Here is a 60,948-nt window from a genome sequence, read left to right on the forward strand (position 1 = left end):
TAAATGTGGTTTTCCTGCAAGTCTTTCAGCAAGGGCAAACCTCGTCTCTCTTCAACCAGACTCAATCTGCCTAAACAGGGATGAACTGATGTGTTGAGTTAGTGTTTTAAACTGTTTTAGATTGTTGATTTTAATAAAATTTTGAATTTTTAAAAATACCAGTTTTTAACTGTGTCTTTTATTGATATGTTTTCGCAAGCCACTTTAGAGAGTCTCCTTACAATCAAATGACACAAGCTCTGTTAAATAAATCAATAAGCTTATTGCATCTTCTGCCTCAAGCTTCTTCAGCTCCCTGTCAACCCCATTAAAGTTGCCAACTTATTTACTGTTCCCTGCGCCTGTGCTCAGCCAGCACACATTAGCCAATAACGCTGCTGATCTCTGCGCAGCAAATCAGTGGTCATCTGAGGACTTCTGCAGATAAAACTGTTGCTAACAGTGCAAGAGCAGGTTGTGCCTGTTTTCCCCTTCTGGTCAGTTGGCAACCCCAAAACCCCTTTGATTGTGTTGATCAGTCCTCTATCTATCCCTTACAGCTAGGATAGAGCGTCTGTGGCCCTCTGGATTTTGCTGGACTCCAGCTCCCATCAGCCCCAGCCAGCATTACCAGTGCTTAGGGATGAGAGGAACTGTAGTTCTACGGAATCTGTAGGGCCACAGGTTCCTCATCTCTGCCCTGCAACATACTGAAAATATGGGCCCCAAAGAGGGCTGATCTCTCCACATTTGTTGTTCCTAGCTAAGCTCCCATGTCTTTGAACCCTGCCAGGTAGGCAGAAATGCAACAAGGGAAGCTTTTCGTAGCAGTGCATCACCTGTTGGATTTCTGCATATTTTACACCTGCCACAGAGAGATGTGTCAGAAGGGCGGAGAATGGTAACTCTCCAAAGCTGCATCTAGGAATCTCCATGATGTATTGACCTATTTACCTGCTTCTGCATTCCTCTCTAGAATGTGCATTAGGGATATTGAGGATACATTTAAAGCACATGACTTCCCCACAAACAAATCTGAGAACTGTAGTTTGCCCCGTGTAGGGCCAAAAAATTCTCAGCATTTCTAAAAAGCTACAGTTCCCAGGATTTGTTGTTGGGGGGGAAAATATGCTTTATTCCGGAGTCTTCGTTTTAAAGCCTATTCACACACACGAGCTGTAGTTTGTTAAGGGCACTGGGAACTGTAGCTCCGTGGGGGGGAGGGGGTAAACTACAGTTCCCAGGATTCTTTGGTGGTCGGAATAATGTGCTTCAAATGCATGATGTATAAGAGAACCTGCAACAGCTAAAAAACAATCGAATTGAACGGAAGGCTTGTTTGAAGGGCCAGGGGCCACGGGGAAGCCCCTTCCTCTCATTCCCCAAATTTTCTCCTCCCCCCACTTTCCAAAATCTCTCATCCCCTTGCGCCAGCAGCAGGGGGCCGCGTTAGGGACGTGGTTATGTAGGCTTTAAAAAAATACACCTTAAATACGGATATATGGATATATATATTGTTGTGTATTGAGTCAAACCCCACGTCACAACACATATAGCTTAGGGGACAAAACAATACAACGAGGAAGAAGCGGGTTAGGGATGCTTTGAGACACTTTTTTGGGGGGAGGGGGTGTCCAGTGAATCACCCCCTCTCCTCCCCTCCCCTCTTTTTCTCTCTTCCCTCCCCCCTCAGCTTCAAAAATAGAGCACGTCCCCTTTAAATTTACCCAGGAGCCCTTAAAGGAGCCCCAGGGGCCCCGGGGGGAAAGGCATCCCCACCCTGCTAACCGGAGCCTGCCTGGCTCTGCTTCTTCTTCTTTTTCGGCCGTGGAAACGGAGCCTTGATGCAAGTCGATTAAAAGCGGTGGGGGGAGAAAAAATTGCCATTTATCCATATATATTTTTATTTTAAGAAATCGGGGTTGGGGGGGGGAAGGGGGGAATATTGCAACGGATCCGAGAGAATCCACAGCGAAGCCGGGAAGGTTATTTGTGTGCATCGAGGTGGGGGGTGGAGATGAATCCCTAGGCAGGGAGGGAGGGAGCCAAGCATGGAGGAGCCCCCCAGCCTTTGCATCAAGCTCGAGCCCCGGGATCCAGGTGAGTACAAAAGGCCCCCTCTTTGGGGAGGGGGAAAAATATATGCGCGCGCCCCCCACCTCTTTTCCACGCCACCTGCTGGTCGTGTGTGAGTTGGAGAGTGGCACCCCCCGGGAAAAAAATACCTGGTCGGTGTTGGTAGGGGTGTGTTTGTTGTGGGGGGTGTTGCAAGTTTGCGCAGCTGGTTAGGGAGAAGAAAGTCGGTGGGGGGGGGGCGGGTGGAGGAAGAGCTATGGCCCCTTTAAGATCCCCCCCCTCCCCGCCTTCCTCCATCTTCCTGGGCACTTCAGCCCTGGACGGATTCCTGCCTCTCCCATTCAAAAAAAATAGCGACGAGGGATTGAGCACAAAAGGAACCCGAGCTGCCAAGAATCAAATGACGTGGAAAGGGGGGGAAGCCCTCTCTCCCTGAAGGGGTGTGTGTGTCCTCACCCTTGAAGATCAGGAAGACTTAGGGGGAGTTTGGCTCCTCCTTTGGGGAAACCCCTCCCCCACCCCCAGTTTGGACAAACCCCTCTCAGCCCCCAGCCCCCAGGTGTGGTTTTGTGGGCTTGTCTCTTTGACAGGTCCTGCGGCCCATTTGAAACCAGCCCCTTCCAATGTCGTATACAGCACCCCTCTCTTTTCCTCTGTACCCCTGTAACGTCTGTTACTCCTGCTTTGCACGGGGTTAGACTAGATGACCCTGGTGCCCCTTCCAACCCTATGGTCCCACTACTTCAACCTTGCTTTCACAAAGTGACACAACATCTTTGCTTCCTGGCCAGCAAGTCTTGCACCACCGCCCCTGCCCCAACCATTGTTTTGCCCTCTGTCAAAACAGTTACAGTCGTACCTCGGGTTACAGACGGTTCAGGTTACAGATGCTTCAGGTTACAGACTCCGCTAACCCAGAAATAGTACCTCGGGTTAAGAACTTTGCTTCAGGATGAGAACAGAAATCGTGCTCCGGCGGCGCGGCGGCAGCAGGAGGCCCCATTAGCTAAAGTGGTACCTCAGGTTAAGAACAGTTTCAGGTTAAGAACGGACCTCCAGAATGAATTAAGTTCTTAACCCGAGGTACCACTGTACACTGTATCCTCCTTGCAGCTGGGGACCTATCTGTGTTTTTAATCTGTTGTGCTAATCCTAACCAGCACCACCACCCTTACTCTCAGCAGCTCTTTAATTCTTTTTTTAAAATGCCAACTAGGAAGAGGTTTCGTCGTAGGCTCCACTGATTATTATTATTACTATTATTGAAGGCGAGTGTTTGTGTCTCCCCAGAAGAGTCGCTGTTCCCAGAAGAGGCGGCCGATTCGCAAAGCAGCGGCGAGCTGCGCTCCGGACACGCCCTGCGGCCCTCTGGGAACGGCCTCGTGCGAGGGGCTGCCGTCAAGGACCCCTCTGCCCTCCTCTCCGGAGGGCGCAAGTACTCGGATCACTGTGAGGAGCGGGCGTCGAGGCCCGGCAAGAGCCGCATCCCGGGGCGCGACCACCGGCGCTACTACCATGAGCACTGGAGGGCAGAGTACCTGATGGACTTCAACGCCGCCCGGCATGGCATGATTTGCATGGTCTGCGGCAGCTCTTTGGCCACTCTCAAGCTCAGCACCATCAAAAGGCACATCCGCCAGAAGCACCCCTACTCCCTGGCCTGGAGCGCCCACGAGAAGGAGGTCATCATGAACAGCTGGGACGCCCACCTGGGCCTCGAGGCAGAGAGCGACGGAGCCAGAGAGCACCCCAATGCGCCCGAGGCTCAGGAGGGGGGCCACGGTAGGGGGGGGCCTAAGTTCGCTGGTTTGTGGGTCATCTTAATCGTAGCCACGGATAGCCTTATCCTCTGTTCGTTTTTTAAATCATTTTTATTGATTTTCCAATAAAGACAGCCAGTCAACATGTCCACATCATAATCTAATTAAAAACAAAAAGCTAAAATAAAAAATACCAAATTGTTATCCAAATTTTAATTACAGTGGTGCCTCGCAAGACGAAATTAATTCGTTCTGCAAGTTTTTTCTTCTTGCGAGTTTTTCGTCTTGCGAAGCACGGTTTCCCATAGGAATGCATTGAAAATCAATTAATGCGTTCCTAGGGAAACCGCTTGCCAGGCTGGCGGTGCGGAGAAGGGCTTTTCTCCCCACCGCAAGCCTTCAGGACAGGTACGGGAACAGAGGGGAAGGCGCGCAGCGCTTTTCCTCTGTTCCCGGGGCTTGCGTGGGAGGAGGGTTTTTCCTCCCCACCGCCAACATTCAGAACAGCATTCTGAATGTTGGCGGTGGGAAGGAAAACCCTCCTCCCACCCCAAGTCTTCAGGAAAGCCATCCGAAGCCGGGCGGCGGGAGAAGGCGTCCCCGCCCACCGCCCGGCTTCGGAGCATCGTTCCGAAGCCGGGCGGCGGGAGAAGGCGTCCCCGCCCGCCGCCCGGCTTCGGAGCATCGTTCCGAAGCCGGGCGGCGGGAGGAGGTCCGAGGACAGTGGGGAAGACGCGCTGCGCTTCCCCGCTGTCCCGGAGATTTCCCTATGGGCTTTCGTCTTGCGAAGCAAGCCCATAGGGAAATTCATTTTGTGAAGCGCCTCCAAAACGGAAAACCCTTTCGTCTAGCGGGTTTTCCGTCTTGCGAGGCGTTCGTCTTGCGGGGTACCACTGTATTAATTTTTCCGGGCTCCCCATAGACCTCTGAAGCATATCTCAAAATCTTTAATCCTCTTGTTGTTTTTATATTTTCCAGATCCCGATCTTAACGCTTTAAAGTTCTCCATCCCTGACTCTACGATTCTTAGTCATGTCAAAAATCATATATTTATGATGCCTTATCCTCTGTTTGTTGGTCTAATCCCACCCTCTTTTTTAATATTGTCAGAAATGGTATTTTTTCTTCCATAATGGTAATTTTTCTCCAGTGACTATATTTTTTGGCCATAAAAATTGTTACTTGAGCAGATGACAAAACCTTCAAAAAAACCCTGACAACTAAATTTTTATACAGGTTTCATTAAAAAAGAGAGAGAGTTATGTTTCTAGTGTTTGTTGAACTTCAGATATGAGGCACAAAATTTTTATTAAATCTCCAAAAATATTCCAAAACATTTATCATCATATCCCCCCTCAAAAAAATTCAACATAGATTTCTTTTTGACTTCCCGCCCCGCCTTCCTGAAGTTTGTTTTCCACTTCATTTTCTTAGCTGTTTTACAGTACATGTGTTTTTATTATCTAAACTTTGCTATCCTTAGTTCTTTCAGTAATCCACTGCTTATATTTCAATTCTTGCCCGCAACTTCATGTATGGATGATACTTTGATATAGATAATCCTGACAACTAAATTGCGTAACACAGTGAGAGGGTTGGACTTGCACTGTGGAGACCCAGGATATAAATGTGACCCCCAAATGCTGTTTGACGCCCATCATTCCCAGCCATCTTACTGAGATGTCAGAGATGATAGGAGTTGAAGTCCAACAGCAAAGGTTTTGTGCTAAGTCAGGCCGTCGCCTCTTTCTAGCTCACTATTGTTTACATCACGGGTGGGGAGCCTCCAGCCTGGGGGCCAATCCTGGCCTCTGATTTGGTCAGTGAGGTCATTTCCCCCAAGCCACGACCACTTGCTAATCAGCTGGGTGGAATCAGCTGAGAAGTGAACTGGGTTCACTTCTGTGTTGGCTACACCTGCCAGTTTCCCTTTCTGCACTGACTGGCAACAGCTTTCTAGGCTTTCAGACAGGGAATCTTTGCCAGCCCTGCCTGAGGAAGCCATTGGGAATTGAACCTTGTGGATGAAAGACAAGATGATCTCTGTTTTCCCTCCCTGGGGACCCATGCAACTTTTTTTACAGTTGGATATTCCTTTCATCCTTCCTTTTTATAAAAATAATAGGTTAAGTGGCCATCCCAAGCAGATAAGGAGGTTTTATTTTTATCTTTTCGTGAAGATTTTAAATTTAATTTTATATAAAAGATGAAAAGCAAAACAATAAAACAGGCATGTAGAATAAGTGCAATTGTACATGGGTTAAAAAACAAACAAAGCCCAAGTAAATATTGTCGTGATCTGATTATCATAGTTCCAGATTTGCCAAGGTGGTGACAGGGGTTGTCTTGAAAATGACGGTTCCCTTGTATATGTCATAAAGGAATGCCAAATCATATGTCTGGAGGTTCTAGGCTTGTCAAAATCTCAAATTATGTGTGATTTTCCCCCATTATAGTTATATTCCAGAGTGGGTGGTACCAAGTGTTCAGTGTAATATTTTTGGCTGTTTCCCCCCTGAGTTCCAATTACTATTCAAGCTGCCACAATCATATATATAAGACTCCTTCTTTTTTTCTTTTTTAATTAATTAATTTATTATTAATGTTGCAATACATATATGAAATCTTTACATATTGATATTCGTAAATTCACATTTCACATGTGAAAATGTGAAATATAAGACCAATTCTTCTGACACTTTATCTACATCGTAGATATCATTAACATTAATTTTGGACAGCAGACAGTTTATTTAGTAATGTTCATCATCTCTGACGAAATTAGATTCCGAAAAGCAGAGAAGAAGGTTCACCTGCTCTCCACCTGCCTTGCTTCTGTACAGGTGGAGAATTTCCGCTGAGTAGCAGCCGCAGGAGGCGCCGTGGCCCAGGACCCCTCTCCTCTCGTGGGGGGCGACGGCCCTCCGGCCTGGCCTTGAAAGCCTCTCCGGGAGGGGAGGAGCAGAACTTGGAGCGCTACCTGAAAGAGTCCCTGCAGAGCTGGTTCCAGTCTGAGTTCCTGATGGACTACGACCCTCAGGGCAACCGCCTCTTCTGCATGATGTGCGGCTCCTCGCTGCCCAGCCTCAACTTGGACGACATCAAGAGGCACGTCATGGACGCCCATCCCAGCTCGCTTGGCTTCAGCCCCGCCGAGAAGGCCAGCATCCTGGAGACTTGGAACGCCCGGGCCGTGGTGCCGCCAGCCGAGGGCACAGGAGAGGCACCAGTGGGTGAGGCAGGAAGCGGGCAGAGGGTGGGAGGGGAGGGCTGGAAGCTGAGCAGCGGAATTAGAACGATATTTCAGCAGGCCTGCAAATGACGTGATTGCGCAGGCGGCAGGAAAGTAAATAAATACAGTCCGTGCCTTGGTTGACGGACGCCTTGCGACTTGAACATTTTGGCTCCCGAATGCTGCAAACCTGGAAGTGAGTGCTCCGGTTTGCGAACGTTCTTTGGAACCCAAATATCCAACGTGGCTTCCGATTGGCTGCAGGAGCTTCCTGCAGCCAATCGGAAGCCGCACCTTGGTTTCCAAACATTTTAGAAGTCGAACGGTCTTCCAGAACAGACTCCATTCGACTGCCAAGGTACCACTGTAAATGGAGAATGCGGAGGGTGAAGAAACTGGTGGAAGAGGCTGTCTGAGACCTCGCGAAGACCACACGGGATTTCGCGTGACCTTCGCAGAGCCCAGTAAGCAAGGCAGAGGGCTTGGAAATCTCTTTCTGCACCAGTTTTTCCTGCTTTTTAAGCTGTCAGCCTTGCTTCCCAGGCTCTGGGAAGGCCGCTTGAACCCCCAGGAAGGGTGTGGATCCCCCCAGAGCATTCCTGAGGCCTCAAATGACCTTCCCCTTCCCAGAGTCCAGGAAGGTAGGATTGGTTGTACAGAGAGGGGGGGGGGTTCCAGGTATCTTCCTGACTTTGCATGGTTTTGTATCTGCTCAAGGATCCCTGGAGCGTAAGTCCCGCATAAGTTTTGGGCCTGCTGTGTTGCTTCTCTGAGTCAGGCACTATACTTAAAATCAAGGAGCTCCTATCTGTAGCTTCTTCTTGAAGGAAAGCCGGGATACATGCTAGTGACCAAGGATAAGGGAATCTGGCATTGTCCGTATGGTGCAGAACTCCAGCTTCCAGCAGCCGCAGCCAATGGTCAGGGGGCAGGGCCAAACAGCAGGTGCAAACAGGAAGCTCATTCCTCCAAATCCTTGTGTAACCAGAAAGTGAGGCACCCAGCAGTCTCTTGTGGGAGGGAGAGTGGAACCAAGAGTTGCGCAAGTACAAAACAGATAAGTGAGTGCGGACTGAGCATGCTCAGTGGGCACAGAATCCTGGTGAGTGGCAAAACCCGGAAAATCAAAGATAGGCTTGCGGAATGGAGTGTCCTCAAAACGGGGATGGCTTGCGAGTAGGAAACAAACTGACTTGTGCTGCCTTGAACCTTTAGTGCATCTAGCTCAGTATTGTCTTCGCTATCTGTACTATACATTTTAAAGCAGTATCATGCCGCTTTAAACAGCCATGGCTTCTCCTCCCCAAAATCCTGGGAGTTATAGTTTGCTAAAGGTGCTGAGAGTTACTGAGTGAACCCCCTTGTCACAGAGCTACTCTTTCCGTCTCTTCCTGGGGAATTCTGCAAATTGTAGCGCTGTGAGAGGAATAAGGGTCTCCTAAGAAATCTTAGCACCCTTAGCATGTCACTGTTCCCAGAACTACAAAGGGGTGGTCGTTACTGCGGATGAATTGGCTCAGAGCAGAGGATGCAAAGTGAGGCACATATAGAGGGCAAGACAAGAACCTTGGCAGTACTACGCGCAGATTCTGCTTTACGGACAAGAAACAGCGAACATTCACCTGTCCAAACATGAGGAATGGCTACCCAAACGTCGCTAGACACATCGCAGATTCAGATACTTGAACAGAGAGCATCTTCTACAGTGGTGCCCCGCAAGACGAATGCCTCGCAAGACGAAAAGCCCGCTAGATGAAAGGGTTTTCCATTTTTGAGTTGCTTCGCAAGACGATTTTCCCTATGGGGGAAAGACTTGCGAGTCTTGCGATTTTCCCCCGCTCCCCCCCCTTTTTCTAAGCCGCTAAGCCGCTAATAGCCTTTTAGCCGCTAAGCCTTTAATAGCTGCTAAGCCGCTAAACCGCTAATAGCGCTAATCTGCTAATCCGCTAATAGGGTTGCTTCGCAAGACGAAAAAACCGCTAGATGAAGAGACTCGCGGAACGGATTATTTTCGTCTTGCGAGGCACCACTGTACTTCCTTGCTTGCGTTTGCTGGTTGGTGGAGCAATGAAGTGAGTGAGTGAGTGAGGGGGAGTGTTCAGACAAACCAGAGAACATTTTTTCTGTTTTTCAGTGGGAGGTCAACATTCAAAATTAGAATTTTCCAAAAATTAGGGGGGGGGGGAATCAAAATTGGAAATTTCCCCACAGGACTCAATGGAAATCGTTGACTCCTTATGCAAACGCTCGGCTAACGGTTGATTTGCAGGGAACACTGGGAGGTCAAAATTCAAAATTATAATTTTTCAAAAATTAGGCGGGAAAATCAAAATTAGAAATTTCCCCACAGGACTCAATGGAAATCATTGACCCCTTATGCAAACGCTTGGCTAACGGTCGATTTGCAGGCAACACTGTGTGTTTGGTAAGCAGGACCTTTGTATAATTAAATCTGTCCTCTTGTCCCCCACCCCCTTTCCCACTCCTTCCTGGATCCACCCAGAGGCAGAGTCTGAGCCGTCCCCTCAGGACCTGACCAAGAAGGAGGTGGACCCCCCCACGTCTCCAGACCAGCCTGCTGGCGAGGACGGCTCCGAGGAGGCCGGTGCTTGGGACTCGGAAGAGAGCGGCCTTCCCGCCCCGGCCCGGGGGAGGGACCACCGCCGCTACTTCCAGGAGCACTGGCGGGTGGAGTACTTGATGGACTACAATGGGTCGCGCCACGGCCTGGTGTGCATGGTGTGCGGGAGCTCCTTGGCCACGCTCAAGATGAGCACCATCAAGAGGCACATTCAGCAGAAGCACCCGGACTCCACCCAGCTGAGCCACCATGTCAAGGCCCTCATCGTGGAGGAGTGGAACCAGAAGGTGGCCCGCCTGGCGGACGCAGAAGACTCCTTGCCCGAAACAGACGGCGAGGCAGACAAAGGTAAGGGGCAGGCGGTGTTTGAAATCCTCCAGGTGCATTTTGCTCCTGGTATAATAGTAATAGTAATAATAATAATAATAATAATAATAATAATAATAATAATACCTTTATTATTATTTTTTAGCCAGCTAGCCCTGGTGATTATCTAATGCTTATTAGATGGATTTCCCCTAAATTGATTTCTGAACTTTGAATTTTATTGTTACTCATGTTTTTATATTGTATTTTATGCTGCTTTTACAATTAAGTGTTTTAAATTTGTTGTTAGCCGCCCTGAGCCCAGTTTTTGAACCGGGAAGGGCAGGGTATAAATAAAAAATATTATTATTATCTATTATTTATTGGCATTGTACAACCTGTGTGCAATGAAATTAAACGAGCCTCCCGCCCCCAAACACTCAATCTCTTATCGAACAACACACCACCTGGTGCAGGCCTCATTGTGACTACGTGGAGATTTCAGGCTGGAGAATTGGAAGAGATCACAAGGGTCATCTAGTGCTCCCCCTGCAATGCAGGAATCCCCCCTCCCCATTGTGGGGCTCAAACCCACGACCCTGAGATTAAGAGCTCTATGCTCTGCTGACTGAGCTATCCCAGCTGTTCCTTGACGTGCCAGGGGAAAACATTCAAAATGTGCTTGTGTGCCTGCAGACTGAAGCTGTACAGTCCCTCCTCTGGATCCTACTCCCCAATTTCTGCGTGAATATGCTTCCTCTGAGATAACAATAAAAAATGGGTTAGATAGGCAAACTAAGCCCTCCAGATGTTTTGGGACTATAACTCCCATCATCCCTAGCTAACAGGACTAGTGGTCAGGGATAATGGGAATTGTAGTCCCAAAACATCTGGAGGGCCAAGTTTGCCTATGCCTGGGTTAGATTATCATAAAAAATGGGTGGGGCTCTTTCACGGAGGGCAGTATAGTAGCAGGGCTGTTAACAGGAAAGCTAAAAGAAATGGCACATAAGGAAAAGGGATTGAGGAGGGAGGAGGAAAAAGACAGCACTTGGACTCCCAGCTTCATGGTTTCCCAGGTACTTTATTTCACAGTTCAGCATACGGTTTAATAATAGTAATAGTGATAATAATTAAATATAAATATATAAATACGACAGTCCTAAGTTGCGGAGATATTTGATTACTCCTGGCTGGACTGTGATCTCCCCGCCGTTGTTCTTCTGTTCCTCCAGTGGAATCTCAGCAGGCTTGCAACCCTCCTTTGTCCCCTGAGGAATCTCAAGAGGGCAGGACAATGCCTGCAGGAGAGGAAGAAGATGAGGAAGAGGCCCCCGCAGCAGGAAGACTAGCTCCCTCTCAGCAATCCTCGGAGGCTGCGTCTTCGCTGGCCGGTGCCCCGTCCCGGCGGGGTCAGCGCCGGAACTACCAGCCGCGCTGGCGGGTAGAGTACCTGATGGATTACGACGAGCAGCGGCACGGGCTGGTGTGTATGGTGTGCGGGGGCACGTTGGCGACCCTTAAAGTCAGCACCATCAAGCGGCACATCCTTCAGGTCCACCGGTTCTCCCTGGAGTTCACGGCGCTGGAGAAACAGACCATCCTCGATGCTTATGCCGAAAACGGGCCGGCTCAGAATCCCAGGCACCTGGGCACAAAGACCTCCCCCAGCCCGGACTCTGAGCCTGCCGACGTCAAGCCAAGTGTTCAAGGCGCAGGGAAAATGGGGTTTGGTTACAATTTGCCAGTATGTACGGTGTAGCCCGCGGACGTGGACTGCCCTCGTGGTGGCAGGGTGGACTCCGCTGACCGACGAACTCAACTTGTTTGTTTTCCTCCCCACCCCTTCCTCCTACGGATGGCGGAATTCCCTTTTGGAATTCTCAGGTTTCGGAATTCTGCGACTGGAATCGGATAGTGCAGAATTCTGCAACTGGAAGCGAATAATGCAGACGCCGGGGAAGTCTTGTTTTGCTTTCTCTTTGTTTCTCTCTCTGCACAGCATCCGTTTTGATTTGCATGTTCTGTTCTAGTGACAAAGGGTTTCTTAAAGGTATTTTCACCCCCCCCCCTTTCCCCAAAGCCCCTTTTCTCTGCACCTGGATTTTTTGTGCTTCCAACTATTTTGGTAAGGTTTCGGAAAGGTAGGTGGGGTGGCGGGGAGGGGGGGAAGCTTCGGTATTTTCTGAAGTGAGGAAGGTCTGTAAGAGCACTGTCTCGGGGGGCAAGTTCACTTAATCGAGCCCCGAGGCCTGGAGGTTTCTGTGGGAAGCAAAGTTGCTGCTACTGTAAGGTGGGGCACCTATTTTTTCAGCCTGAGGGCCACCTTCCCTTCTAGGGGTGTTTGGCAGCGGTGGGCGGAGCCAGAGCAAAAATGGGAGGAGCTACACAGGTAAATGCTTCCTGAGGTTCTCTCACCCTGCTCCAAGGCATCAAGGGTCAGGTGGTTTAATAGCTAGGCCTCCCGTTCTGGTCTGGGAGGCTGTTTGGGCCAGGCCTCAGCTGAGCCACATCCAGCTGCCCTACGTGCGAAATAGATGACATGAGACGTGGTGGAGGTAAAGATGTCATTCGGCCAGAGGAGGGTTTGCAGTTGCCAGAACTCTGCTGTGCCCTGGTTTTTTTTGCAAGCCGCCAACCCCAAGCAGGTAATCATTGGCACTTTGTGGCCTGTTCCTTTACCCACACAGTCACCTGACACCATTGCGACACCAAGCGGTTGACGGGTAGCTGCCCACTGTGACCTGCCCGCAGGTAGGTGGGTGGCAAGATCCAGTTCCTCCCTTGCAAGCTGTGCCACGAAGAATTCCCATGTCCTCCACAAGTGCCTAGGCCCAGAGTTATGGCTGTGCATCATATAGCCGAAGGGTGACCAAATTACGGCCCTTGCCCCCATCCCATCCCTAGAATATTGCAGAAGTCCTTGTAAGAGGCCTTCCTGCTTGATGCAGCATAGGCCGTGCTTAATATACCATGTTAAAATATCTGAAACAAGGAGTTGGGCTTGTTGTGAGCATTTCCCTTGCGATTGCACTTAAGATGGCCATTTTGGACTCTCAGATGAATTGAGCAACTCAGCACTTCCTGGATTGTACTATGCCAGGCTCTGGGGCGGGGGTAGGAACCCTGCTACATAGGAAAATGCTAGGTTGAATCTGTCATGTGCTAACTTTCTGCATGCAGGTAGGTCTCCCCCCGATTCTACCTACAATGGAACAGTCCAGAAAAGTCACCTTGAGGAGCTGCCGACAGCGTCCCTATATCCTGATTTGCGTTCTGTCATTGGGTTTTAATTTTGACCCATGTCTTTCCAAGTCCCTAGCCCTAAAAGCTCTTACTCTGGTGTAAGTGAATTAGGAGGACGTGGACTAATTTGCTGTTGGTCTTCCTCGTAAAAAGATGTGGATTGACATAGGACACTTACCTTTTTGCTCCCAGTGAACAGGTGCTGAGCAAGTTTCAGTAGCCAAGGACCCAGGTTCAACCCCCAGTACCTGCAGGTAGGGCTGGGAGAGAACCCAGAACCCTGGAGAGCTGCTGCCAATCAGTGTAGACAGCACTGAGCTAGATGGACCCAAAGGTCTAACTCTGTATAAGGCAGCTTCCTGTGATCAAGGCGTATTTCCTCCTTTCCAGATGCAATCCCACTTCAAAACAAACAGCTACATCTGTAGGACTCAGGAGGAGGATGTATGCTTCACCCAAATTTATCTGTCTAAAAAGCTTAGAATTATGCAAGATGTGGGGTGTTTGCCATGCTTGCCCTACTCAGAAGAGACCCATTGAAGTTTACAGACATAACTAACTTTATTAATTTTGGTGGGTCTGCTCTGTGTAAGGACAACACTTGGGTTTTCCCAAAATGGATTTTATTTTTATTTTAAAAAAAGAACAACAGCGCTATTCGTAGCAGAACTGCCAGAACAGGGTTTCTTCAGCTGTTTTTGGACTACAATTCCCATCATCCCTGACCACTGGTCCTGCTAGCTAGGGATGATGGGAGCTGCAGTCCAAAAACAGCTGGAGACCCAAGTTTGGGAAACCCTAGGTTAGATGAGGGGATGCGGGTGGTGCTGTGGGTTAAACCAGAGCCTAGGATTTGCCGATCAGAAGGTCGGCGGTTTGAATCCCCGCGACGGGGTGAGCTCCCGTTGCTTGGTCCCTGCTCCTGCCAACCTAGCAGTTCGAAAGCACATCAAAGTGCAAGTAGATAAATAGGTACTGCTCTGGCGGGAAGGTAAACGGCGTTTCCGTGTGCTGCTCTGGTTTGCCAGAAGCGGCTTAGTCATGCTGGCCACATGACCCAGAAGCAGTACGCCGGCTCCCTCGGCCAATAAAGCGAGATGAGCGCCACAACCCCAGAGTCGGCCACGACTGGACCTAATGGTCAGGGGTCCCTTTACCTTTTGAGGTTAGATGGAATTAGGAGACGAAAGAAATGGGGTTGGTAAACCTTTTGCACTTTGCCTTCTGGCAGCGGGGACCCTAGTTCAGTGGCAGAGAATCTGTTTGGCATGCAGAAAATCCCAGATTTAATCTCTGGCATTTCCAGGCAGGGCTGAGAGACACCTTCCCCAAAAAACTTAACTGTTGCTTCCAGTCAATGCCAGGAATTCTGAGCAAGATAGACCAATGGTTTGATTTGGAGCTTCCTGCTTATAAATAGACCATTTAGCTCAAGAGGCACGAGGACTGGAATCTTCACTATCTTTTTAGGCAAATGCGGTTGCTCAGTGATGGAACACCTGCTTTCCATTTGGAATATTGCAGGTTCATTCTCCACCATGAAGGGGCTGGGAAAGATCTGTGCTCCAGAGTGAAGAGGGTCTGTGGTTGAGATGGGCAGCTCTAGGCCAAAGGAACAGCCTGATTTCAGCTGTTGAGTTGCTGAGCCTCTGCCCTGCACAGCCCATGTGTCCAGAGTTAGTGGTGACCAGATGCCTTGGAAATAAATGAGGGCTAGAAACTGAATTTAAAAAGTAGCTGAGCCTACAGCCATATATCAAAAAAAGCAGGGACAAGAAAAGCCGCACTTACAATCCAATTTGCTGATCCTTGCTGGAAATTAGAGCCAGAGAATTGGAAGGGACCACGAGGATCATCTAGTCCAACCCCCTGCAATGCAGGTATCTTTTGCCCAACGTGGGGCTCGAACCCACAACCCTGAGATGAAGTCTCATGCTCTACTTTAATTCCATTTAAAGGAATGCCCCCCCCCCCGCAGAGTTCCTTTCCCCCACCCAAGGTGAAAGTAGGAGTCACATTTTTTGCACAGCTGTTCTCCTTCAATCCCATCTTTCTGAATCAATAGCTTGGTCCTTTTTGTAGCTATCCTTGTGAAACGTGAACTCCGAGGTAAAATTTCAATAATGCCCGTTATGACCTTGTGACTGTATTGGAACCTCATCCGTGTCTCTTGTGAAAAGGTGTTTTGCATTAATATGGAGGGTTTTTAAAAAATATTATATAAATATATATATATAAGCACTAAGTTTTGTAAAACAGGTTATGTCAATAAATCCTAAAAAAAAATGATGCTATTTTAAAATGCAACCTAAGGCTCTGGGCTGTTTGTTTGTTTTTAATTAAAACCTGGGTTGCCTTTTAGATTTTAATATTCTGCTTGATTAAGAATGGGGGTTCATAAACTATGGTCTTTGGACCATCAGCATTCTGCAAGATTTGTTTGGGTGGCCTGCATCATGTCTGTAAAACACAATAATTACAAATCGCACAGCACATTACAATGGCTGCAACAGGCAAAAAAACATCTTTCAGGACCATCAGACATTTTCAAATTGTCCGTGGGAAAAATAATGGGAACCAATGTAAAGCTTTTTTGGTGGTGGTGGGGACCTGTGTACTTCCGCTTGTTGCCATCTCCTACTCCCATCAACCTCTGCCAGCACAGCCAATCTTCAGGGATGATGGGAGTTGGTGGCAGGCAACAAGTGGCAAGCCCCAGGATCCCCCCCCCCCACCTCGGTTCAGGTACAGATGATTCACCTTCTGGTAATACATTGAAATTAAAACTCTGGGTTGGGAGATGGGAGTCCCTACCAGGGCTGGGCTATGCAGTACAGTGGAACCTTGGTTGTCAAACGTAATACGTTCCAGAAGACCAGGGCTGTCGGCAATTTCCATTGAGAAAATAGAAAAACACACAGTGGAAGCTCTTTAACTTCCGAGGCGTGTTTGAAAACGGAAGCAATTACTTCCGGGTTTTCGGCGTTCAGCTTCCAAGGTTCCACTGTACTGGCTGAGATGCAGCAGTGCATCCAAGTCCTTATGAGGCCACTTCATGCGGTTCAAGCCTTCACAAGCCATCCTTTGCCATTTCACTCATCAAATTGTAGAGTTGGAAGGGACCCTAAGGGTTCTCTAAGTCCAACCCCCCTGCAAATGCAGGGATCTCAATCATTGGAAGGATGCTGAAAGGCAGGTGGGCTGCCTTTCGTCAGACCCTTCCTTGGTACGTGGCTCAGCATTGCCTGCTGATCATCCCAGGCCCATTAGCCGTGCTTCCTAGGGCTGATAGGAGTTGCGGCTCAGGAACACCTCTAGAGAACCAAGAGTTCCCCAACAAACCATCTGAAGCAGGCATAGGCAAACTCTGCCCTCCAGATGTTTTGGGACTACTACTCCCATCATCCCTGACCACTGGTCCTGTTAGCTAGGGGTGATGGGAACTGTAGTCCCAAAACATCTGGAGGGCTGAGTTTGCCTATCCCTGATGTAAAGCAAGTATCCTTATTACTAATCAGAGCAGACCCACTGCAATGAATGAACTTGCATTAGTCGTGGCCATCAATTTCAACGGATCGACTCTCAGTAGGACTTGGCTGTTGTTATGCTTACCTTGTAAATACAATGGGTGGCAGCCTACTGAATGTTACTCAGAGTAGAGCCATTGAAATTAATGGGACCCCGGTCACGTCCATTAATTTCCCTGCAAAAACTTAAGACAAGGTTTCTTGGAGTTTGTACATGTTGTGCTCTTTTTATTAACACCACATCAAATTGCATTTATCCAGTCCTCTTCCGAACCTCACGCCAGGTTTCCTCCTGTACCCAAACTGGCACTACCATACTTTTAGAATGCTGCACACACTGTACACAACAAACGCACACAAACGCAAAAGAGCTTCATTAGTAGTTTTTGTCGTTTTCTCCACCTACGTACAACTTTCTCTTTTTTTCATTTTTTTTTTAAAAAGCCTGCCGGGCACAAAGAGGTCGGTTCACGGTATTCAAACACAGCAGTTAACAGAACAGATGGGAAGAGCTGAGCCAAAGGCTTCCAGTGCAGAAAAGAGGTCTTCGAAGGGGGTGGGAGTGGAGAGAAGAGGAGTCAGGACAAGACAGTGCAAAATGCCTACTCAGGCTGGGCTGGGGGGTGGGGAGTGCAGAAGCACACCAGACACTCATGCACCTCTCACTAAGATCTGCTGCTCCTATTCCACCTAAAAGAGACACACACACAGCTCAAATTGCTTGGGTCTTTTTTTTAAAAAAAAGCCAATGAAACTATTTGTTGGATTGATTTATGGTCCTATCGTCTCTTTGCCAGACTTGCGTAGGGCAGGGCCCCGTGGGTGCATGCCCTCCAGGAGCTTTGCACCGAGGGAAAGAGTGGGAACAGGCAATACGGGGCTGGGCGACAGCAGCCATTTTTGCGCGTGCAAAAAACAGCAGCCTGATGCTCTGCTCACGCCTATTTTCAGCACCACCTTCCAGCTGTTCTGTTTACAACAGGAAAGGTAGCAGCTGATGAAACGCAGCTGGACGAGGCGGAGGGATGACCAATCCTGGGAAGTTCTCTGGGGCAGAGGGCAGCACAGGCTCGCCTTCTTTGGATTTGTTAAGAAATAGGTTGCCCTTCCCCAACTACCTTCCACTTGAGATCCATCAACCTGGGGGGGAAAGGTGGTCCCTTCCATTTTAGCTGCCAAGTCGACTCTTTCCCCCCTCGCTCAGCCTTCAGCAGGAGGTGGGCTCCCTTTGGCCAACCTGAATTTCAAATTTATCCCCCACCTGTCCAGCTGTGCATGGTCCCATCTTTCATCCGAAAGCAGCTGCGCCACCAATTTAGCAGTGCCCGCCGGGGGGGAATGGGCTTAACTTGGTGCAGACCACCAGAGGGGGGAGTCTGACCGCAGTTGGCAGCTGTGGGTGATAAACCATCACGGAATCATGGAAGATTTGCTTCCCAACAAGGAAACCTTTGAAAACCCAAAACAAAAAAATGCCTTTTAAAAAACTGTAAGACTCTTCAAAGACAATCCTCCAGTCCCAAACATCTTTCTAAAACTGTAAACACACATGACGTAGCTTGTGAGAGAGGGACCCCAAACTCTAGCCCTGAAACTGCTGTCCTTGAAGACTGCAGCTCCTCGCCAGCCCAAAGGTGGGTGGGACGGGGGGGGGGGTAGGGGGAGGACAAAGATCAGGCTCAAGGTGTGTCAGTGCTCTGCAACTCAGCCCCTGCCCCCTGTCCTAGACTGGAAGTAAAGTGACTGGGGCATCACATGCAGAACTCTCGGTTTTTCGCCAGCTTGAGTTTTGCTTTTTACAGCAAAGTGTACAGCAGTTACAGACATTTTCATTTAAGAGTAAGGGGTAGGGGAAGTAATCTTAATCAGGGTGGGGTAAGGAACTGATTTCTGTGGCTGGGGGTGGTGGTAAGGAAGGCAGAAGATGAACCAGACTAAAAGAGAACTGATGTCATTAAGGGAGACGGGGGTGGAGAATTCCCCTTTCCATCAGTGAGGGTACACGCGCTGGGGGTGGGAGATAAGTACTGGCTGGGTACTTTCTGAAGCTTCCTTAAGGTTGCCCTCCTCATTCAGGCCAGTTAGTCCATGGCAGAAAGATGGGTGGGCCTGGTAATAGACACTGCCTTAGTGGAACTAGGGAACATTGCACTTGAAGCAAGTCCTGTCATTTTAAGGAGGCCAGGGCAGGGAGGAGGGAGGGAAATAGAGAACAAGGAAGAAGAGAGGAACAGACTAGCTTCACCTTGCAGCTATTTCAGCCTACCAAAGCTGGTTTTAGAAATGCTAATGTCCCGCTGAGCAGAGAGCACATCTCTTAACATGAAAAGGAACACCCATTTTTGATGGCTTACTATAATGTTCCATCCAAGACAGGACACCAGAGCTGCTTTAGAGCCAAAGGTGCCCCCTCCCCTCTTTTAAACTTCTGACACCAGTTCGTGTTTAGTCCAGTGCATTCTGAACCCAGTGTTTAGGCTTTGGGGAGGGGGCGGATTTTTTAAAATCTTTTTATATATATATATAAAAAAACATAATCAGTAAGCTTGGAATGCACACATCAAGCTGATTCGGCATGTTCCTTCATAGGTACAAGTAACAATGGTTATAACTATGACACAGGGGGTATTTTTTGTTTCATTTTAGTTAACAGCTGAGTCCTGGCTCCTTGCAAGGTTATTCTGCCTTTTTCTTCACAACTCCAGGAAGCTTTGCTTGAATCCTGTTTGGGGGGGGGGGAGAAAGAGAGAAGAGGTGGGATTAGATGCTGGGGGCACAGGAATAACAATTATGTTTGTGTCATTTTAAGTCCTGGTATTAGATAAAGTGACCAATGTCACACTTCTCAATATGGTGTGAAATGACATGATGCTAACAGAAAGCAAATCTGGATCTGGTCAGAGCCTGGATGGGCGACAAATACAAGGCACACCATCCTGAGTTTTACTGAATAAAGGTGGGGTATAAATAACAAAACACACTCAAATTCACACAAGTCATCTCTCAAAAATGGACAGAAGATAGACCTTGCCAGTTGCATCTATTTGATGATGAATCAAGTGTTCTGGATTAGCTCCCATCCAGCCTTCGTGCCATTGTTAGAGGAGCATCATGAGCACTAGAAGCATCCTCAGTGCCCCAAAATGAAATTCCTTGCTAGCCTTGCTAGGTTAAACATGACTACCACATGCAGGCAGCATTAAACTGATCTCAATGATGGCTGTCTAAATAATGCAAGCTGCTTGTGTGTACAGGGGCTTGTCCCTCTGGACTGGCAAAAGCCCTTTTCTGTCTTGAAAGGTCAACAGTTCCGATTGCAAGACAGCCAAAAGAGGCTCAAAGATGAAAGCAAAGCGTAACACCACACCTGTAAGGAATTTCATAATTAAGATGCCTACAATTTCTGACTGGCTTTGCTCTCCAAACTAATGTTCTCCTGCCATTAATTTGACTGGTTTTTAAAAGTGACAAATACAATAATAATTAAACAAACAATAACATAACCAAAGAACAAATAACACTGTCCAACACTGTCAAGGACCAAGCTAAGTCACCCTACAGTCTGATGAGCAGCAGCCAGGAAAGGGTGGGTGATTTGCTGCTTTGGCCCCAATTATTAATTATCTTTAATTGCCCCCCCTCCAAGGTCCCAGGGCAGGTTACAACAAAGATGCCCCCCCCCAGCCTTGCCCTCCCATCTGAAGTCTGGCTGCTCACCACACTTCCCAGAGGGCTGCACATGGCAAGAGTCAAAATACTGAAGTCTGCCAATAACTCTGATGGGACTTACTTTGTTACAACTGACTTGATCTGCTCCCGGGCAATCCCAACGTAATGGTCAATCTGAGTCTAGGAACAAAAAAACCAAAAGTAATTAGAAGAGGTGTATGGGAACCAACTTGCACAAGACCTCTGTGAATTTCTAACCAGGGCTGCCATGTGCAACTGTGCTCTTACACAAAGGGCATCACACACCCACACCCCCCCAGCATAACCTCTCTCTCTCTCTCTCTCTTTTGCTTTGGATAGGTAAGCTGCACCTGCCCAGATGTTGCTAGAATAGCCTTTGCCAGCCTGGTGTCCTCCAGATGTTGGAACTACAACTCCCACCAGCCCCTGCCTGTATGGCCTGTTGGGCAAAACATATTGAAGGCGCCAGGTTGACAGAGGCTCTGCTAGATTATATTGGATATAGTGCATAACTGTAATTGTGCTCGCTGAATGAACGTTTTTGTAGCTCCAAGTTCTATTATGGAAAACACTCAGGTCTTTTTTTATTTAAATAGTATACAGGATAAATTCTGTTCATGCCTGCTCTGTGGAAAGCCCCTGACCAAAGAAACATGGCACCAAAATAGATATCATCCCTCATCCAAAGATGGGCCCACTGTTCCACACTGGCTACCCCCCTGCCTCCACGCACCAGTCAAGCAGCCCACTGTGGTCCAGACAACACAAGCTCACATTCCAGGTTACCCACCTTGTATTTCTCATAAACGACAGGGGCGCTGAAAACCAGCAACTCCGCTGAAACGACACAAAGGCAAGTCACAGGTCACCAAGGGAGCCAAGATGGGTCACAAAACTGGGGCAGGCTGATCAGATGGGCTGCATAGCGCAAGGGCAGCCATGATGGAATCTGGAGATTTCACTCTCTTGAGTTTTGCTGTGCCTGTGACCCTGGCTGACCTGGGCCTTAAAAATGGGATAGCACATGAGTGACCAAGAACAATTGCAGCTCAGTGGTGGAGGAGCATCTGCTCTGTTTGCAGAGGGTGCCAGGTTCCATCTCTGGCATCTCCAGGTAGGGCTGGGAAAGAAAGACCCTGCCTGAGACCCTGGAGAGCCACTGCCAGCCAGTGTAGACAATACTGAACTAGATGAGCCAAGGGTCTAACTCAGTTCACTTCACCTTCTTATGTTCTTCCTATGAGACATGCCTGTTCCTCAAGACACAGGCAGCCTTTGAGATCTGTATTAATTAGGTGGAATTATGGAACACTCTGCCACAAGATATGTCGATAGCCACTGACAGACCTCCCCTCTCCTCCATGAATTTGTCCAATCCTCTTTTAGAGCTAAGTTAGACTCTTTATCAGTCACAACCAGAGGGAATCTGCCAACAAAAACCAGTTGCTGGTGGGCAAATGGGAGGAAATTGGCCTTCACATCCTGCCCCTGGGCTCCCTGGAAGCATCTTGCTGTTCGCTGTATGAAACAAGATCCTGGATGAGCTGGACCTAGAGTATGACTCCACAGGGCAAATGCTTTAAGATTTCCCTGGTCAAATGTAACTGCAGATTGGCGAGGGGCCAGGCTGCCGATGCCGCGGCATCTATGGTTACTGCGTCTTACCAAGGATGAGGAGGGTGATCCCGTTGAAGATGGCACCAACGTACGTCATCAGCCACATGACAACTGCCAGCTGCAGGCAAAACAGGATGGCACACTGTTAGCAAAAACCCTAGGCTGTTTATAGTATCAATGCATCAGTAAGGCCACGCTGGAGCAGAGGATCCTGTGAAGTTGTCCTCTTTGACCTCCCTGGACCAGCCTGCTCGCTGCAGTGCCCCATTTATTAGGACAGCTGCAGAAACTGATTCAGATGGCTGTGCCAAACTGGATTTCGGTGGTCATTCCCACAATGACTCCCCCTCTCTGCCCCTTAGCCTTCATCCCCATTTAAAGCAAAGCATTTGCTTCTGCCAATCCCTTGTTATCCATCCCTCTCTCATTTCACCCTACTCTTTCACTCTGCCTTTTCTTTCAAGGTTCAAAAAAGGTGACCACTCGCCACGGGAAAGCACATCTTTTTCTTTGGCAAGAGGGCTGTGGCAGGAGGGTGGGTTTCTACCATTTCCTGAGCCTAGAAAAAGACAGAAACTCTTCCAAATTCCACACTGACCTCAGAATAACTACAAAAGCGGAATTCAGTCTCACTGCATTCCAGTGTGTCCTGACAGCGTGGCATTGCAACCCATCTTTGGGCTCATGGTGAGACCTTCCTGCTTTAAGTCTCAGGGAAAACAAGCACACGCCCTTCCTCCTAAGCTCAAAGCAACAGGCACTCCAATGACACTGTGGTAGGAGCTGTCCTCTGCTTGAGGCCCCTGCTCTGTAGCCAGTGTTAGAAACTCAAATATATATAAGCTAGTGCCCAATAGTTCCTTAAACCAAGGTTAGTTACCAAAACAGAATGTCTAGTTGCCATTTTTGAGCAAGATAACCCTAAAGTTAAATGATGGCCCGACTGTGATTGATTCTCGGTAAAACATCTGGCTAGTTCAGATGACAGCCTTGAGCTAGGTTAAGAACTATGAGAACTTAAAGGAAGAAAAGTCACTTGATCCAGGGACAGTCCACATATCTATTGGCCTGTTCCAACCTCTTTTTCTTAATGGTGACTGCTCCTGTTCTGGCTGCACAGAAAAAGCATTTGGATTCTTGAAATTCATTCAGATTGTGCAGATAAAATATAACTGATAGAATTCTACAGGAATGGAGTATTAGTGTGTGAAAACACTCCAGATCCTAAAGATCTCTAGGCATGCACCTCCAGATGGTGGGTGCTCAGGCATCTTCACTTGGTCACGGGTGGTTGAAAGCCAGGTGCAAAACGCGCCTGGCTAATTTCGAGCACTGCCTGTAGCACACTTAGTATACTTCATCTGGCCCTCCACTGACCTTCAGCGAATCCACCAAGTCTTCTACCAGGAAGAGGCGCACGATGAGTTTCAGGGCGTGGTTGATGTGTCCCATAGCAGAGCTGACATAGTTGTGGAAAGCCTCAGAGGAGAGCGCAACGTCGACATCCAGGTAGGCTCTGGGAGGGGGAAAAGGGCAGAAAGACACATTGTGGATAAAACTGAAGCACCAGATAGCAACAAACACTTCTGCACTGCCTGCCAGTCATGTTATGGCAGGTTCCTTTCTTCTGTAGAGTAGGCCAATTTTTTTATTAAACTCCATCATGGCTGTTGGGCTGATGCTGACTTGTTTCCCCAGGAGGCAAATAGGGAACAAGGCAGAGTCCTCTCTACCCTCAGAGGGCAAATGAAGGCCTGCCCTCCCAGCAGCAGCAAAGGACTAAGTCTGCCCTTTGATGACTGAAGGAGAAAAATGGTTCACCAACAATTAGACTTCTCCAGTGGGCACTCCATACTTATGCGGCGCCATCAACGGTGACCCAATTTTAAATTAACAAGAGTGAGTCCTTAAGAAGAGCCCTGATGGACCTACTCCTGCCAATTTGAAAGTGGCTCATCGCTGCTGGCACTGCATCAGTATACTAGAGGACAAACAAAGGATTCATTTTCAACTACGTGGCAAAAATGTATTTCTATAGAGACGACAATGCTCAAATGCTTCCTGTGAAACACACTACTATTTGGACTTTTCAGCATCAAGTGAGAATATTGTATGACAACACCCTGTTATTTATAAACATCATATTTTTTTTAATGGACATGCTAATTATCATACCAATAATAATCATTTCCCCCAGGGATTCTGAATGCAACAACTCGAATGTGTATTTCATTTTAATGCAATTGTATAGTTTCCTCTTCAGTTTTCATTTTAATACATTGTTGAATTATAAGTCTTTGATTAAGCAAAGGGGGGGGGGGGATCTATTTTTAAAAAGGAGCCCAGTTGGATCAGAGGATCTGTCAAGTCCTGCAAACTGCTTCCAACAGTGGCTAGAGCCAGATGCAGAGGGACTGCAGCTCAGTGACAAGTGCATACACAGGAAAGGCCAGAGCGCATGAGAATATCCCGTTCAATCCCTGCCATCTCAGGACAGGGCTAACTGGGCAGGGAAAGACTCCTCCCTAAAACAGTGGAGAATGACTGCTGCACAGCGTGGGCAATGCGGAGTTGGATGGACCAGCGGTTAGACTTGGTTTAAGGCAGCTTCCCCTGGTCCTCTGGGTAGTTTCCCGCTTTGCATGCAGACTCTGCCAGGTTCAATTCCCTGGTGTGCCCAGTTAGGGTTGGGGGAGACCCCCATCTGAAAGCCTGGGGAGCCCTTGCCAGTCAGCAGAGACAATGCTGAGCTTTCGATGTACCTTCCCCTAAGGTCCAAGGTCCGATTCCCAGCATTTCCAGTTAAAACGATCAGGGACTTTGCAAAGCTGCTGCCGGCTGGAGTAGACGACACTAGATGAACAAATGCTCTGAACGTCTCAGAAACTCTCATACCTTGCTTCTAGGCCCTAGAAGCAAGAGCCCTCCTGTACTACATGCCTCTAGTATAATCATGTATGTAGTCACTGCTTCTGAACCTGGAGGCTCCATTTAGCTCTCACAATTGACAGCTACCCACAGAATTCTCCCCCTTCCATGCAATTGCCTATGCTTCTTCACATCCAATATTAGCATTTACTACCTGATCTCATGGTCACGAGTTGATGCAGGCCATTTTTCAGAAAGAGTAAGGGAGAATGGAAATCTGCTTGGCCTGAAAGGAACCTGGTGAGAACCAAGCCCACTCACTTGAATGGATGCCCCTCTTCAGACTTCTGCACAGCCTGAATGACAGACTTGTAGACCCGGAAGCTGATGGTGACGGAGAGGAGTGCCAGGATGAGGTACGAGATGACGCTGATGACGCTGAAAGCAGCCAGGGAGAGCAGCAAGATCAGTGTGGTGCTGAAGACAAGGCCCGTCTTCTTCACATCCCGCCAGAAGACCAGATCGCGCACTGCCAAAGAGAGAAATGAGCACAAGAGGTCACTGGATAGGGTTGGAAACTGCTGCAAGAAGAGCACCCAGGCCGTGCAATTCTAAGGGCGATAGCCAAGGACCTTCTCTGCATCCTCCCAGGACCAAGGCATCCATGAAGCCTCTCGGGCCCCTGCTCCCCTCACTGCCCCTTGGTCATGAGATGGCGAGGATGGATATCTTTTTTCTCCCTTAGAGCATAGAGCTGGAGGAGGAAGTTGGAAGAGTGGCACTATCTCTCACTTCCTCTTTCAGCTCTATGCTTTTTCAAGGCTCAGATTTATTCTACCGGGTACGACTTCTACCCAGATGCCTTGGAAAAGCAAACACGCTCTCACATACGTGTTTTCTCTCCCAGATGGCAGGTGGCAAACAGGAGAGGGCTTGGGTGATCACGGCACCACTGCTGTGGAATGCAGTTTTGAAAAAGGCCTGTTTGGCCCCATTCCTGCTATCCTTGGGCTGCTTTGCAACTTCTGTAAAAGGATACTGTGGGCCAAGTGAACAGTTATTTATAACCTGGCTGTTTCTGAAAGCTTCTCATATACTTTATTTTAATTTATTTCAGCAAAACAAAACCAGATTTAGTAGGCACCTTGAGGATCTTTTCAAAAAGACAAAAGTGGGATACAAGTCTGTTTTATAAATATAAATGCAATCTGCAGGCACATGAAGCTCTTGCAATCCTGCATGTCTACTCGGAAGCAAGCACCATCACAATCAAATTCAATGTGATGGAAGTTTGCAACCTGTGCACAGTCTTACCTGGAGGCAAGTCCCCTTGAACTCTGTGGGGATGGTGCTTACTCCCAAGTAGACACATCTAGGACTGCTATCTTAACAAACCATCTCAATTGCTTGCTTAAAAAGGACCAACTTGGTGGATTTGTTGAACTAAGCCTAAGGGCCATCACTGAAAAATATGGTTCAGTGGTGGCCTCCATAGTGTGGGGGACTGCGAAGAGATTTTCCCTAGATCTCTAAGGAACGGAGCAGAGCCACTGCCAATGGTTTTTAAAATGGTAACTTGGTTTCAGCTAGTTGGAAGGGGGCGGGGAGACATTACTATATGTAAGAAACCACCCACTACATTATTTGCACTAGCATTTGTTGGCCTGCATGGCAGCCCTGCAATACTATTTTATATGCTAAGTGAGGCTTAATTCATTGAAGCAGTCATCTATAATTGATAAAAATAGGTTTACATATATTTCAACCCCCCTCCAACAAATTTCTACCCTTTTCCAAACATACACCACCTTTCTGCATGGCTTCAAAATTCCTGAGTATTTTCTGTTTCTACCAAAGCTCTTTTTAAATACAAACATTCAGTCCTTCCCCTGCTCAAGATCCTGGAATCATAGCTTTGTAGAGTTGGAAGGGACCACGAGGGTCATCTAGTCCAACCCCCGTGATACATGAATTTTGCACCCAATGTGGGGCTCAAAACTACAACCCTGAGATTAAGAGTCTCATGTTCTACTGACCGAGGTCAGTCTTGTCCAAAGCACAGCCAAAACAATATATTTATTTTATTTACAAATTTATAATCTGCACTTTCATAAAAAAATACAGCAAGGCAGAGCACAACATATAAAGCTAAAATCAAAAAATGTAAAAGAGAAGTTTTCAAAAGACGTCTAAGGAAGGGTGGTCCCTGCTGACGTCTACTGGCAGAGAGTTCCATAGGGCAGCCTGGCCTGACACACTAAAGACCCAGCCCCTAGTGAAGGCCAACCAACACTCAGGGGGTGTGGGAAAATCACCAGAAGTGCCCCCATCAGAGGAGCTCAGCAACTGAGGTGGAGCATTAGGAATCAAGCCATCCTTAAGGTGCTTTGGGCACAAGTCATTTAGGGCTTGATGCATTAACATAAAAGTACCTTGCAGTTAGTCTGGCAAGGCAAAATTACAGACTGACTCCCTGCCACAGCTTACCTGGGATTAACCCCCTCCTTGTTCCTACAGGGTATTTCCCAAAAGCAAGTGCTGTGGAGAGCTGAGTTTCCTAAAGAAAGACAGCCCGGCTAGGGAGCCTGTGGCCCTCCAGATGTCGCTGAACTCCAACTCCCATCAGCCCCCAGCCAGTCAAGGATGATGGGAGCTGTAGTCCAACACAGCCTCCCCACCTAGGCTCTACAGTATTTTAATGCCCTGCCTTCCAAATCAGTTAGTTGTTGCCTAAATCGTCTTTTGGAAACAGATGCTCAGGTTTGATTGCTGCTGTTAGGATGAAGGAATCCAGTTCAGGAATTAGGCACAACAATCTTGTGGGATGTGCCAGGTTTGAAAATAAGGCGTTCACCCACCCAGTCGGACGCCTGCGTCAAAGGTGGTGGAGATGGTTGCCCCACTGTGCGGTTCTGGCCTGTAACACCCAGCCGCCTCTAGGAAGGGGGCACTGTTGCCCCACACCGTGGGGACAAGCCCCTAGTCCTTGGATCTGCAGCGTTAAGCCAGCCCCCTGCTTTTTATTCTCCTAGAGAGGAGGGAAGCTCATGGGGGCTGAGGGAAAGAGAGGCTGGTTCCTCTCCTGATAGGCTGGCTGCAGGCCACACAGCTGAGCTCAAGACAAAGCCTGGCTCCCAGTCCCAGCCCAGGAGAGGATAAAGGAAGGTGGGTTTGCCTCAGACAAGACATTGTGCTTGGCAGTTCTCAGGATCCCCCCCCCCCAATACACACACACACACACACACACACACACTTGCACGTCAGGGTTGTGGGTGGATTTGTAACTTTGGGAGAGAAGCCAGCACAGCCAGTTCCTGCCCTGGACCTTCCCACTGCAGCCTCAGGAAGACCAAAAGAGAGAGCAGGTAACTGGTTCAGGGCAGAACCCCATTGCTTCTGAGGGGGCAGGAGCGGAGGAGGGAGCCTGGGTGCCCGCCTCCCAGCAAAAGCTCTTTCTGCTGCAACAGCCTGGCCGAGTTCCTTGCCCAGCTCCTGCACTCTCCCCCCCAATGCATTAGCTGTCAAAACAGGCAGAAATGGGAGGAGGTTGCAGGACAGAAAGAGGACAAAGGAACAGATCACGGGTCGCTTGCCCAGAGCAAGGGTATGAAGGAAAAACAACAGCCCGCACATACGCACAGCACAAGAGAGATGCTGGAAGTGTGGGTTGTTGCTACAGCATCAAAGCAGACGTCTTGGCGATGATGCTTTCTGCAAATGCATCAAGAAGGGGAGGTGGATGGGGGTGGCGGTGGTGCTGGGGAGATGATGGATGAGTAATCACAGCATCGAATACGGCAGGAATGGAAGAGCGGAAAAGAAAGACGCCTGTCAGCGTCTCTCCCATTTCGCCGCTCTCTTGCTCGTGTTTACTAGTCTGCAGCAAGGGGCTGCTGGGAAGTCTTAAGCTCTGCTCGCCACCCTCTGGGGCATTTAGCGTGCATTTTTCATGAGCCTGTGAAGAGCCAAGCAGGCAGCCAAACAGAGCTGTTTTGTACTGCAGCACTCTCAGAACCTTAGCACTCATTTTTATTTTTATTTTAAAAAGAGATGTTGCTAGCTCTCATAACTCTGAGGCAAAGTGTGAACTAGGACCAGGGGATGCCTATTCGAATCTTCCATGTGGGTGGGGAGGCACAGCTCGAGGAAGGATTGCAGGAGGGCTGCAGTGCCCCCATTCTCAGAGGGGTTTTTTTTTTGGTACTTCCTCCATGTCATGACTACCAGAAAACAGAATTAGGCAGCCAGATCCCGTCCCCTGTGTGGTAAGTGAAGTGGGCTAAAGAAGTGCCCTCCAGCTCACCATTCCTGTTGTTAGGCAGACTGCTGGCTAATAATAATAGTCCAGGAAGGCTGGTTGAGATTTTGCTAGTGGGAACCGGATGGTGGCAAGAAATGCTCTCTTCGTAACAGAACTTGTGTGCTTTTTGAAATGAAGTTATCCATCAGGTTTGGGGGAATGCAATAAACACTCTTTGAGCGGAAGAGGCAAGCAGAGACGGCAGTTGCCTTGTAGATGTGCCTCTTTGCCTCTACTTGTATTATCTATTTTTTTATTTAAACATGTCTATATTACTCTTGATCTAAAAGATTATCTGGGTGGTGTAAATATATGCAAAAACGAAATAAAAAGTAACGAAGTATGATATGAAATTAATCAGGACTGAGCAAAATACATCTTAGAAACACCGTAAGGAATACCACCAGAAGCAGATACATAAATATCTGCCACTAAAAGCAAGGGAAAAACATCAGTCTTTAAAAGTTCACTTAAAAACCCGAATTGACAGAACCAATTGTGCCTTTGGAAGGGAATCCTATGGGGTAGGAGACAACTGTGAGAAGGCCCCACCCTGTCTTATTCATATTTGGAAATAAAGCAAATATTATGAGTCTCCAGCGTTCTTTCTCGTTTTAAATACATTAATCTCTGTACACCTGGAAATTGTGGTGTGGGTTGAGGTTCAATAAATTTGTATATGACTTCCTAACTCAGAAGTCCTGAACTGGTTTACAAGCAAGGGAAAAAACACAATAAAATTACAAGAACATGATAAAAGCAGAGTTAACAATACAGTATCACTTGGTGCTGCCCTAATGCCCAAGCAAGAAAGACACACATCATATGACAACATGAGGCTGCCTTGTATCAAGTCAGACTGGATTGGCTAGCCCAACTTAGTACTGCTTTGCTCTGACTGGCAGCAGCTCCCAAGGATTCCAGCCAGAGATCCTTTCCATTGGAGACTGTCAAACTGGGACGTTATGCAGCCAAAGCGTCTTGCCATCCCCTGAACTACCCCAGGGATTGAAATTCAACCGAGAGTTATCTCAGATCATAGTCCTATCAAACTGGAACTTAAAGGCTTCGAAGAAAGAACATTCAGATGGAGAATAAACGATTATCTTCTGGACGACCAAAGGGTCATACAGGAGGCACAGAAGAAACTGAAAGAATATTTTGAAGATAACTGCAACAAAGGAACGAAAATGTGTACAGTCTGGGATGCAAGCAAGGCGGTAATGAGGGGTTTCTTCATACAGCAGAATTCGCTTAAAAAGAAAAATAGAGAAAAAGAAAAGAAAGGAATTTTAAGACAAATTATGGAAAATGAACAAAAGTTAATTAAGAAACCAAATAATGAAAGAATTAAGCAAAGCATTAAGGTTCTTCAATCTCAATTCGCAATGATGATTAACAAAGAGGTGGAATGGAATATCAAAAAATTGAAACAAAAGAACTTCGAATTTGCAAACAAATCAGGAAAATGGCTTGCCTGGCAGACCAAGAAAAGGAAAGAGCAAAATACAATTAACAAAATTGAAGTGGGAGGAGAAGAGATAACTAATCCCAAAGATATTAGGAAAGGATTCTTGGATTTTTACAGACAGCTGTATAAAAGAAAAGAGAAGAATAACAGGAGGAAGATAGAGAGATACTTAAAAGAGAAAGAGGTACAAAAGATCCCGACAGAAGCACAAGAAAGGCTGAACACCCCAATCGATTTAGCAGAAATAAAGGTGGCGATAAAGAAAATGAAAAATGGAAAAGCCCCAGGACCAGATGGGTTCACAGCAAGATATTACAAAGAATTGGAAACAACCCTGTCGTTACCATTGAGAGAGGTTATGAATAGCATATTAAAGGAGAGAGAAATCCCAGGAACGTGGAAGGAAGCATTTATAACTCTTATCCCGAAAGAAGATGCGGATTTAACCCAAGTAAAGAATTACCGACCAATTTCATTATTAAACACGGACTATAAAATCTTCGCCGGAATAATTGCAGAAAGACTTAAAAAGGTTTTACAAGAAATTATCCATGAAGATCAGGCAGGCTTCCTTCCTGGTAGGCAGATGAGAGATAATGTAAGAAATGTTATAAATATTCTAGAATATCTGACTGCCAGGAATGAGAAGCAAGCAATGCTGATGTTCGTGGACGCTGAAAAAGCGTTTGACAACGTATCATGGGATTTTATGTTAGAAAATATTGAACAGAGGGATATGGGGAATAACTTTCTCAATGGGATAAAGGCAATATACACGGAGCAAAAAGCAAAGTTAATAGTAAACAATGTGATCTCGGAAGAAATAAAGATCTCCAAAGGTACTAGGCAGGGTTGTCCATTGTCACCACTTCTATTCATCATGGTTCTTGAGGTGTTACTGGATTCAATTAGGAAAAAGGATAGCATAAAGGGGGTGGCAGTAGGCCAAAATCAATACAAAGTTAAAGCCTTTGCCGACGATTTAGTTTTGATGGCGGAGGAACCGTTGGAGACCGCAACAGAGATACTGGAAGAAATTGAAAAATTTGGAGAGGTGGCTGGGTTCATCATAAATAGGAAAAAAACCAAAATTATAGCTAAGAACATGGAAAAAACAACTATGGAAGTATTGCAACAAAAAACGGGTATAGAAATTGCAAAAAAAGTGAAATACTTGGGAATATGGTTAACCCCAAAGAACATTGATCTGTTCCAAAACAATTATGTGATGGTGTGGAAGGGAATTAAGAAAGATTTGGAAATATGGAATAGGTTAAAACTGTCCCTTTGGGGAAGAATTTCAATGATCAAGATGTCAGTGCTACCGAAGATGCTGTTTCTCTTCCAGATGATACCAATATTAAAAGGAGTGGCGATTTTCAAAGACTGGCAAAGAATGATTTCTAGATATATCTGGCAGGGCAAAAAGCCGAGAATTAAGCACAAATTACTAACAGACGCAAAAGAAAGGGGAGGCTTTGCCCTGCCAGATTTGAAGATATATTACGAAGCAGCATGCCTTTGCTGGCTAAAAGAATGGATAAAATTAAAAAATACAAAGCTCCTTGATTTGGAAGGATTCGATACTAGGTTTGGATGGCACGCGCATCTTTGGAAAGAAAAGAAGGAAGGTTATAAATCATTTGGAAACCATATCTTTCGTAAATCGTTACTGGAAGTATGGGACAGATACAAAAACATACTAGAAACCGGAGTTCCACATTGGTTATCCCCACTAGAAGTCATAGGCGTTAAGAAAACTAATATGAGAAGTGATTGGATTACCTATGCAGATTTGGTGGTGAAGGAAGGGGGAAAGTGGAGGTTAAAACCATACGAACAAGTAAAGGAACATGTCTATGATTGGCTACATTACCGACAAATAAATGAAATGTTTAAAAAGGAAGAGAAAGAAAAAGGTTATAAAGAAAAGGATTCAAAATTCCAATCAGAAATTGTGAATAATGACTGTAAAATAATTTCGAAAATGTACAAAATTTTATTGGAATGGCATACAATGGATGAGGAAGTAAAAGTAGTTATGATTCAGTGGGCCAAAGATCTAGGCTATAACATAGATTTAGATGATTGGCAAAAAATTTGGAATGAAAATCTGAAGTTTACGGCATGTGTTACACTAAAAGAAAATACAATGAAGATGGTATACAGGTGGTATATGACACCAGCAAAACTAGCAAAAATGTACAAAATTTCTAATAAATGTTGGAGATGCAGGGAGAAAGAAGGAACATTTATGCATATGTGGTGGGATTGCAGGAAAGTAAGGGGGTTCTGGGAGATGATACATATTGAGCTAAAGAAAATGTTAAAATACAGTTTCGTTAAGAAACCAGAAACCTTTCTGCTGGGGATAACAAGAATGGATATAAGTAGGAGAGATAGGAAACTATTTCAGTATGCAATCACCGCAGCAAGGACATTGATAGCTCAAAGGTGGAAACAAGAAGAGGTTCCGAATTTAGAAGAATGGAGGTCAAAATTAACAGACTACGCAGAACTGGACAAATTAACTGGAAAAATCAGATATCAAAAAGACCATAGATTTTTTGAAGACTGGGGAAAATTTACGGAGTATTTGGAAAACACATGTGAGGAGGGAACAACGCTAGTGGGTTTTAAAGAAGCTTTGTGAAAATATAAGGAAATATGACCAGTAGGTAAATAAGAACAGAAATATATAAAACAATGGGAATATTGAAACAAAGGAATGTGTAGATAAGATTTGAACTACGAAAGATTGTCAGAGAAGTTGTGGGAGGTCCAAATAAGACAAATTTTGTGATATGTATATGGACATATTTTGGTGTTTTTAATGGAAAACCTTAATAAAAACTTATTGAAAAAAAAAAAAAAAAAGAACTACCCCAGGGATTGAGCCTGGGACTTTACACATGCAAAGCATGTGGCCCACCATGGGGCAAGGGCCCCTCCTAGGAGCAGCAGCACAGAGGAGGCATTTAAAACTCAGCACAAGACTCTCTCTGTTCAGACATGGGAGAGCCACTCCCTCTTTATGGGAGATGGGCGACTGGCAACTCGCCAAAGATGAAAGTTTATAAAAAACCCTTTTCAGGCTGCCTGCTCCTTGACCCACAGAGGAGGGGAAAATAAAAATAATGATGGGTTTTGCCTCTCATTAACCCCCACCCCTCTGCTTGCAGTTCAGCTTGAAAATAAAAACAAAGAAAGGGAGAGAGGAAAAGCATCTGCAAAAATTGAAGCCTGCAGCCCAAACAGAGCAGAAGCCAAGAATCCCTCTGTTGTGCTTGTCTGGTATCAAGCCCATAAAAGCCATGCTGGTGAACAAAGGAGAGCAGGGGGAATACGGCATGCACTCCCCGGGGTTGTGATGGGCCGAGATTTCCCTCACTGGGAGGAAGTCTTCCTAGCAACAACTTCTCCCCACCCACCTCCAAATGCAGAAAGATACTCTTACGGCATCTTTTCAAACAGGCAAAGAGGAAGGCCAATGCCCACCTTCCCTTACTCTAGCAAAAGGTTATCTAAAAGTCTTGGGAGTGTGCGAATGAATACACACGAGTTCTAGACATGTGTGAGTTCAGACACACACCTTGTAACATTAGAGCGATTCATACTGCAGTGGAACACAATCTGGAATTTACCCTGCAATCCTATACAGAATCTACCCAGAAGTAAGCCCCACTGAGGGCAACGGGGATTACTCCTAGGTAAGTGAGAGTAAGATGGCAGACTCCTGCATATACAAACTTAGGTACAACTTAGCTCAATTGAGCTCCCAAATTTCTCTGTCTGATATTCAGCAATTTGGCGGGGGGGGGGGGCATAATTTATGAACTACTTCATCCCCTCCACCAAAGTCCTTGTTCTCTCTCATATGCAGATTAATGCAGATTTAAAGCAATTGCTTCATTCCCATTACTGCTCAGCATTTTGTGGTTCTGTTTTAGGTAAGGCACCATGGTGTGGTTGTTACTGTTTTGGGTGTGGTGGGGGTAATATTTTTTCCTATTACAATTTCTGGGAGTTAAGCAAGCCATATAAGCACAAGGTTACACAGCTCCCCTCCCCTGAAGAAATATAGAGTTCTAATAGGGCCAGTAGCACTAGGAGGGACTGGGCATCTTTCAAGTTTTCAGATCCCTCAGGTACTCCTGGAATCTCATCCTTGATGAACGCAGAGCAGGTTGAGAACACTAAATTGCAGGGGCATGGCTGCTGTAAAACTAGGGTACCTATGGAGTGGCCCACTGCCACCCCCTGTAGAGGAAAACTAACATAATATTGGTCTTTAGAGGGCCACGCATGCAAGGCATAAAAAAGCAGCAACCAAAGAGTGTGTTTACCTGAAAATTCAGCCAGTAATTTTGCAATAGCATGTGGCATAGGAGGCTCGGGAAGAGGGGCCTGGGAAGATTTGTTGGGAATGTCGTGCCCGCCAAGGGCAGCAGGGGCAGAAGCCAGCTTCACGTCCACAGCTTGCTCAAGGCAGAGGGGTCTCTTCTCCAAGGCAGACTTCTGAACAGGACCTCGGGGGTCTGGGGGTACCTCGCAGTACTGCCCAGGACGCCTCCCTCCGGGAACAGAGACCTTGCTTGGTGGAAGTGGCTCCCTCTCTGTCTCAGCCTTCCTGCCAACTTCTTTGAGGGCCTTGATGGTGAGGTGCTCTTGCTCAAAGTCTTGAGTCACCTTTGGCGGCTGCTGTGAATGGGGATCTGCCACCTCGGATCTTGCTGCTTTTAGCTCTGCTTCCGAGAAGGTCTCAACAGCGTCATCCGGAGATTCGCTCCCTTTGGATTTCAAGCACTCCTTCGTGAAGCCCATAAAGTTCTCCCCATTGAGGGAGTCTGGGCACACAGCCTCTTTTACATTGTCCAAGGGGAGGCCGTCCATCCTGGGCCTTTTCCCAAGTAGGTCCTGTCCATAAGTGCACAATTCCTGCCCTGCTTTAGGAGGTATGCCAGGAGAGGGATGTTTAGGCGGCAGAGGAGCAGCGACTGGACTTCCCCCATGAACATTTGTCTTGGTCTGGATAGCTTCAAAGTCATCAATGGATCCCCAATTGCATTCCAGGGCCTTGGGTGGAATTGCGCCTTCTGGGCTGGGTTTACGTGGCTTGCTCCCTTTGTCGTCTATATGTACAACCGCTGTCTTGACAGAGTCAAGTGCCTTGGGGAGCGGCTTGCTGCTCTCTGCAGCAGTCTCATTTTGGGAGGCTGGAATCACAGTAGCATCTTCTATGACGGTGTCGTCCGACTCCCCAGAGCTGTCAGCATCAGCCATTTCGGGTAGGCTGGAATTTGGCCAGCGGACATCTGCCTTCGGCTCTGCTGCAGCGGTGGGAATGACTTTCACAACAGATACCTCACGACCGACTACGGCCTGCTTCTCATCCTTCTCCACTGGAGATGTGCTGTCTTTCTGGTGGATGCTGATTTTGAGGGGCTGGTGAGGGCTGGAAGCTTTGCTCGCTTCCACCTTGCCACCTACCGACCCGGCAGCGACACCATTTGAATCTCGGGTAGGCGATGGCAAGAAGCCCGAGCTGCCGAAGTCATCAGGCTTGTCCTCCAGATCCTTAGGAATCATATCCCAGTTGAGCATCTCGCTCGTGAAGCTGTGCAAGTCACGGACACATTTGGACACTTCTTCCAGTGCTGCCGTTGTGCCTGAAGACTGGCGTGAGAGGCCAGGCCCCGGCGGAATTCGGCTCCCGCCCCGTGGCTTCACTTGAAACTCACACACGCTGTCTTCTGGGATGTCTGTGAGGAGCTCCCTTTCGCTGTGCATTACCCAGTTGCTACTGATATCATTGGAGTTGCTTGCAAGGACATCTTTGAATTCCTTATCAAATTCCAATCTGTCAGCAATGACCTCAAATGGAGACTCAGGGGAATCTTTTTCCACAACGGCCTCACCAGCTACCACTGGGGATGTTGGGGAATGAGAGTAGGCAACCCTGGGTAGAGAGTGCTCGGGTTCGTCTTTTGGGTTGGTTAGCAAAGCCAATTTGGAAACTCCACTTGAAGCTGGTTTTTTGTGTTGGTCACATTTACTCAGATCAACTTTTCCATCTAGGGCAACACCTCCCTTAAAGTCATTATGAGTCAAGGAAGAAGCTTGTACCACCGGGTCACAGATGTGAACTTTGGATCCAACAGAGAGAGATGATTCCTCTAGGCCAGTGGATCCTACAGAGACTGGCCCTGCTCCCAAACCTTCACTGGTCCCATAGTTGTGGTCCTGACTTTGGCCATCTATGAATTCTTTTCCTACATCTGAGGGTGCGGATTTGCCATTTCTTTCCCTCTGGTTTCCTGAATATGCTAAAAAAGCAGCTTGAGCTCCAGCTGATCAAGAGAACACAGGGGAGGAAGGAAATTGCAACCTTGGAAGCCCAAGTTGTTGGGACACATGGAAGAAGAGACACGGACCCATCTAGGGGCCCCCATTTTACAAACGGGATAAAAGGGAAAGAGCAGCAGTCACAGATTTCACAGTCAAGCAGGCAAACATGCTCTTAGAACTAGGGAGACAAGACTCCGAAACATCTGCCTTGGCAAACATGCAAGAGACTGTCACCCATAGGACTTCACAAGGGAACCACTTCACAGGGGAATTATGATCCACAGGAACATAAAAGCCACCAACAGTTAAGTTCATAGCAGATGAAGAGCTCAGGTCAGCCAAAATAAAATAAAATAAAATATCTAAGTGTGCAATGGTGAGCATGCCGGGTGGATGAATAGAAGTAACCCAAATTAGTGCATGTGAACAGAATGATGCTGGTCGCTTACAGGGTGGCATGGCTGCAGGGAGATGCACCCCAGTTCTGATAAGCTGTCACTGTTTGGGGGGGCTTCTTGAGCAAAGTGTCTAGGAACTCTGAAGCTCTACAAGAATGGCATGTTTTACTAGTTTACTAGTTTGCAACAGCCTGTGCTGCTTGCACAGGACAGAGCAAAAAGGCCCTTCCAACTACTGTCACACCAAGTAATATAATAGAGCGAACTGGGGAGAGACTGTAGCTCAGCAGGAGACCACATGCTTTGCATGCAGGAGGTCTCGGGATCAACCCCAGGCATCATGTCCTGAGGGACAGCTCAGCCTGTAGAGCATGAGACTCTTAATCTCAGGGTTGTGGGTTTGAACCCCATGTTGGGTGAAAGATTCCCACATTACAGGGGTTTGGACTAGATGATCCTCATGGTCCCTTCCAACTCTACAAATGTATAGCTGTGATAAATGAGGCTGTACTGGGAAAGACCCCTCCGTGAAACTCAGGAGAGTATTAACACCACAAGGCTAGGTGCACCTAAGATCTGACTATATCCTTCCTATGTGCCCTCTGCCTTGACTGAGCTATCCTGTCCTTTCTAGGTGTCGGAGAGCCCTAAGATGGGTAATTCTACCAATGCTTCTGGATTGGGTTGACATGACAGAGCAATACTGGGAACCACTCCCTAGGCTTGGGGCAATGGTTGAGAAAGGCACTGGAGGGGTGTGCCAAGAGCCTAAGGGCACCAGCCCACATATTGCAATAGAACCGAGTTTCAGTTACTCAGTGGATTTTTCTTCTCAGTCACCCGACACTTAGAATGCCATGGGAAAATAAAGCTGGAACCGTGACAGGCTGTTTCTTGGACAAGTGCAATATTACAGCCAGAAGGCATCATCCACAAGTGAGCTTCTGAAGAACTGCATTCTGGACTAATGGTTGCAAGTCCACAGCAGAAATCTCCCCTTTGTGTACAGAATCTAGACGGGAAGGGTGTTCATTTCTCCTGCTCATTATCCTCATGGAGCCACCTTAAGTGCCCTTAACGACAAAAAGGCAGGGAAGAAATCCTCGTTAATGAACATGAACACGTCCCCTTCTTGCTTCACGAAACATATCACGGTTATGACTTCATCCATCCAGTCTCAAACCATGAAAGGTCAGGTGACAGTTGAAACTTTTCATGGTGCTACTATATTGTATTCTGAATTTAGCCAGTGAGGATATGCTCTAGGAAGGAAGTCCTGATGACAGCTTGTTTTCTTGAAAGAGGACCATTTGAGCACAGGACTCTCTACTGAAACATTTTAGCCACTGCCTTGATTGCATCAAAGAAACACGCTCCTGAAACATGGAACGGCTATTCTCACGTCTTCACGCCATCTCACTAATTTCAAAACAACTTGCTTCCATGCAAGACTACCCTGGGTCACAGGTATGCCGAGAAGTCCCTGTGATGATGCATAAGCCTGTTGGGTCTGTCAACTATCTAGTGCAGGGGTAAGCAACCTAAAGCTAATTAGTCCAGTGTTCAAAATTAGCCAGGTGCCAGGCACATTTTGTGACTGGGGATTGTCAGAATGCGAGAACTTTGAGAAGTCTTGTCGCCATGCATGGTGACAGAGACTCAAGAATAAAATTGCTGCCACTGGTGCTGAGGGCATAGGAGGAGAAATTCCTTCCCAGCTGACTCCAAAGTAGGCTCGCTGCTGTGTAGCGCAAGTCACCCTTGCAAAGGTGACTAGACTTTGTTTTTGTGGCCATAACGTAGGTTCCAGAAGCCATGTGGCAAATAGCTTTTCTATCCTAGTTTCTAACACTGGAAGAGTCGTAGGTGGCCGTAGGTGGCAAGAAGGCAGGGGGAAATGGGGTGGCAGAAGAACAGAGAAAGAAATGGAATGGCTCCATTCACCTTTAGCTCTGACCCCACCTACTTTCTGTCTATCATCCCCAATCTACTTCCAAGGGAGTGTGGCCCAGCAGAAAATAGGCTGCCCTCCCCTGATCTACTGGGGTTGGTGGACAGACCCCATGGTGCATGTGTGCCGGTGGCAGCGCAACAATTTAAAACAGTAAGAAAGAGGAAGAATGAGGGTATGCCTATACCTGCTGGGGAAGGTCAGTAGTAATAGGCAAGCTGTGCTTCAGGGAAGCCCAATGCCCAGTTCTGGTCTTCTTGAGGAACTGTCTGAAGATCATGCCATGGAGGAACAGAACAAGGTTCCAATACAGCAGATGTGACGTAAAACTTTAATGTCACTTGCCTGAGACAGCTCAGCCTTAAAAACAACTGCATGCCTATAGGTGCTCCTCTTCACCTCCAACTACAAGCCTGGCAGGCACACCAGTTACAGCCAAGGAAAGCCTGAATAAGGTCTTAATGCTCAAGAGAAGCACACAGATTAGTCAGGTGAATTTTGGTTTTAAGGCAACTACACTGAGCAGAAGCAGGGAATTTACTCACAAACTTGACGGAGCTCAAAACTCTTATTACCATCTACTTTCGAATAGTGTAAGTCTCAGTACCCTCAGAACTGTCCGCTGCTTGATGGCATTTAAATGCCCATCTCAGTGGTAATTTGAATTCTGCACACAGAAGAGCCTAGGTTAAATCCCAAGCATTTCCAGTTCCAAGGATTCTGGTAACAAGGCCAAGAAGACCACTTCCTGGGGATCTTGGAGAGCCACTGCCCATCCAAGTAGACAACACAGAATTAGGTAGACCAATAGACTGACTTGGTATAAGACAACTTCATCGGCATTCTTTAACTTGCAGGAGTGCCTACAACTCAGTAGCAGAATGCTCACTGTATGTAAAAGGTCCAAGGCTCAACCTCTGGCATTCTCCATGGAGAGAAGTAGGAACCTTGCTTGGACAGATGTCACAGTAGTGTGTACCAGGGTAGATGCACCAAGGGCTCTGCTTCAATAAAGGCAACTGTCCGCAACCTGGTGCCCTCCATTAGTTTTTGGCCGTCCAACTCCTGCAATCTGCAACCATCCACTATATTCACTGGTGGTGATGGGAGTTGGAAGTCCAGCAACAGGAGTACATGAGGCTGGGGAAGGCTGCAATAAGGCAGTTTTCTAATTTTTTGTGGGGGTTACCCCGTTAGTCAGTAGCCTTACGAAGAGTGAAATTATTCTCAGATATCTCCCTCAGGCCATTCTGAAAAGAAAGACACCAGGAGTGTGGCATATATGTTACAATAGGATATGATCTATCTCCGTTGTCCTGCTGGACCCAACAAGACACACAATGAATGAGACATGGATTGGCAAGACCAGGTAGCACAACGTATTTGCACCTCAAATTTTCAATGTCAGCTTTAAGTCAGGCCCAGAGGACAGCAGCCTGCCTAACTTGGAAGCAAAACAAAAACCACCTGCAAATCATTTCAATCTATTTCAATCTGCACTAATTAAGTCACCCAGCACCTGGACATCATCTCTGGCTAGAATTCAACTAACTTTTACTCAAAATAGACATGCTGCAACAGACCTTGGCTTAACAACAAGAGGGCTCCTTACATAAGGGTACAGTGCAGTAGTTTTTGCCTTGCATTAAAACAGAAATTATCTACCTTTTCAGTTTTCAAACACACATTTCCAGCTCTTTTCCCCCTAGCTTTTAAATAAAAGCAGATCTTGTGATTGTGGGCACACTATCAAATTAAAGCAGTGGCTTTCCAACAGTGTGCCAGACAGCTGTGATACCCTCATTAGGGTGTCCTTAATTAGGGGTCCTTAATTAGGAACAAGCTTTTCCCACTGCAATACTAAGAGACGTGTTTGGACACATTCTAGGCCCAGTAGGTGCCATGAGTATATTGAGTGTGCTTTAGAATCTTTTGGAATATACAATGGTTCCTCAGTTGACTAATAAGGGTGGAGAGCCTTTGTGGAGGGTAGGGAGCCTGAAAACCAGTGGGTTAAAGGTTCCAAAGCAGGAACAGATTTGAAAGGGGCTCCAAGCTGTCCAATCTCTTTACAATAGTCATGGCTATATCACAATTTAGTTGCCAGAGCTGTGACCTGGGCTCACAAATTCCCTTCTGCAATCCTGAGTCCCCCTAAGACTGTTCAATTTACAATAACCATGGTTTGTTGTTATGTTCAAAATGGAGTAAGCTACGGTCACCACCAAACCATAGCTTACCTGAAGGCCAGAAATCAGTTCAAACCAAGGTTTCCAATTCTAGTTTGGAGGCAAATTGCCCATAGCTTGTGCAAGCAAGATGCCATGGCAAATTAGTTGTTGTGAATCACAAAGCGAGAGTGCGAGGAATCTGGGCATGTGGGAGGAGAGGGAGAGGGAAAAAGAGTGGGTGAACCTGAGGCATAGTCTGGCTGTAACATCAGAATTTGCCATAATATCTGGTTATGTCACTGCAACCCTAACCACCTTACCTATCTTCCACATCAGCCCTTGGAAAAACAAAACAAAACCCAAATACTACCTTGATTGTGCTAAGCAAGAATAAGCCCTCAGATTTATTTTTTTCCAGTTTAATCAAATTTACATGAATTGTTTCCATTGCAGAATCAAGGAGGATTTTTGTATCAGTCAGGATTTCTTTACCAGCACATGCCCTAGAGCCCCTCCTGACTAAGCATCTTGCCCAGAAATTTTAGTCGCCTGCATGCTTTACTGCCATTGCCACTCCACACCTCCATTTTTTGCCTGCCAAATCAAACTGGCGAGTGCTCGGTTTCTTCAAAAAGCTAGTATACACAGACAAAGGTGAAGCTCTTCAAGAGAGAAAGAAAAACACAGCGTGCAGAAGCAGCCATAGAAATAGCACGTGATAAGCCACAGCACCAAGATAAGGAAATCAGCCAGGACTTTGCAGCCAAGCTAGGTCTCGAGGGAACTTTAAGTATTAGAAAGGGGGGGGGGGGGAGTGAGAAGAAAAATGTTTTTTGTTGTTGTTTACAAAAAAGGCTGTAACTGGTTTGCTGCTGTTTGCCCCAAATGTCTTTCATTGTAGCAGCTTCCTATTCCGGGGCTGAAAGCATTTCAGATGCCTAAATGTTTCAGTCTACCCCCTGAATGCAAGGTGCTAAGGACAAACAAAAGGGCTCCACAGGGTTGGGGAATCCTTTGGCCCTCCAGATGTTGCTGGACTCCACTGCTGACTATGCCAGCTGTGGCTGACTAGAGTTGGGAGACGAAGAACATCTGGAAGGCCATAGATTCCCTATTCCTGTTCTAGAATAGGCCAACATGGTGCCCACTGGATTTTGTTGGGACTCCCAACTTCTGGCAAGCCCAGCCACAATGACCAAAGGTCAGGGATGATGGGAGCTGTGGTCCAAAATCTGGAGAGTCACAGGTTGGCTACCCTTGTGGTAGTGACATCTAGCAGGATACTGTTTGGAAACAAGATGCTGATTGGCCAGGACAATTCCGAGGCCTGCTCTGGTCTCAACTGAGGTGGTTAGGATGTATCTCGACAGCCAACACTCCCTTTCAGCTGCATGATGCAGTGGACAATAATCCACAGTATCAGGTGTAGCTGTAACAGTGATGAAATGGGTGCCAATGGGGTGTTGCAAGGCAAAATGCTGGACTGACAACAACACCACCAGCAGTGTTGCTGATGTGGAACGAATTGCAACCTGATTCTCAAGATCACACCTGGCTTGCACCTTGGCGTGTCAACATGCTCATATGGTGCTTATAGCAAGTCACAACTGTGGGTGTTTTAGCAAAACAAAAAACAGCCAACATTTCAACCCCGAACCCTCCATCAGCAAATACCTAGCTCTGGGGGCAGAAATGGCTACCACTTTTCACTGGGCCAACCTGTGCTGGCAGTGGGAGCAAACCTAAGCCAGCGTGAACTTCTAAGGCCTTGCCTGAAATGCTGTGTTGCTCGGGGTGGGGAACCTGTGGTCCCTACAGATGTTTTTACGCTCCAACACCCTTCAGCCCTCCACAACATGTCCAAGAACAAAGAAAGATGGGAAGAGCAATTCAACAACTGCTGGAGGGCTGTAGATTCCACACTCCTGGATGCAGGTCCTAAGCTTCTACCTCTACTAGTGGTCATGGAGAGTGGTTTTATCCAAATTGTGTTCTGGGAGCCCTGGGGCTCCTCAGTGAGAAGATCAGGACTGGCAGACAAACTTTGTCAGATCATATGCTACTAGTAGTCTTCTCACGTAATGTAAAGTCACAGGTGAATGTGGGGTGTGTGTGTGTGTGTGTTTCTAGCACAGGTTTGTAAATAAGCTCACTAAAATTATTAGCCTGCCATGAGGCCTGCATTTTCATGCTGGCAGTGGAAGAGGGGTAGGCCCATCCTGCATGGCCTGCATAGAAGCATGGCCTTCTGCCTCTTTGTAGACTGAAGGAGGAGGTAACCTTCTACCACACTGACTGGCTACCTAGCGAACTGTTCTTCTTTGCCAGCCCCCTCTGCATTTCTATACTGGTCATGAAGAAAGGAGCTTTTCTTCCTCTGCACTTAGCACAGAAACCGAACCGCCCAAATGGAATTCTTAGTTGCCTACTAGGCAAGCTATTCTAGGGCACAATTCTGTTTATGTGAACCAACTTTCCTCCATCTGGAGCCCTCTTAAAACTACTACCCTAGGAGCCCCTGCCAGCATGGCTAATTAGTTGCAACTTGGGAGTCCTAAATATTTGGAGGGCACCAGGGTGGGGAAGGCTGACTATGGACCAATGGTTAGAGGTCCACTAAGCCTGGCCAACACCTGGCATCCTCTGCGAGGTAACTTGGCATATAAAGAGTTCCATGGAGGTGAAAATTCACCTAATGGAAGGTAAGATGTGAGATTCTGAATCCTGTTGAAGACAGACATCAGCACCATTATTCATGTGACTTCTCTGAGAAACATTAAGGGGGGGAAACACAGAAATTTTGTTTCATTGCAATTGAAGCCTACTATTTGCATTGTCATAGAATAAGGTATGGGGAACTGGTGGCTTTCCAGATGTTGCTGGACTACAACTGCCATCATCCCGATCATTGGCCATGATGGTTTGGGCTGATGGGAAATGTAGTCCACCAACATTAGAGAGCCACTGGTTTCCCATCTCTGGATCAACTTATCTTCAAATTCCTTCTTACCTGGTCTTGTTATTTAAAGCTGCCATAGGAAATCTGACCATATGGTCCGTCTAGTCCAGTAATGTCTACTCAAATTGGCAACAGCTCTCCCAGATCCCTTCAACTGGAGATGCCAAGGATCAAATGTGAGATCTCTGGTATGCAAAGCATGAGCTTCACCACGGAGTTATGGGCCCTCCCTTATTATGTAACATACATAATATGTAAGCCTATCCATACCCTCCTCACCAACTGTATTAAAGAGCCAAGAGAATTATCAACTCTTCAGCACCTTCCCTACCAGCATCTTCCTGGTACATCACACACCTCCTTCCCAACAAAGGCAGGTCCCACCATTCCTTCTAACTGACTTTGTATGACTGCGAAGGAAACCCACATCAACACTGCCAGCACCAAACTATCTGCTGCCCAAGGCATGCAAGCTGGAAAGAGTTTCCGTTCATTCACTTTAGCAGAGAGTCCAGGACAGCAATTTTCCAAACTTTGTACCACTACAGGCCACCAGCCTGTCTGCAAAGTACATACTGGAGCATCTTCTATGGGAGCCATTGTGCACTGTAAAGATTCTGGGGCATGATCTGTCAAGCGTACCACACTTACAGGGCACCGGGCAGGTCCGTTGGACCTCACTGCCCCCCTTGTGACATATGTAACCAAGTGCATGCTCAACTCTCCCTTACAGCCACACATCACATGGGAAGATTGTTAAGCACAGCCAAGCTGGACTTCAGGAAGTTGCTTACTACTATTGCTGACCACTCAGAGGTACCTCTTGAGTGCCCTAGAGCAGAGTTTGAAAACCAGTAGCCTAGGATGCAATACTATCCAACAAGACAACTACATAAGGGTATGGCTGTTCTGTTGATTATCATTAACTTGAGCAAAGGAGATTTATTTTGTGAAACATGTCACAACGCCTTGGAGAGGCCTACTGGAGCCATACTGAGATTGTAGTTCCTTTCTAAACTTGAACTCCTGAAACTTCACGATCTGGATAAGTTTTTGATCTGAATTTGTGCCCCTTCACAGATGGGGCAACCAAGCCCCCACTCTCCCGGAAAGATATATTGTTTCACTGAACAATAATCCATGTACTTTTAGCAAATATGGTGGTTTCAAGACTGCACCTTTAACACAGACAAGAGTTTAATGCTACAGCTTGCTAGAAATAGTAATGGGAAGGTAGACACTAACTACCGTATACTAGGCCATGAACGAACCTCTGTTGACTATAATCCAACAAGCAGTTATGGAGCTAACTAGAGGATGTGTGGGATAATTGAAAGAGATGAACCTTATCCTGCTCCCAGTTACAGCCTCTTTTGCAACATTTTTCTTTTAGCAGGGGTACAAGAAAAATGACAGACTTGCCTTGTGAGGTCGAAAAGAGAGAGACAGGCTGAGAGGAAGAAACAAAGGAATCTGAAAGGAAAATACATAGGATGAGACTTGATGACCTTGGAAAGGAGGAAAAAACAAACATTACAGCAGCTTTGTAGTTCCAGATGTCTCAGCTGTACCTGGGCCACAGGAGAGGGGCTGAGGAAAGATCAGCAGCTACTCACTCACCTGGCTGCAAAGTTTTATGAAGTTTCTACGACAGCAAAGCCAAACTGAAGGATATTATCCATCTGCTTAAGAAGGGAAAAGGATAACCTCGTCACACGACAATACCTACAACACACTTTTTTCCTTCTGATTTTTCTTTTTCTTGCTTGAAATGCCAGGAAAAGAACAGGTATGTAACAAGCAACTAACTACACTTCAGGGTAACTGGAAGGCTTTTGGCAGCTGCTTAAATGAGACTTTAGAGAGAGAAAACTGGTCAACCCCATTTTACACAGAGGCCACAGCCTCAGATGTGCAAAGCTAAAGGCAGCCAATGTGACCCCTGTCTGAGTCTGGTTACTAGATCATTTCCTGCAGCTCCCAAAGTTGAGTACCTGGATGCAGTGGGAATGACAAAATTAGCTTCGCCGTGCCAGCTTTCTTGCACTGGCTTTCAATGCAAAGTTAGTAAGAAATGAATTCAACTTCCTTATAAAAATAGGTAGAGGAATTTTGCCAGGCCACTGAAGCCCATCTGAACCCTTACTCAAACTCTATCTAAAACACACAATACATATCAAAACATACTATCAGTTATGCTACCAGAATCTGCAGTCAAGAGCCTCAAAACGCATCCCTCACTTATTGCTGATTCTTCTCTCTCCAATCACGACACACCCTTTGCTGTCATTTTGCTTTCTGTGCTTCTCACACCTCCATTCTCAGCCAGAATCTAACCAGAAAACAGCTCTGTTGCCCAAGCCCAACATCCCCTTCTTGCTGGGAAAGACAGAAATGTTTACATATTAGAGTTCTTTATGCCAAGCCATGATTCACATCTGCCTTCCCCAACCTAGTGTCCTCCAGATGTTCTGAACTCCCAACTCTTATTAACCCTAGTCATTGGCCATGTTGGCTGGACTGATGGGAGCTGGTGAGTTCAGAACATCTGTGGGGCACCAGGCTGGGGAAGGCTGGTTTGTACTAACCATAGCTTAGCATCCAAACCATGGTTGAGCTCCACAATTTTACTTGCCAAGGCATGCATTCAGATAGCCCTTGGGCAAGTGTGATGAGCCCCAGGCTTCCTTGCAACCTCACTGCCAGTGGGGCAGAGGATTCCCACCTGCTCCCCCAGCCCAAAGTTCAAAGGGAGCAAGGAATTTGATTTGGCAATATGAGCTTCCCTTTGTCCTTGAGCTCAGAGCTGGAAGAGGGAGAGAGAGGCACACATGCATGCATGGGACAGCTGACAAATGCAGCCTCCGTCTTCCCTGCTCCAGCTCCAAGCTGGCTTGGAACATGGACACAGACACTCACGAACACACCTGTTTCTGCATTGTGTGGCACTTCCCGCCCTTCTAACTGCAAACTGGGAGCTATAGAGAGGGGGCAGGGGCCTTGCGCCTTCTTTAATGCTGTCCAGGTGCCTGGGCATGGCTGCTCCCCCCTCAAAGGATTTCTCCTACCAAAACTGTCCCAATTTGTAGTTTTAGCACACACTATAATTAGCTGCTGCAACAAGTTTTTACAGGACATATGATTTTTGTATTACAGTATATATATTTTTTTACTAATTACATTAGCCTTTGTAAGATTTTTCCTGAAAGGCAGGCTACATACATTTTAATAAATATAATCTATGGCCAACAAGGAAATGTGTTACAAGGGTTATATCCAAAGAAGCTGTTGAAATCAATGATCATCAATAAGAAGTTCATTGATTTCAACTGGTTTACTCTGAGTAGGGTTTAATAGGATGCATCCCAAAGTATCTGAAAGTGCGGTTTCTAACACACATATTTGAGAAGTGATTGTCTCATGGACTACAGTACATGAAACTTGAGTTTCAGTGTGGAATTGCCAAAAAGGATTGTGTCCAACCCATACCTAAGGAATCTCAAATTCTGCAGTCTGCTTAAGGCTAGAACTATGGCCTGGAAACTGTATATGACAAAACCAGTTTATCCACTCTATCACAGACCTTAGTAGATGACTCATATTTTCCAGAGTAACTGTACAGAAAAGAGAGAGAACAAGCTTGAAAACCTGACATGCCAGGCTGGGAACTGGTATTGGCAATAATTCCTTAGGGGGGGGAAGGAAGGGAGGAGGCTCTCGCCAGTTGCTTCTCATGCTTATCCCTGCCCAAACACCCCTCCGCAAGGGGAAAATTTCAACACCAGAGCTTATTTAGCAACGATGAACAGCAGCTCTATGCAGACCATAGATGACAAGTTACAATTTGCACCAGGGGTCTCCCTCTTTTAAAAGAGGTGCATTGTGAAGCAACTGGCAAATGCATTCCTTAGCTACAGCCCGATGTTGTGCAGGAGAGAACAAGGCTCAGGGTGGGGGAAGAGATGCACTGGTAGAATAAATGAATGAAAAGCCCCTGGCCCCCCTTATCAATCACTCCTCCGTTCCCAGCTGTTCTGCCAATAGGGCTATTTAGTGTCATTTGCCCACAGGATTAAGCTTTCAAAGGAATCTTTATTTTGATTTATCAGACCTTGCAAGAGGCTTGCGTGCACAGCCAGAGCATAATTGCAGAGTTCTAGATGGTTCTTTGTGGAGGCTTTTCTGAGGCAGCCTGAGCGGATCCCAAGCTGGGATTTGCATTGAGAAAAAGCAACTGTGCTGAAAAACCATGGAAACAATATCGTTTTGTTTTTAAAAAAAACATACACCACCAAACAATGAACAACAAAGCATTTTTCTACCTATGACAAGACAGACCTTGACAGAGAACAGCACAAGGCAAAACAGGTCAAGTTACAGACATATTCCTTACCATTCTTTCATATTTGTACCATGTCATTCTACCCAGTGGAGGCCCCCCAAAAAAGAACTACAAAGATCATTCTAAAGCATCTAATAAAACATTTAAATAATCCGATCACAGACCAATGTAGTAAGCTTAAAAAGCACAAGCTACTCTAAGCTTTAACGCCATTCCCAAAGCATATGGTCACTTTTTCTGAATGTCCAGGGCTGTGTTTAAAGACCACAAAATGGTCTGAAAACCATTTTAAGATTTATTGACTGTCATCAAGTGCAAAGATATTAACCTCACTTCCTAAAAAAAGGTTGAATCTTCATTAAAAGTGCAAATTACTACTAGTGGGCAGTAGTTAGCCTTTGTACAGCTACCAAGTCCAACATTTATCTCATTAGTGTTCAAATTGCTTCTTATGTCGTCTCAGTAGTCTTTACAACCTCCACCAAGTAGACCAGGATTAAATCCTCACTGTAGACAGAGCCGGTGAGGAGGCTGAAAAAATAGCTTGTTAAGGTACACATCTAGGATATTTGTGGCTGGGGCATGACAACTCACACTCTTGGCCACTAACTCTCCCCTCACCAATTTACACTCCCCCCCCCCCCCCAGCTTACTTCTGTTTCGTTTTCACATATTTATTTTCCTCCGGAATCTCATAACTTGTTTTTCTGCTTTAAGAAACATTTGCTACTTGCAGAGTTCAAGTTAACAAACAAGACAGTCACAGGACAATCTTAGGACCACAATGCAATTGATTCCCTCCCACAATTGTTTTTTCTTTTTTTCTTTTTTTGAGGTTAGAAAAAATATATCCCTTAGATGTAGTAGTAATAATAATAATAATAATGTAATACCACTTAATTGAAAGTAAAACAAAATTAAGGAAAATAAGCACTGTAGCAGAACACTCTCAATGGACGTAGCTCCCCAAAGGCAAAAAGAGAAATGCCTTCACTTTCCACTGGGGGGAAAATGACAGGACAACCATAACAAATGACCATGACACTGGAGCCACAACTGAGGAAGCCTTGCTTCTTGTGGAAGCTGATCTGCCATCCATGAGAGTCTGTACTTTTACCACAGCATCACTCAAAACTGGAGGAGATTCACATGGGAGCAGACATACCCCAAGGCCCAGCTGTAAGTAAAAGGTAAAGGTACCCCTGCCCGTACGGGCCAGTCTTGACAGACTCTAGGGTTGTGCGCTCATCTCACTCTATAGGCCGGGAGCCAGCGCTGTCCACAGACACTTCCGGGTCACGTGGCCAGCACGACAAGCTGCATCTGGCGAGCCAGCGCAGCACACGGAACGCAGTTTACCTTCCCACTGGTAAGCGGTCCCTATTTATCTACTTGCACCCGGGGGTGCTTTCGAACTGCTAGGTTGGCAGGCGCTGGGACCGAATGACGGGAGCGCACCCCGCCGCGGGGATTCGAACCGCTGACCATGCGATCAGCAAGTCCTAGGCACTGAGGTTTTACCCACAGCGCCACCCGCGTCCCTAAGGCCCAGCTGTAGGCGCTATCTAAACAACAAAGCTGGGTTATAAACAAGAATCCTTAAACCACTGGTCTTCAAATGGTGGCTCTGGATCTGCTGGTGAGTCATGCATGGCCTCTCATGATCCTCACAAGTGGGCAGCAAATAGTCACAGCAGGCCTCTGAGGGTGTCAGCAAAGCCTGCACAACTCAGAATAGCTTTGCTGGACAGCTACTTGAGGATGTGATGGAAACAGTAAATAGGTTGCATATAAATATGTAAATAAGGCAAATCAATCACATGTTGCTGGTAAGATTCATGTAGTCTTATGAAAAGGCTGCCACCAAAATAATAATGTCAGAGAAATCATTTCAGGGGCCATTTCAGAAGTCTTCTCCGCTACCCACAGAATCTTCTCTGCTTGATGAAATTAGGAAAATTTTACATCTCCTCCCTGAACATTCAACTTTAATTTTAAAGCAATCTCTAGTTCTTTTGTTTTTTGGGGGGGACCCTGCAGGCAGAATTCTACCCAAATGCTCAGTAAGCCGCCGCCCTGTTCCCACCCACCAGCGTTCTGGCCAACGGGTGTCGAGTTCTTGGGGTAACTGAGAAGCACCTGGAATTTACTGTCTATACAAATGCACAGCTATAAGCATAACAGGCTACCTATATTTAGTTTCCAGCTGTGCTGCACTGATACTTCCCCACCCCATTTCACTGCAACATTCCTGGCTAGAGGCCTGGCCGTAGGAAGTTTGTGGTTGGTACAGATTCACATCATGGAACGCATACCATACCACCTCCCTCCCTTCATTTCACATCAATTGAAGATTGAGTAATGATGACCTTTAGAAGTACCACTCCCAGGTATACCACTGGGGATCACTTCATTAAGAAGCGTGATTGTAGCTTTTCTTTTTTAAAAACAGAAACAAAGCTTGAAGCAGCTACAGAGAAGCAGCTCAGAGCACTGTCTCTCACTTTTTAAAAAAATCCCCTTTCTTTTATTCTCCTAAAAATTACGCTGGAAATGCTTTGGGCGGGGAGGGAGAGGGAGAAAGACAGGTACTAGTCTTAGACCTGCCTTCTTCCACTTCCCAGCTGACACAACAGCAGCTCATGCGTGTTGGAGTACAAGAGCTCCCCATCTCCCCAATGTGGCTTCTCCTATCAAAATCTATATGCCCACTGCCCTTCCAAGTTGCTTTAATGTGGTGGGAAAAGATGCTGTGAGACGGGATTGCACCATGTCTGTTTCATGAGCACCAGAGACCTGTTCTGTAAAAAAAAAAAAAGAAGCATTAAGGCCATCCCAGCTGAAGCAACAGCGGCCTGCACATAAGGGGTGGATCACAGGAAAGAGCTGCATGTTATGATGGCTGGTGTGGGTGCGTGTTGCTGGGACAAAGCTGGAAGGCTGCCTAGAGCTGCCTTTGTGCAGAAGCACAGTGTATTCCCAATGCAGAGAAAAAAAGAGTGAGAGAGAGAGATGGGAAAAGCAGGTTGTCAACTTTGCTTCTGTTTAGTGGAAAACACAATTAAGCTGCCTTGCGTAAGAGGAAACGCATCCAAACAAGGGACATTTCCTAATTGCTTGAGGGACAGTACCCAGACTTCTGGCTAGGAGTGTCAGGCATCTAACGGAGCTGCTTGGAGTCCAGTATTTCTAACCAGTCTCGAATTTAGTTAAAACGGCACCATCAAGGCACTTGGCTGACTGTACAAGCAGATGATATGTAATCAAGCCTTTAAAACCTGGGGGGGGGGGGGGCGTGTCCCAGACTGTGGCCATTTTCCTAAGAGTCCACACGAACACAACATGAAGCCAAGATTTTTCACATGGTGGGTTGATCCCAAGTTACCAGCTGCCTAACTGCCATGCAGCAAAGTCCGGGCCATTGTGTCATCAAGTTTAAGAGCTTCATGACACACGTATTGCATCAACTCCAAACCAGAGATGGTCCATATCAACCCCCAATTAAAATATGACTGGGACCAACACTTCCAGTTTCACTGGCCTGCTTTGCCAAGAAGTAGCATCTCTTAGCCCAGAATCACGCCATGAATCATCACCTCACCCTAAAACATTAAAAATATTATAAACTGACTCATGAGCTACCTGGAGCTTTCAAAAAATGATGATTTAGTCCCATAATTTCAGCCAGACAAGTGCTTTTTAAATTAAGGTTCTCAACAAAATGCATCTCAGGATGCCTCTACAAATGGAGCAGAATAAGGCGGTAGGATGGATCGACAAAAGCACTGCAGGCGGGGATCAGTCCTCCCCCCCATGTTCTCCTCTGTTGATTATTTTAAAAAGCAAAAGTGGCATGTCTCCATTAGGGATTAACATGGAGCAGGAAGCCAACTGCAGTGGTTGTTGGACTCCAACTCCCATCAGCCCCAGCAAGCGTTGCCAATGGTCAAGGATGATATGAGTTGCAGTGCACCAACACCAGAAGGGCATCACTTGGCTATCTCTAAGAAACAGGATATGTTAGTCCCTCATTCTACTGCCATGGGCAGACACAGCCTCCAAGCCACCAAATAATTCTGTTTGAGGCAGGTCAGTGTCCCAATGAAAGACTCAAGACAAGTTTAAATATTACAGCCAAGCCATGGTTTTGTCATCATGTACAGACTTTGGGCTTTCGTTCTCCCTCCTCCACTCACCTGCCGAAATCCCCTCCCTCCCTTGCTTTGAGCAACCAAAATCTGGAATATGAGTTCAAATTGTGCTTTTTTTCTAATTCCAGTTCTGGAAGCAAACTATGGTTGACTCCAAGCAAGAAGGAAAGAAGGCAAGTGGAGCATGCAAGGGAAGAAGACAGAGCCAAGGGGTCCACCGTTTGCTCACAAGGGCCTATCCGTGGCTTGGCTACATTGGACCCAGACCTCTGAAACCATAATCTCTCTCCTAATGAGGTCCACTAAATTTGCAATCCAAGGCTGGGGGGGGGGGAAGATTCAAGTACAACAGTGTCCCAGGACCAAATTGCCTTGAAGTGGGTAACTATCCAAGTATTCTAATTGTTCACCAGAACACACACAGAGAGATCAATATCTTATTCATAACTATCCCAAATGCAAAGCAAGTGTGCTGCATAATTTATTATTATTATTACTTATGAAGGAGAATGGATGCAGCTCTCTGATTGCATCTCAGCCCAGCCAAATGCATCTCAGAGAGTAAATGGATGCATTTCTTTTTCTCTTGCAAAATCCTTTGGGGCTCTGGCTCCACAACAGCAAAAGGATCCCAGGCTTTTTTAGCTATTCTGCAATGCAGCACCTGCAAGACTACTTTTTTTAATGCATTAGTGCACAATTCCCCAACCCGATGCCCTCCAGTTGCTGTTGCACTCCAACCCCCAACAGTCATAGCCAGCATGGCTTCCAGTCAGGTATGATGGGAGCTGAAATACAACAAAATGTACCATTTCAGGAAGGCAAAAAAGACGTAGTACTGATCCAACAGGGAAGGGGTGCCATGATCCACATTAGGGTTTTAACCCAACATTCTAAGTACAATTTTCTTGCAGGGCAGAGAGGTATCAGATTGGGACCTGAGAGACCAAGATTCAAATCCCCACTCAGCCTTGAAATCACTGGGCAACCTTAGGCCGGGCACTCACCTTAAGCCCATGGAAGAAAGGTGGGATATGAATTAAATACACAAACACTCAAACAAACCATGGGTAAGAGTAAATGCTGCTGCACAAGACAAGTACAACAGCAGAACCATACACAGCCATCACCCTGGATGCCAAGCGGTCACCTCAATATTTTGGAAAGCAAATCCAAGGTTTCAAGAACAGGTTCTGTTAACTCAGCACACCACCCTCACAATTCTGAGATAGTGAGAATTAAGGAAATGACATCACCATGATCTGGCCATTTTTTACCGTCTAGTCACAACTAAGGTAAGCATGTTAAAGTAGGGCTGCCATATGTCCGGATTCCAAAGGCGGAATTGATGTCAGGAGGGAATTTCCGAAAGGTGGCGCTTTGTCCTGGATCTCAGGCAAGTCAATCGAAGAAGTTCAACATTCGGGGTGTCCTGGTTTTTACTTTTTGAAATATGGCAACCCAAGTTAATGAGAGGAGCTCTCAGCCCTCCTGCAAGGTAGGACCATGCTAACCCATTCTGAGGGAGAGGGTATTGTACCCTGCCATAGTGACTCAGCAGATGAATGTCTGAAGAGCCCAGTTCTTTTAGTCGGTTAAGTCTATTAAATTCCTTAAGATGCCTTTTTCTAAAAGAAAAGATGGAAGACCATAATACAACCAATTTGGATCTGTAATTCTCTTGCTAGTGATTATAAATTAGCCATCCTCTTCAATATTGAGAGGCAGAAAATGGCTTTAGGAAGAGGTACAGGAAATAGTGTTTCCTTTTCTTCACTGCATCAAAACTACTCCATTATGGTTTGCAATGTTGTAAAATAAAACCCACAAAGTTACTAGCCTGCTAAAAAATGTTTTATAAAAAAATTTATCCTAGCCTGCTGATGCCTGGCAAAGGAGAAACAAAGTGTCCCATTTCTATGCTGGGCCCAGAAGAGGGACAATGTGCTTTATCCCTCCTCCACTCGCCCACTCACTCACCTGGGTGCAATTTCTGGTTCTGCTTAAATACAAGGCTGATGTATTGTCAAGCTAAAAGATGTGCCCAGTTCTTGTGTCCACATGACAGTGAAAGAACCACGAGCCACAGGCCAAAATGGAGGCCTGGTGGCTAATCTGTGCGTCGTAAACAGATGCAAACAGATTCTTATTTAGAATACTTTGCCCTTCTTCTGCTAGTCATGAAGAAGCACTGCTTAGGGTACTGAGGCATGTTCCTGGTCACCGAGAGTCCTCCCCCACGTGTGTACATGCACCCTTGCACACACAACTTGGCGAAAGCATTGATGACACACCCATCAACTCCATATTTACAGGGTTAGAAACTAGCTCTCTTAAACAGTTCACAAGTTGTCAGTTTCTATGCCCAGCTCAAAATTAGGAACATAGGCCTTATATCATTGGTCAGTATTGCGTACACTGACCTGGCAGCAGCTCTCCCAGGTTTCGGAGACAGCTCTTTTCCAGTTCTCCCTGGAGATGCCAAGGATTGAATCTGGTGCCTTCTGCATGCAAAGCAGGTGCTCTGACACCGAGCTATGGCCTTTCCTCAGTCAGGCTCTTGCACAACATTTCTGTGGAACACATGCTGGGGCACTGTTAACACAGTCAAAATTGAATAGTTTTGATTGTTGAATTTTAAAGTTACAATTTTAAAGTTACAATTAGCTGGTTAAAACGGCTCTGCAGAGAGGTTTAAGAAGCTGACCTCTGGTTCAAGTACACTGGAACTTGTGAGTCCTCAGCAATAATACCACCTATCATTTATAGGGCTTTGTGTGTGTTCAAAGTGCAGCCCACCCATTGTGGTACAAGAGTATCTGCTGCGTGTCCGGCTGATAAGGCACAAAGACTACACAGAGAGATACACATTCGCATGTACATATAGTTAACATTCTTCTTGTTTTCCATGTTAAGCCTGAATCTTGTAAGACGATGCAGATAGCACTACTCTGCATCTGTGGGGGAGTTGGGCATGTGTACGGCAGCAGATGAAGTCCACACCTTGCTCTGTATTAAGTGAGGTGACCTTGAATCTCATACATGTCTTGAGCACCTTACAGCCTTATGCCTGGAGCCTCATCTCTACTAAAAAAGGCTCAGCTTCCATGATGGAGACTGATGCTCACTGATCTGGAGAAGGACTGGCGGTGAAAGGGCCTGATTCTCGAGACAGCTGGTTTGGGTTTGCAGGAGTGGCCTCTGATGAACTGTTAAACTTGAGGGGCACAAAGATCAGACCACGGACAAGGAAACAGTTATATGGTTGGCAAGGATCAACAACATCCCTTCCCCATCTGGCATTAAGTCATACATCATACGTGTTTGCCTACTGGTCAGTCACAAGACAATGGACTACTGCATGCAATATAGCTGCCATTTGACCTTGACTCTACAAGGAAGACTATGCATGAAAGAAGCTGCTCTTTCCTGAGCAAGCAGCCACAATTCAGACATCTCAAGACAAGACTGACAGATCAGAGACGTAAAAATATACAGAGAATATATACAGAGAAAGACGGCATCTTGACTGAAACGTTGGCACTACAAGAACTGCCGCATACCAGACGCTACTAATATGCCCATGCAAGGGAAGGAGCGTGGTCAGGAATTTCAAAACAAAGCCCACAAAGGGGTGGTTTTTTTTAAAGTCAGCTAACCCCCAGCTGGGCCACTTGATGAGGCAGAGCTATTGTTAGATGGGGTGCATTGAAAGACTCAGCCCTTTTAAAGCATTGTCACTTGGGCCTGTGTTTTCCACCCTCAGTGAAGCATCTGCAGTGCAGTTTGTTGTGGTGGTGGTTTTTTTAATGAGCATTCCCACCTCTATCTGAAAGCTGCCTTAGAAGATAAGAACCATTTACATCCCAGCCCTCTGAAGCTTATTAGGAGAGGGAGGAGAGGAGCGGTACATATTGCAAAATGTTTTCTGGGGTGCCTCCCTGCCCCCTCTCCAGTTGCCTAAAGCCATCACGAAAGGGAAGATCTGTCATCAAAGCTGCCTTCTCAAAGACAAATAATTAAATGTACACCTCCAAATGCCCCCCACCCACAAAAAAACCCAAGGTTACAGGGATTTTTTCTCAGGTAAGGTTTTAAAATAATTAAGACTGCTTTCCTGCTTGAAGTGGGAGCCAGCAATATAACAAGTGACCTTAGTCAAGACGATGACAGAGCAACTGTAAAGGAAAAAGGCAATGCACTCCCCTTCAGTTCGATCACCTGCTTGAGGAAAGGGGAGGGGGCAGATTAAAGAAGCAACTAGCCTAGATCCAGAAAAACCCCAGCAAGCCCTCCCCAAAGCAGATAAAAAAGGTTGCTCAATTCTTGGAGCTATGAGACACATTTTGGAGTCTAATCTGACAAACACACAGCAGACAGAAGCTTCCCTCTCCCCACCTTCCAGTTGAGACACCACTCCCTTCTCAGCCTCTAGCCCAGCTGGTGTTTTTCAAGTGCTTAGCAAGCGACCACATTTGGAAATGCACTGAAAAGGTACAAAAGCAACATTCAGCCAACCGTAAGTGTATCTGTTCCCCAGTTTGCTACGGAAGAGTGCCCTTAAAACCCAAGCTTTCCTTATCCCATTCAGAATCACCGCCAGCATCAGGGAATGGACTCCCCAGAGTCTGAAATCCAAACCTTGCCATTGCATCATGCCTGGTAAGGCTGCAAGGCGTATGAAATGGTGGATTAGGAAGCAGCAGGTTGCTGAATGGTGGGAGGAATACCACCATTATGTACAAAAGACTATTACATTCAGTTCTCTTTCAGTCACACCCCTATATGCAACTACATACCACAAAGGACATACAATTATTGTACAACTCCCAACACCACATTACCAACCAGAATAACACACTGGTGCTATGCCTTAGTGTCCTAAGGATTGTCCATAGCACCAACACCACACCTACAGTCTTGCTTGCCTTCCACCCCACCCTACCATATTTCCCACACAGTCCTGTTTGCATAGCAATCTTCATTCACCTCACATTAGCCACAACACATTTTGTATTTGGTGCACCTCTCTGGGTTACACGTTCCCAATGGACATAATCCAAAATGGCATTTTCTTCCAGAACAGTTCCTCTTAAACCTTTCAGACACACCCTTTCTCTCCTTAAGTGTAGCCCACTTTGGAGTCCTATTTCAGCTCCATGCTTCATCTTCTACTCACTGATTCTTCTGCAGGGACCATCAAATACCTTTAGCAGGATCGCCATATGTTCACAATACAATATGCAAGCTGCTCTGTAACACAGTACTCTCACTCTCTCAGGCTAAATTTTAAAGGGAGATAAATATTTTTTAAAAAGAGGGAAGAACAGTGTTTCCTATGCAGTTATAGTCAGTCAGCAGTAGGATCCCCCCCCCCAAAAAAACCCCAACCAATTCCCACCTTTATAATTATACTTTAATCAGGCCCAATGAAGGGATCAGTGTAACCCACAAATCTATATGACACAATGTGAACTCTTAGCTTGACAAATGTTATTTGGTTCTAGTGAAATATGTTTTTCCAACACGGCTCTTCCACCCCAAAGCCCCACCTCCTGTCATATAGGCTGGTCATCTTTGTATCCCTCCTTTTAACACACACACACACACACACACACACACACACACACATTGAATGAAAATGAGTTAACCTTTGGAAGCCTTCTATGCAAAACACCCACATATTATCAATGGAAATATGCATTAGTCCTAACAGCAGCTGCAAAAAATTAAAGGCAAATTTTGATGTCAATAAAGGGACGTTATCCTTACTGAATGCTCTCCTAATAGCAGTTACTTTATATATATAAATATGTATACGTTTATATAGAGAAACACACACACCCTGGTTCTGTGCAATGCTAAATCTTGTGTACCATATTTCAGACTTACTTTAAAAAAAATGGCATTCATGAAAGTCAGTACTTTAGCCCTGCCTGCATGTTTTATGACAATAAAGGCTATTTTGCTTTCTTTTCTTTTTTCATTCCAGGCAAAGGATTCCCTGTAAGAGCCGATTTACCTGAGTTGGTCTTAATAAGAAGAAAACAGGATTCGGAAATGCAATGATTTAAGCGTCTCAGGGAATCCTGGTGCCTTTCAGGGTTTCAAGTTTTTGCTACACCGCCTCCGCCCACCCCTTCCTCCTTCCTCGTGCCCACTTCCCTACGCCAAGCCCCATCCCCCCACCAGCTGTTCTTTTTCCCTGCCCACCTTCCCCCCCCCCCACACACTCACCAGCGCAAGGCTGGGGGGAACCTGCCCCCTTGAGGTCTCGGCCTCCGGGCTCCGAGGAGCCACCCCCAGCGGAGGAAGAAATATACGGGGACTGGGTGGCGGGCTCAGCCATTTCGTCGATGGCGGCAGCGGCGAAAGCTACGGGGGGGGAAAGAAACCAGCGACGAGGACCTTGGCTATAAGCGACCGCCCCTCTCAACAGACAGGCGCTGACTGACAAGAACGAGGAGATGAGGGCAGACTGCGCAGGCGTGGCAACTGGGCGGCGGGCCGGAGCGCCGCGCAGGCGTACTCCGGAGGGGCGGAGGTTGCTCTCCGGTGCAGGCGCAGTGAGAAGTCTGGAAGGAAGAATACTGTATACGATACAGTATATTGTGCCTCCTGCGTCCTCCCGCAGAGTATTTCTGCTCCTCCCTTACGTTGGTATTAGAAGCGGCGGGGAGGGGGCGGCGGTTTTTTTTTGTGTGTGAGAGAAAATAGGCGGTTTTTGAGGCTGGTCACTGAACATGCGCATCACGCCCCCTCCCCATTCTCGCGAGCTTTCCAAGTCCGTTTATTACGTTTGTGTGTGAGCGTGCGCGTAAGGCCGGCACGTACGCGTGCGCAGTAGCCATAGGAGCCTGAATAAACGGCCAAGAAACGCGGGCGGGCGCTTTTGTGTTTTAAGAATCTGCTTTTTTGAGTCGTGTTTCGAACCTTTAGGAAAAGGGGGGAAACAGATCAGAAGGGACGCTTTCCTCCTCCTCCTCCTCTTGAAAAATCTCTTTCCAAATGGCAATAGGGATGCATTAAGTATTCCTGAAATTCGGAATTGGGAAAGGGGAGGGCCATAGCTCAGTAGCAGGGCACGTGCCTTGCTTGCAGAAATCCCCCCCCCCCCCGTATCTCCCATGTAGGGCTGAGAATATTCCCTGCACAAAATCTTGGAGAGTCGCTGCCAGTCAGTGTAGACAAGCATTTCTCAAACTTGGGTTCCAAACTTGTCCGGCTACAATTCTCATCATCCCTGACCACTGGTCCTGCTAGCTAGAGACGATGGGAATTGTAGTCCAACAACACCTGGGGAACCAAGTTTGAGAAACACTGGTGTAGATCAGAGCTTTCCAAACTGACATGACACGTTAGCTTGTTGGCTGCAGTGTGTAGGTGTCTCCCACGAACACTCCCCATTCTCCTCCTGGGGCTGGAAAGGAATTAGTTTAACCTCCGGTTTGCTAGTAAAACTGAATTACTGTGTTGCAAAATAATGCACATCTAAAACGTGTGTCACCAACACGAAAAGTTTGGAAAGCTCTGGTATAGATGATAGCCAATGACCTGACTCAGTGTAAGATAGCTTCCTATGTTCCTATGCTCCTCAAGGGAAATGGCCATAGTTCATTGGTAGCGCTTCTGCTTTCATGTTTACTCAGAAACTGAGTTCACTGAGACTTATTTAAAAGTGGATTATTGTAGGGCAGCCCCACATTGGGCAGATTACAGTAGTCTAATCTGAAAGTCACCACTGCATGAATGGCAGTACAGTATTCAAATATTGTAATAGAATGATAAGAGTTGGAAGGGGGACCCTGAAGTTCATCTAGTCCAACCCCCTGTAACAACTGTCCCTTTCAAGGATTGAACCTGCAACCTTGGCGTTATCAAGGTGATGGGGGTTTGTGTGAAGTATCGGTTCCAGTTTAATCAACAAAAGCTTCTACTTGCTGTTAGTTTGAGAAAACAGTGTGAACATTTTCCT

The 60,948-nt window shown here is 46.6% G+C and overlaps 2 protein-coding genes across 5 annotated transcripts; one reads left to right on the forward strand and one right to left on the reverse strand.

The window, feature by feature from the left end:
- The first annotated feature begins 1,620 nt into the window (after nucleotides 1-1,620).
- ZFTA (zinc finger translocation associated) lies at nucleotides 1,621-15,487 on the forward strand. Of its 2 annotated transcripts, none has more exons than XM_028710212.2 (5): nucleotides 1,621-2,079; nucleotides 3,346-3,837; nucleotides 6,659-7,048; nucleotides 9,557-9,976; nucleotides 11,170-15,487. In XM_028710212.2, the coding sequence occupies exons 1-5, from the start codon at nucleotides 2,031-2,033 to the stop codon at nucleotides 11,694-11,696; spliced, it is 1,878 nt and encodes a 625-aa protein (XP_028566045.2). In that variant the 5' UTR covers nucleotides 1,621-2,030; the 3' UTR covers nucleotides 11,697-15,487. The 2 variants fall into 2 exon arrangements, with proteins under 2 accessions (XP_028566045.2, XP_028566044.2); XM_028710211.2 differs by having other exon boundaries at nucleotides 1,691-2,079; nucleotides 9,551-9,976.
- Nucleotides 15,488-16,904: 1,417 nt separating this feature from the next.
- On the reverse strand, nucleotides 16,905-59,703 carry RTN3 (reticulon 3). 3 transcript variants are annotated; one of them, XM_028708985.2, is made up of 9 exons: nucleotides 59,211-59,703; nucleotides 45,903-45,953; nucleotides 35,000-37,003; nucleotides 25,204-25,411; nucleotides 23,392-23,530; nucleotides 22,063-22,132; nucleotides 21,188-21,234; nucleotides 20,498-20,556; nucleotides 16,905-19,429 (listed from the first exon to the last, which is right to left on the reverse strand). In XM_028708985.2, the coding sequence occupies exons 1-9, from the start codon at nucleotides 59,320-59,322 to the stop codon at nucleotides 19,384-19,386; spliced, it is 2,736 nt and encodes a 911-aa protein (XP_028564818.2). In that variant the 5' UTR covers nucleotides 59,323-59,703; the 3' UTR covers nucleotides 16,905-19,383. The 3 variants fall into 3 exon arrangements, with proteins under 3 accessions (XP_028564818.2, XP_028564819.2, XP_028564820.2); XM_028708986.2 differs by lacking the exon at nucleotides 35,000-37,003 and having other exon boundaries at nucleotides 59,211-59,665; XM_028708987.2 differs by lacking the exons at nucleotides 35,000-37,003; nucleotides 45,903-45,953 and having other exon boundaries at nucleotides 59,211-59,656.
- Nucleotides 59,704-60,948: the final 1,245 nt, after the last annotated feature.

The sequence above is a fragment of the Podarcis muralis genome, chromosome 16 (assembly GCF_964188315.1).
Source record: "Podarcis muralis chromosome 16, rPodMur119.hap1.1, whole genome shotgun sequence".
NCBI classification, from domain to species: Eukaryota; Metazoa; Chordata; class Lepidosauria; order Squamata; family Lacertidae; genus Podarcis; species Podarcis muralis.

Bases quoted from the DNA above. Each gene is read 5' to 3' on its own strand.
- ZFTA (XM_028710211.2), top strand. From the start codon at position 2,031: ATGGAGGAGCCCCCCAGCCTTTGCATCAAGCTCGAGCCCCGGGATCCA. The intron at 2,080-3,345 runs GTGAGTACAAAA...GTGTCTCCCCAG, and splicing joins GCTCGAGCCCCGGGATCCAG to AAGAGTCGCTGTTCCCAGAA. The intron at 7,049-9,550 runs GTGAGGCAGGAA...GGATCCACCCAG, and splicing joins CACAGGAGAGGCACCAGTGG to AGGCAGAGTCTGAGCCGTCC.
- RTN3 (XM_028708985.2), bottom strand. From the start codon at position 59,322: ATGGCTGAGCCCGCCACCCAGTCCCCGTATATTTCTTCCTCCGCTGGG. The intron at 45,954-59,210 runs GTGAGTGTGTGG...TTTTCCTTTCAG, and splicing joins TTCCCCCCAGCCTTGCGCTG to ATTCCTTTGTTTCTTCCTCT. The intron at 37,004-45,902 runs GCAAGTCTGTCA...TCTCTTGATCAG, and splicing joins TCTCTTTTCGACCTCACAAG to CTGGAGCTCAAGCTGCTTTT.